At 63.4% G+C, this 68,153-nt stretch overlaps 1 protein-coding gene across 1 annotated transcript; it reads left to right on the top strand.

Moving 5' to 3' along the window:
- Positions 1-24,174: 24,174 nt before the first annotated feature.
- On the top strand, positions 24,175-67,394 carry EFNA2 (ephrin A2). Its single transcript, XM_086627817.1, has 4 exons — positions 24,175-24,296; positions 63,239-63,528; positions 65,798-65,863; positions 67,273-67,394. Exons 1-4 carry the CDS (start codon positions 24,175-24,177, stop codon positions 67,392-67,394), a joined length of 600 nt encoding a protein of 199 aa, XP_086483943.1.
- Positions 67,395-68,153: the final 759 nt, after the last annotated feature.

Below are 68,153 nucleotides of genomic sequence, written 5' to 3'. Positions count from 1 at the left end.
TTCAGGCTCTGCTCTTCCTTGGACAGATGAGTTTTCCAGTTCTGAACTTTTCTTACCTTGTAGGAGTGGGTGATTTTTTTTTGATGTTAGCAGTTGAATGATTTTGATCAAAGAGGGGACCGCAAGCCATAGGTCCTGCCATGAAAGTAATTCTGATAGAATTTAATTTTGCTGTAATAAGTGTTTAGAATTCGAGCAGGGGAAGATGTGGATGGATACAGCCAGAGCCCATAACGAGGGCCCTATTCTGGTACTGTGTGGGCAAATGGTGATTAATTTACCAGCCCGGTATCTTTGCACCATGTACATGTTTTCCAAGTCCTTATGCCAGCTGTCTTGAAAGGAGTGGAGAGTGACAATGTGATCGTGGGGCTGTAGTGTAGCAGTGCTGTCACTTCTGTTCTGATCCTGGTTTGGCTGGAGACAGCTCTGAGCTGTAACCAGTGACCCTGTGTAGCTGTTTCCATTTTCCCCCCGAAGCATCCTGCACCTTGGAAGCAGCCGGGAGTCTGGATTTGCTCTTTGCAAGCCGGGACGTTACATTCCTGCTCTGTTCTAAATCATTGTTAAAGGCGTTTTCTGAGGAGGGGAAACAAAGATGCTGATTACAGGTCTGAGGCTCCTTGGAGGACAGGTCGGTTGCTGGGCACAGCTGTTGCTGAGCTCCGTTTCTCCTGGAAGAACAAATTGGAGCTCTGGCGGCAGCTTCTCCCTCGCGGCGGTGGAGGAGCGCACCAGGGGCAATCAGCACGGGGCCAGGGCAGGCTTTTGGTGGCGGGTGGGAGATCTTGCTAATAAATAGTGGCGTTTAAAGCCTTGCGTTATGTTTCCATAATCAGAGACCAGTTCAGTAGTTACTTCAGTTGTAGTTTTAGTTACTTCGTGCGTAGTTGATATCCGTGTCGATAGCCTAGTAGGTCTCTTTGCAGCGGTTAGAACTTGTAGGAGTTTTTCAGGATGGATTTAAACATGCGGATGCAAACCTCTGAGCCCACGAGACAGCTGCGGGCCGGGAGCTGCGCGGCTGCGTCGGTGCAGAGCTGTGCTCGTGCGAGTGCACGCTGCTGCTCAGAGGAACGTGAGCGTGCCTCGCCAGCCACTGCTGCACTTTTCCTTCTCCAGAGTGAATCAGGGTGCTGGTGGGAGGCTCTGTGGGCTCCAGCTGCCCTTTGCTGTTGGCCTGTGCAGGGCTCTTGCCAAAAGGCTGTTGGAGCTGATGGGTGCAGGGTGCTGAGGACGGGGAGCGGAGCACACGGTTCCCTACGATGCTGCGTAGTCGCCATCCTGTGCGTGTCACAAGCGGCTGCTACAGAGTTCGCTGGAAACAATCACCATTGTTTAAGCCAAAGCCGAATTTCAGAAGTTTACGTAATCGCCTCTCTGATCTTCTTGGAGGGCTGTATCGAGCCCTCGGTATTGAACTGCTGGGCAAATCGACTGGACCGTCGTCTGAGGTTAATGAGATTGACTGAGCGGTATGAGCATCAGCTCTCTCTTCTTAATAACGTGCTCCTGTTTTGTTTCGTTCACCCGTGTGACTGGAATGGGATCTGCGGCGTTGAAGTGCTGGGAGATGGACCTGTGGTCTGAGCAGATTGCCAAGAAGTCAATAAAACAGCGCTTGAGTGCGTTGTGTTGTCTGTGCTCTCAGAAATGGAGGAGCTTGTGTTTCACCCTCCCGCTTGAATTGTTGATTTATTTTTAAATAGCAGCCATTCTCCTATTGATTGATTGTTTTACTTTCGTTCACAGCATCCCCCCTCCAGTGTATCTTGAAACAAATGAAATAAAGCGTTCCGTTCCTCCCGATGCCTCCACGGCAGCGTGCGTAGCCGCCGGCGTTCGGGGTTGTTCTGCGGGGCCGCCTGACCGTGGCCGGCTCGCCGGCGGGATGGTGCTTTTGTGGAGCCTTTCTCTGCTCCGCTGGGCGTCGCTGGGCATCCCTGGGCATCGCCGGGCATCGCCGTGCTCTCTGCTTCAGCCCTTCTCCCGCATTACATCCCCGCTTCGCTCTCGTTGCCTGCTGCTCACCGTCACCCATCATCTTGGGGTTTGTTTAAATTGTCTAAAGTCTCCTCCCTTTCTTTTCTCCCTGTTCTTACAGTAATCCCTTTTCTTCTTCAGAAGTAAAATCCCTGCGAGGGTGATCCCAGCCTCTCCGCAACAGAAGAGCCGAGTTACATTTTGCTTATTTGGGAGCCGGGAAGGCGAGGCGGCCCCCCGCTGGGATGTCCCGGCTCCTCAGTGCAAAGAATTAAAGCTCGAACAAAATCAAGGGCGTTCCCTGGCACTAACATCTGCTTTTCATCCCTCTCACAAAGGAGGGTGGCTGTGCAGGTTTCGGTTGCGTGGATCAGTGGTGCTGAAGAAAAGAGAAGCCAAGTTGCCCATGTCCCGCTCGGCCACCGTGCCCTCGTGGTCACTACGCGCTCGTCCCGCAGCCTGGCACAGCTGAGAGCCCTCCATTTGCTCCGTGTTGTAACCTTCTTCCTGGCAGGGGCTTCTGTTGTGCCCGCTGCGCCGGGAGGGCAGCTGGCGCTGGGGCCGGTGCGCATCCCTGTAGATGGCACTCGCAGACCGAGCATGCCGGCGCTCCGGGCGCTGGCAACACCTGGTGAAGCTGGAAATAAATCCTGCTGCCGTGGAAAGGCAAACCTTCCCTCCAGCAGCTGTCGGCCCTCTCGGGGCTGCATCTCCCTGGCCCTGGGGTGGGGGGAGCAGCAGGTTTTGGGTGGCTCTTTGCCTGCAGAAGGTCTCTCCCAGCTGCGGGTGCTGCTTTCGCCCCTGGCTTTATCTCAGCTGGATTTAACCCGGCCCTGTTCCTGCTTGTTTGCCAGGGCTTTTTATGATCCTGGCACGGACAAACTTTTAAGATGCCTTAATTTGATTGAATGAAGCTGTAGGCTCCCTGCCCGTGCGGGAGAGACGTGTCCGTGCAGGGCACAGAGCTGTCTTGGGCTGGCCCAGGGCTTGGCATAAACCCCAGCAGCACTAAAGCCTGGCCCAGAGTTTGCTCCCTTCTCCTTCAAGCCGTGTTTCCCAAATCCGTGTGCCTCCGGTGAGCTCGGCACAGCGTCGCTCGGACACACGGAAACCCGGCCCTACCGCAGCAGCACCCTTTGGCGCGCAGCCGGCTTCCCCCGGGGAACCCACCGTGCAAAATTAACTGCGGCGCTTAACGAACTGATGGAGGCTGCTTGCCATGGCAGCGATACGGGCACGATGGCATCGTGCTTCCAAGCCCTGCGCCATGTGAGGCGCTGGGAGCTGCCATGGGCTGCAAACCAAATGCTTGTTCGTTTGCAGGCTTAGAGGGGGTGGTAGCCCCAATTAGCGCTGATGGCCATGGCCTGGGCGTGCTGGATCAGCTGCCCAGGTGTTGCCCTCCACACCATTTCCCTGGCCCTGCTCTCTCCCTGCTCCGTGCTAGAAGCCGTGGAAGGGCTCCGGCTGGGATTCCAGTCACAAACACAAGCTGGCGGCATGGATCTGCTCTGAATTTATTCTAAACCCGAGTTAAAGTGCTCTCGATGCTTTGGATGCAAATTTCCTTCCTCGAAATGGGAACTGCGGGCCGGTTGCTGAGTGCTGGTAAGCTCTTTTGATTTCACTCGCCTGTTTGCTGCTGCGGCGTTGTCCCTCGCCGCCGCGCTCCGTGGAGTGCAAAATAACCTCTGCCGCAGGGATCCGGGGGAGGGACCACCTCTCGGCTTTCTGCTGGCGTAGAAGAGCACTTTTGTGCTCAGACCTGGTTTTCTAATGAGGGCTCATGTATAAAGTTGGGGGTTTTGAGGGTGTGCGCGGACAATAGGCTGCAGGTTTTTTGGTGGTTGTGTAGAAGAAGAGACGGTTCGAGTCCCTCCAGTCACCTGGGGAGGAAAAAAAAGAGAGAAACATGGGATTTCGCTGTGGGTAAAGGATGTTTCATTCAGGGATTTCAGAGCTCTTTGTCAAGGAGGTGGCATTATCTGTGTTGGTGAATCTCCATCCTTGGGTTAGGGACCTTCCAGCCCACTGTGCCCGATGTCACTGGGAACACACTGCCGTGCCCGATGTCAGTGGGAACACACCAGTGTGCCCAATGTCACTGGGAACGCACCGCTGAGCCCAATGTCACTGGGAGCATACTGGGCTCTCGGTCCCCTTCTGTGGAAGGGCAGCGTTGCCTTGGGAACAGCCCTGGAAGCTGCGAGCGGGGCTGTGCGGCGGGACGCGGGGGGCAGCGGCGGGGGGCAGCTCTCGGGGGCGAGGGAACGAGCGTGGTGTGGCACGGTGTCGCAAGCGTTTTGTTCAATTTCAATAAATAACAGGGACTTCAGGGGTGACCGAGTCTCACGGAAGCGCCACCTCCACCCATACGTGTTTTTAGCTGCGCTCCCGGTGTTGCTGCTGTGTTTCGGAAGGTCCCTCCGGCTCCGGGGACTCTTTGCAGGGAGTGTCCAGGGTATTTTTCCTCGCCAAATGCTGCAAACAAGATGATGGTCCTAATCCTGCCGTGCTCTGTGGGTGCTGGAGCTGCGCCGAGACTGCGTCTCTGTTGTGGGATACTGGCTGGGGCGGGGAAGGGAGCTGGAAATATTTGAAAACCTGCTGTCGGGGCTCCTCTGATGTCTTTTCTGTTCCACTCAAAGCTCTTCTACACAACTAGCAGGATCCTTCTGTATAAAAAATTAGCTTTACTTAGTTGGCTTTTTGTCTAAATCCTTCTTCTGATCTTTATTTTCCTCCCTTACGTGACGGAAAGGTGAATGGAAGTGGCACTTCAGCCACAAAAGCCTTTCCTTTAGAAACGTTGGTTGTTTTTGTTTTAAAAATTTTTAAAGGGAGCTTTGCAGGGGAGAACGGAGAAGTGTTTTCTTTTAAAATGACGCTGGAGAATAAAGGTATAAAGGAAAGAAATGATCATAACTGTACTGGCAATGGAACAATATTTTTTTTTTTCGAGTACCAGAGCTAATTGAAGAAGGAATTCACACAACAATTTTTGCAATCTAAGGATGAGTAAACATTAAAGGAGATGCTGTACTTCCGACGCATGCTAATGTGTGACTGCATGCATGGAAGGGAGATGTCCCTAAAATTAAATTTGAGATGAACATCTCAGCTGTTACACTTCAGTGTTTTCTTCTTTATGTTGCCAGATCAAAGGCACGAGCTAAAGCCCACGTCCAGGGATACCTGTTGAGAGGCTGAAGCTTCAATGCACCTGCGAGATGAAACCGCTGGAGAACAGGGATGTCGGGTCCCGTTCGGTGGAAGCTCCTCCGTGGGCTTTGGGATCGCTCAGGATCCGTGTGGATCTAGTTTGCTTCGGCAGGCTTTCTTCTGGGTTCGGAGACCCCCCTGCCCTTGTAGAAGTGCTTGCAGACAATTAGCAGCAGGTTTTAATTAACATCAGTTTGTGGGATGTGGCAAACGGGGGGGCTGACGTGTTGGAGCACGTCGCCCGATTCCCGGTGATGGCAGCTCCGGGGCGTGGAGAGGTTTGTAGTGTCGCTGCCAGCGCCGGCAAATCCACCCGAAACGGCGTCGAACGCGCACGTGGCACGCGGCGGCGCGGCGGTGCCTCCTCGCTCCCGCACCCGTCGGAAGCTTCTCCCGGTTTCCGTGCGTTTCCGTGCCGGCCCTGCGAGCTCGCTGCAAACCGCAGCGGCGGCTGTCGGCGCTCGGGGATCCTCTCGCTCTCTTGGCAACCAGTAACGCTCCCGTCTGCTGGCTGACAATCCTCGTTGTTTCATTGCTCAACCTGAGCTGACACATCAGTGTTTCTGATGGTGAGAAATGGTTTCTGGTGGTAAAAACCTGACGGGCATGAACAGCACGACCAAGCGGTTGGGGGCTTTGAGCCGTAGCGGGGGCCACGGTGCTGCTGTAGCTCCCAGACCCCCGGCAGGGCTGTGGAGTGGTGTCATCCTGGCGCTGCCTCGCAGCGGTGCCTTCTCTGAGGACATCCCGGCTGAGGTCAACTCTTCCTCTCTCCCCACCTGGTGTTTGCTCAGCCTGGGACAGTCCTGCTCAGGACCAGCACGGTCCTTTAAAGCAGCCGCCGGCGGCGGGCAGTGCCAGTGCCCTGATGCCTTCTCGGGCACTTTGCAGAGCTGTCCCCGCAGGTCCCGTGCCCACAGCCACTGTTGGGCACGGCCGAGTTGTCCCCCGGCTCTGGAGCATCGAGGTGCCCCTGAAGGCTGCATGGTCGTGATTTGTTCACGTGGCTTTTGTGTGCGTCGCGTTGGAACCTCCTGCCTCCGTTCAAAGCAGGCCAGAGGCAGCTCGCCCAAATTCCTGGTGCCCAGGTGGTCTGGGGGGGGCTGGCCCCCTCCCCCCAGCTCCTGTAGCCCAGCACATCCCCGGGGAGCAATTCCCAATGGGAGGTTTTCCCAGAGGGATGGAGGGTTCGCTGGGGACCCTCATCCTATAATGGGAACCTCAAAAAAGAGGAGCAGGGCAGTGGCAGCGCGGCCGTCGTCGTGTGCAGCCGAAGGCACGGTGGGACCCGGGGACGCGTCGGTTCACCTTCCCTGCTGCCAGGGTATGTGCTGAGCTCCTTTTTTTTTTTGCCAGCGTTATTTTAATCTGCTTTTCTCTCACATCAAACTCCCTCTTTCTAAAGAATGCAGAGAGGTATCGGGCTTCTGCCCTGTGTGATGTACAGCGAAGGTTTGAGATGCTGCTTTTTTCTTTTAGAAGTGGAGGGTTTTATCCGTGTTATGCTTCAGCTTCTCCACAGCCATCAGCTGGCTTCTCGGCTGGCTTGGGAGAGCGCTCTGAAAGCCTTTTCTGTGTTTATCAGAGGAAGGCAGGACTACGTGTCCTAAATGAAGGTTCCTGTTCCTTTCACACGTGCGTGTGCAGGTGTTAACTGGTGGCTCGGGCCGTTTTCGTGGAAGCAGTGTTCAAACCAAAATGACTTTCTTCCTCCATCCGAAGCCAGCGGGAACATCCCCGTTGCCGTGTCAGGCTCCAGGTCGAGGTGTTTGTTCCGCACTGCTTCCACCGAGGGTGGTTTCGCTGGGGGCCGTGCAGGCGCGCGGTCAGAGCGAGCCCCTTCCCCTCCGAAGCGGGTGTTTTCCATACGGGATGTAACGCGTGGGGAACCTTTTATTAACAGAAGGGAGGATTAAGGCGCAGCGAGAACTGATTTGCCAAAGGGCATCCAGGGAAGTGGTGGCAGATCAGAGAACCGGAGCGAGATCCTCGGGTCTCAGCCCGTGCCTGCCCCACCGCCGTTTTTCGTCCCTGCTCTTTGGCTGCCCGCAGCGTCTTACGGGATAACCAGGACTTTAATTTCCATCCTCTTAAAAGAGGCAATTTAAGGAGATTTCCAGGGGAGCAGAGCTGCCAGCATGCTCCTCGTCCACCTCCCCTTCCCCTCCGTTTCTGCAGGTCACCTCTTCGCGGCTGAAGATGTTTTTCTCCCCCTTTCTCCATCCACACGCGCTCCTTTTAGAAGCTCTTTGCTCTCCTCACTTTCCCACAGCTCAGAGCCATTCTCCCAGCTTCAAAAGGTTTACTAATTACTCTAATGAGGTCAGGAGAGACCAAATGCTTCTGTGACTTAAAACAGGAGTGGGAGGGGTTTGGAAGGGGGGAAATATCTTGCCTTGTGCCTGTACCGAGGTGTCTGCGGGAAGGTAGCGTCTCTACCTCCGCTCCTTCTCCCCCACCTTCCCATCTCGAGCAGGAAAAAAAAAAAAGAAAATGTGGACAGAAGGTCTCAAATGTATCAAACAGCTTTTAAAAAGAAATTCCTTTTGCCTGTCAAAAGAACAAACAGATACACCAAAAACTGTCAGAATTAGTGTTGGAGTAATTGCAGAAGCTCTCCAAGGTTAATGCTCCATTAGCGAACAGCTCTCACGCAGCTAAAAGCCAGGACGAGACAGGTTGTCAAAGGCTTGCCGGAGATTAAAGAGCTGCATTCCCAGCCGAAACTCTCTTGTGGATGTTGTTTGGAAGGGGAGGGAAGGGAGGGTGTTTGTGGGATGAAGATAACACCAGCCGTGGCTCGTGCTGCCCTGGCATTGATGGAGAAGTGTGGCCCGGAGCTGGAGGTTGGTTTCCAGACCTCGGCGAGGTCCCGGCTCCCTGGGGCGTGGGGTTCCGCAGGGTTCGCTCTCGTTTAAACGCTCCGCAAATTCTTCAGCCCGTTTAGACCAAGTTTGAACGGCAATCCTGAGGGCAGCACCGGCCCCGAGTCCGCGGGCAGCCCGGAACGGCAGCGCGGGGCTGGCGGAACCATCTGGGTTTATTCCCAGTTGGAGCCACGGGGAGGAGCGGGGCTGGGAGGGGAGCGGGTGCCGGAGGCCCCGGCATTTCGGGAATGAATTCTGTCTGGGTTTGGGTCAGCCCAGGGGGTTGTAGTGAGCAGGGCACTGGTATTAAATTGGATCTCATCTCCCAGACCAGTCTAAGGCCCATTTGAATAGGATTGACCTTGATTTTTCTTTTGTGGAAGAAAGGAAAACCGTTCCTAACTCCCAGTGAGGCAGCACCCTCTGTGCCCAGGCATCACCCGGGCTGGGGCTGGTTTAACAGCGCCTGGGAAGGCACCGCGGCAGCGCCGGGATCGCCTTTCCGCGCGGACGCGGGTTTCCAGCGCGGCGGTGACCTTTCTCGCGCGCCCGAGCTGAGGTTTTCCTCGTTACAAAGCCGAGCTTTGTCTCGGAGCGTTGGCACCCGCCGTGACGGTGCGTTTAGCCGGTCGGAAGAGGCGGTTAAACTGGTGCAGCCTTGGAAACGCCGTGCCGAGGACCAGCCCCGGCCGTTTCCATCGCCACTTCCCTGCGCGTAAACAAATTCCCGCTCAAAGGAAGCCGGCGGGTTCCCGCTGCCGCTCTTGATCCGAGCGCCGACCAGGCTGGTGACGGCGCTCTTTGTCAGGCCGGCGCTGCGTCAGAGCCGTTGTGATGGTGTTGTGACAGTGCCCGCCGTCCCTGCCAGCATCACGGCTTTGTCGCGCCGGATGCTCCGCGCACGGATGCTGAGAGCCAGTCCCCGTGCCGTAGCGTGGCAGCCTCGGCTGAAAAGGCTGCTGAGAGAGTGGAAAAGGGGAGGAAAAAAATTAAACGTGAGGCAGAGCCTCGGCGAAGGGGCGGCTGGAGAGCAGGGTGGTCCGACGGCTCCCGGACCGGGCCTGGGTGATGGATACCTCCTGCTGGAGCCGAGGCGGTGGAGGAGATGGGGGCTCCACACGGCACGGACACGACGTCCCCCTGGAGCAGGAGCTGCTGCAACCCCCTCGCACGGGACCGGGGTCCCGGGGCCGGGATCCGGCTCTGGCACAGCAGGAGCTGCGTGGGGACGGGCCGGTTTCTGTAGCAAATGGCTGGAAGTTAATTTGTGGGAGGTGAGTTTTGAGGGAATTGCGACGGGCCAGTGTGAGAGGCCTCTCGAAACGAGCAGCCGTGAGCAGGGGAAATGAACAATGTCATAATTAGAGAATTAAACCTTTCCTGTTCTTTTCTTTCCCTATCCTGATATAATTTGTAACGATTAGACCTGGGGTGCAGCGCGACCAGACAATGCAAGTCGTCTATCCAAGAGCAAAACAAGGCTCCTGCACAGACCCTGTCTCTCTATTAACTTGATTTGCATTCATAATCTTCATTTGCCGTTATTATTTCCCCCCCTTGTGCTTAGTGAGTGATATTAGCATAAAGTCCCTTTTTTCTTGTTTTCTATTCACGCTCAAGGTCAGAGACTTAGCGAGACACCGACGAAAACAATCTCTTCCTCACCCTCTTTTAATTCTTTGCAGAAACATGTCCTGGGGATTTTAACATAACAATTGCTGGAAAAGGAGGGGGGAGACCTGAACAGAGCCCTTTCTGTGCTGGGAAGGGGAGCTGCCCAAAAGAGAGATGCAAATCCACGGAAAGAGGGGAGGGGGGAAATAGATCTCGGACCAGCACCAGTCCTGCCTGATTTCTCTGAAATCGGGAGAGCCGATCAAGCGATGGCACCGGCAGGGTTCCGAGAGCTGCCTGTGGAGCAGAGCGCGCTGGCAGAGGGCTGCCAGGCTCTGCGGGCAGCTCCGCTGACCCTGCCCTGGGCTGGCTCCCTCGTGCTGCTCGGGTCGGACCCGGGGTCCCCAGGAACAGCCCTGCCCCAAGCACCCCTTCCCCGTTTGCCTGCCGCGACCCGCCGGCACCTCGCCGTGCAGGGAGCTCCAACGGGCACACGCGGGTTGTACCGGTGCCCGCTCCTGCCCGGCTCGGTGTGCCTTGGCCGGAACAAGCATGCTCAGCTCTGCTCCCAGCTCTGTTCGCGGGGGAGCGGAGCATCCCTGAGCAGTTCTCCAGCTTCTCCGGTTTCTTGTTCCGAGGCCCTGCGGTCATAGGGGTGCCCCGTTTGGGAGATTGCGCGGGGATATAGAATAGTTGGAAGGGACCTACAGCGACCAGCCAGTCCGGCTGCCATCGCCGGGTCTGCCGCCTCCGCAGCAGAAACGGGCAACGTGCCGTAGAGGGGGCTCCTGGGGTCGATTTCTGAGCTCGGGAAGGGACGAGGGGTCTACCAGCGAGAGACCCAGATTCTCTCATTTCTGCCGTGCCGCTTTGGTATGTGATGCCAGCCTGCCCGCTCTGCTTCCTCACCCTCGATGCCAGGAGCAGAGCTCCATGGCACTGGCGTCGGCCCCAGGCCGAGTCCTTGGGACAAGGAGGAGAAGAGTCCAGTCAAAGAGTCTGGTTTCACGGTGGTTAGAAGATTAAAGGAGGAGGGAACATAAAAACCTCAGCCGACTGTGGAGGGTCTCACATGGAGCAGCCCCCTGCGCAGCCGCCTCCCTGGCACGGAGCAGTCGGGCACCGGCTGGTTTTCGGGCTGGTTTCCAGCTCCTGCACTGGAGCTGCCAATGGGTCTGATGCCGTGTCCGGAGCCTGGGACATACATGTGGGGTGGGACAAAGGGGGCACCTGCGCTCTGCCCTGCGCAAGGCGGGTTCTTCTGAGCCCTTTGTCAGACCCTGTGGCATCGGGGAAACTGGGCACGGTGGGAAGATCCCCTTTGAGGAGGCGTTTGCAGGTTACTGCTGATTTTGGGAGGGAGAGTCAGGAGTTGGTTCCTTTTTGTGTGCTCGAGCTGTGCTGATTTTAACATGTATAAACCCACGTGGAGCTCCGGTCCCAGCCGCGGGCTCTTGGAGGGAGCCGTTCCCGGGAAGCCTGGCGCGGGGCTGGATCGTGGCAGATGGCAGCTGCTGCTGCTGATGGCCCAAACGCTCCCGAGTGACCCGGCCGGGAACGGGGAAGGACCGACCTTGGGAGCCGTGGAACGTCGGATGTCCGGGCTGGAAGTGGGGCTGGAGAGGCCGGCGATAGCCGAGACGTGGCTGTTGTCTGGTGCCGCGAGCGGGTTTGCCGTGCGGAGAAAAAATGTCTTATTTCACAGAATTGGTAGGTTGCTTTTTTTTTTTTTGTTTCCCGAGGATGCTTCAGGGCTTTCAGCGCCCAGATGCAATGTGAGTGTTTTCATGCCCCTTTAATGCTTCACTAAACAGTTTGAGATGCTGCCTCTTAATGCCCCAGTAAAGCACAGGATGCTCTAGAGCGGAAAGAGCGCAGGAGGGAAAGGAGCGTGGTGGAAAGAGAAGAAGCAAAGCGGTGAGGAGGGACAGAACCAGGGAGAATCGTCTTTTCCCTTTCTCTCCCCGCGCACACCCGCTCCTCGCTGTTGTGGAGGCAGCTGGATGCTGAGGGTCCCCCCCAGCTTCTGCTGCTCCTCCAGAGAAGAGCTGTGCTCGGCTCACCCCTGCCAGCCCTCCCTGGGCTCTGTCCTGCACCCGGTGGGCTCGTTGCGAGGGGAGAAGGTGATCCCTGGGCACGGAGAGGGCACGGGCCGTGGCTCTGCCTTGGATCCTGGGAAGGGGTGCTGGGGGGTCGGATGCCTGGGTCGTGGTCTCTGGCGCGCACGATGGGGCCGGCGTCCGTCGCAGCCCGCGCCGTGGGTCCCGCCTCGCCGTCCTTGGCACGCGCGCGTTTCCCGGAGGGATGCCAAAGGGAGGGAGAGGACAAGGGCAGGGGGAAAAAGAGAGATTCGAAGTTTTAACCCAACAAGGCGAGTTTGTGCCGCCTCCCGCCCGGCGCCGAGGGGAGTCGCCGGCTCTCCTGTTGTTAATTCAAGTCATTAAATTTCCTGCACTCTGTGTATTCCTCCCCGGCACCGCTTGCCCTGCCCGTTTCATCTGTAAGTACCAAAAGTACCGCCTCGGGCTGCAACATCGGCATCCTCGGTCGCCATAGGAACGGGAGCCGGGGCTCCCCCGCGCCCCGCTCCCCCGGGGCCCAGCTCCTGGGGCTGAGCTCTAATGAGCCTCTGAAGTCGGGTTTATCAAGGCCGGGCGACACGGCCCCCAAGGCCGGCGCGCTCCGCGCGGGCTGCTGCCAACCTGAAAGGGAGAGTTTTTGTCTGAGCCGGGGAGCACAAAGGCAGAGGTTATTGGTGTCAAAGAACTTGCAGATGGAGAGGCTAAACTGCTGTTACATTTTTCTGAGCAGAGGGGAGTTCAAAACTAGGAGGAGGGAAGGGGAGAGCATCGGCGGAGAAGGCACAGCCTTGGAGCCGGAGCCAATTATGGCCGGGCAGGGTGGGAGGAAGAGGAGGAAGACAATGGAGATGTCTGCGACAGGGAGGGCAGGCGGGGAGGAAGGGCAGGGGTGGGGGGTGATCCATTGCTCCGCCACTGATGTGCCGTCGGTCCCTGGCTGCTGGCAGGGCCGGGCTGCAGCCCTCTTGTACGATGGGGACGTTAACTGGTGCGTCCCCCTAAGCCCCCTGGCAGCGCCGTCCCAGCCGTCAGCTCCCCGTGGGAATTCATCCACGGATCTCGACACGCTGACCATGTCACTGGCTTTCCCAGAGATGCCCAAGGCCCATATCCAACCAAATCTGTATCCGACTCCTGTTGAGCCCTCGCCACCCCCGGCTGGCTCTGCCCGCGGCAGCATGGGGCACATCTCGGGGCTCCGGTCCCACGGGATCTGCTGGACCGGAGCACAAGGGCCGTGTGCATCCCGCAGCTCCCCGTGCCTCTGAGCACTCCGGAGCTCAGGGGTTTGGTTCAGCGCAGCACCAAACAGGTCCTTTTTGAGACCAACGCGGCGGGCAGCGTGCAGGCGGCCACCCGGGCTCCGGGACCTGCCGGTGCGGCCCTGGGTCTCCACGGGAGATGCCTCGTGCACTCAGGATGCGGTTGATGCTGCTGACTGTGCGGGAGGTGATCGCCTGCACTGGAGCAGCCGCTCGAGGGGCTTCCTGCTGTGCCCAGCGGAACCACCCGGCTCCAGCAACCGTGTGCTGGCATCGTCCTGGCACAGGGCTGTGATGAGCGATGGGGGAAGTGACCTTTCCTGAAAAAAGGGCATTTTTAATACAGCCTCTGGGTGCAGCTTGCTGCCATGTACCTCCACAGCCCCCACCCCACAGTAGCCCCCGGCGCTGCTGCAGTAGCCGTGATCCCCACTGGACATCACATCACGTCCCTCTGGGGATCCGAGCAGCCCTGGGGGGTTCGAACGGTGAGGGCAGCCTGAGCCCCGGGCCAGAGCTCAAAGGCAGCTCTGCCCAGGGGGGACGCAGCCCCAGGGCCGCTGCTGGTGACCCCGCTCCCCACCGCCTGCGACTGGTGTGCCGGAGCTGCCTGACTCCCCCCCCCGCCACCCACACCTCCTAATTGCTGACAGTTATTTACTGTAAAGACAGGAGCACACGCACCACCGGCTCTGACAACTTGTGTCAAAACCCCACCAGAAACTATATCTTTATGTCTTTATTTATTTCCCCTCCTCTCCTAAACACATCCATTTTCGCTGCCGCCTTCCCGCTGGCAGACGCGCGGCACCGCGGGGCTGCCCAGACCCCATCCCCGGAGCTGCGGCGGGCGCGGGGGTAGCTGCCCCCTGCACCCCCCTTTGCCCGGTCCATGCCTGGCTGGTCGCTGACGGACGGGTGCGACCCCTCGTGCCGCGGGTCCCACCGCGCGCCGCCGCGGTTATTTGCCGTCTCTCAGCCCCTGGATGTTCAAACATAATTGGTTCTGCTCCGAGCAGTAAACAGCGATGTGCGACGCGTCGGCGAGCCCTAAACGGCACCTACGCACAATCAAAATAATTGGGCGCCCACCTGGCTCTGATTCCCACCCCCCCGTCGCTTTTTTTTTTTTCCTTCATTTGCTTTTCCTTCATCTTTTGTTCCATCTCGGCAGCCCACCACGCATCCCCCTGCCCGGCTCCTCTCGGAGCAGGTGCCAGCGCCGGGACCTTTTCTCCGGCCGGCGCGGTGCCCCGTGGGCTGGGGGGTCCGGGGCCGCTCGCCTCGGCCTCGGCACGAGCGCGGAATGAGTTCTCCAGCGCCAGCGAGATGCTATTCCAGCCCAGGCCCATGAAATATAATGAAGGCCCAAGGGACCGCGCCAGCGCCTTGGTTAAAAATGATGCTGTTATATTTAGACAAGGTAACTGGAGGCCCCTCTGGACAGCGAGGAGTACAATTTTTTGTTTAATGATTCCATAATCTCATATAATATCGGGCCTGTAAGACATAATGAAGACCTGGGGGAGTTTACATCTTTGCAGCATTAAAGGGGCTCTGCTCGGGGACACAGACAGGTGGAGGTTTGAACTTTGATGCAGTCAAACATGTTTTTCTCTGGATTTGCTTGACATGATGAGAGGGAATCCAGCAGCCGCAGGGAGACGGGAAAATGGTCGCAGACGCAGCAGTGCTTGAACCGAACGCAGGCAGCTGGTTTGGCTGTGCCGGCGGTGGGTGCCGGCAGAGCTCGGGGGGGTCCCGTCCAGGCTCTGCGGGGATCGTGGCCACGGTCGTGGTGGTCTTCAGGCAGCAGCAATGCCCCCGGCCGCGCGCAGCCTCGTCTGGAGGGCAAGGATGCTCCTGCCGTGGTTTTGCCAAACACCAGACGTGGAGTTCGGAGCGGTTTGAGCGGTGGTAGCCCGGCCTGGGGACGGCTGCACCTGCGGCAGCTTGGGGGGGTCTGCAGGGAACAGCGTCGCTGGTCCCGGCGGTGCCGTGGCTCGGCGAAGCCGCGCTGACCTCCGGAAGCTTTGGCACGGCAGAGCGACGGTTCGCCCACCTACACCCCAGCCCTCCCAGCGGCGACACCTGGGCCCTCGCACCCCTCCTGTGCACCGCGGCGTCGAACCGGCGCGGGAGCGCAGCGTCGGGGCGCTTCGCCAGTGGGACTAAAGCTGCCGAGGAACACGCGTGCGGCAAAACCCGCATCCCGCTTTTCCGAACGGGGCGATGACGAGGTGAGGGTGATGTGGTGACTGCCAGGCAGCGGGGGAGACGTTTGCCCAAACTCAACATGTCCAGGACCAGCATCATCCCCGAGTCTCTCCTCTGTGTCCATTTTGGAGCGGATCCTTGCCTGGAGGGCTCGTCCCCCATCCCGAGGGACCACTGGTGATGCTTCCACGGGTGCCATCATGTCTCGGTGAGGAAGAAACCCTCCAGTGAGAACCTGCCGGTGCGGCACTGGATGCGCTGGCACCTTCCCCGGTTTGCGCATGTCTGGGTTTCGGTGCCGGGAGATAACCTAATCCCATTTAGGCTTGGAGAGAGCTGGCGGATTCCTCCCCTGGGAGCCCGCGCGCGGCGGGGGGTGGTCGGTAATGAATTCCAATCATTCCTGCACAAAGGTAGCTTACAGGAGTGCTCGCTGCAGAAAATATTAGGGTCGCTGCCCTATCGTCCCTTGGAGACGTCCGTCGTAGATCAGTGATTCCTGCCGGCTGATGGGCAGGCGGCCCGCGAGGGAGAGCCGGCCGAGCCGGCCCCGGCTCCTTCCTTCCTGGAAAATCCCTTTTCTGCCCAACGAAGGGCGCGAAGGCCCCGCGCGGGGCTGCCTTCGCCCGCGTTACCCGCGCGAGTGGGCGCGTGGCCCCGCACTGGTCCCCGTCCTGTCCCAGTTTGTTATTTACCTGCGTTTCCGCAGCTCCTCGGGGTCCCATCAAGGGCGTAGGGACCCCGCGCCGGGTCCTGCCGGGAGCGGGGGGAGCCTCGGCCTCGCACCGCCGCCGCTCTGGTCAACGCGGGGTCCGGGGGGCGCGGGCAGAGCGTCGGGCACAGGGGAGCCCCGCAAACCCCGGGGGCAGGTCTGGGGGGGGGAGCAGCCGCGTTTCCCACCCCGTGCTTGAGGAGTCGCCCCGGGGTCCCTGGGAGCCGTGACCCTGCCGGGGCCCGTTCCAGCTCGCTGCGCTCCCTCCCCTCTCACCTTTTATTTATTTAATTTCTTTTTCCTCTGTGGGAAAAACGCCATAATGAATCCTGCCCCCTTCCAGACGGGCTTTAATACGGCTCCGTGGCTCGGGCCGGGATGTTTCACCTCGGGAGCTGCCAATCCGTCTCTGTCAAGCTGTCAGCCCCGATGTGTTTTGTGCGTTGGCGGGAGCCACGCTGCAATTCAGAGTGGATTAACTCTTGGGGCTGCCCCCCCGGGCTGCCCTCCCCTCCTCCCCTGCCCATTCCACTTGGGTGGGTTCTGGCCAAACACGAAACGCTTTTCCCCTGCGCTTTCCATATTCACAAGCTCCTCAAGCGCGGTCGGGATGGCAGCGGGGCTGCGTGGCGTGCCCGGTGCTGTGGTGCCAGGGGGATTCGGGACCTGATGCGGGGTTGGTGACGGGGCTGGGAGAGGGACCGGGCACCCAGGCTGCGTGGCAGTGGCACCGTGTCCCTGCAACAGCTGATACTGGGGCGTTTCTGGGAAGGGCTTGCAGGGAAGGATGGTCCTGGCCACCCACTCTCCATCCTGGCAGGGAGAGGGGTGAAGGGCTGCGGACCCCCGCGAAGCCCCTGGCCACTGAGCTGAGCCACTGCTGCTCCTTCCCAGCTGGTTGTGGGGCTGGAGGCTATCGGGCTGGGGGCTGCAGGGCTACGGAGCTATGGGGCTGGGGGTTCTGGGGCTGTGCACTGCAGGGCTGGGGAGCTATGGGGCTGGGGGCTGCAGGGCTGGGGGCTATGGGGCTGGGGGCTATGGGGCTAGGGCTGCAGGGCTGGGGGCTATGGGGCTAGAGCTGCAGGGCTGGGGAGCTGTGGGCCTGGGGAATGTGGATCTGGGGGCAGGGCTGGGGGCTATGGGGCTGGGGGCTGTGAGGCTGCAGAGCTATGGGTCTGGGGTATGTGGGGCTGGGGGCTATGGGGCTGGGGGATCTCTGCTTGTGTTCCCAGGTGATAAAATTTCCCCCACAGGAACCCTGGGCGCTGGGAAAGGCTGGAGCTGCGCCGAGCGCTTGTTACAGGCGGACTGAGTCCACGGTGACGGCCGCCGAGCCCCTGCCCGAGGGGCACAGGCCCGGGGCACCGGCAGGATGCGGCCCCGGCCCGGGCGGCCCGCGGAGGGGCACCGGCACTAGGGGGGGGTGTTGGATAAGCGATGCGGTGCCGCTCGGCTCCGCGCTGCTGCTGCCGCTGCTGCTGCTGGCCCGGCCTCGACTTTGGGTGAAAACCACAAGATTTTGGAATTATGGACTTTGGGGTTTCACTCGGGGACCGGGCAGCCGGTGCGCGTCCCCGGTGCGCTGCGGGCGGCCGTGGGCCGTGGGCTGCATCTGCATTGCCCTGGGTGGGGGGGGACGCCTGGCCGGGGGGCTCGGGGGGCCACGGCCACCCCGCTGCTCCTGCGTGGTGCCAGCTCTGGCCACCCTCTTGCCATGGCCGTCCTGTGCGGGTCGAACCCTCATCGGGGCTCAGGAAATAATTCCTACAGTGGGAAAACAATGCTTGGGCTGCTTTGAACCTCTGCCAGCGTGAGACCCACGGCTTTGGCACTGGCCTGGGCTGGGTTGACCCGGCTGGAGCTCGTGTCGTGGCACTGGCAGGGCCACATGGGAGCCGCGGTCGGTGCCGGGGTGGCGGTGTTATCGCCGTACGCGCCAGTGCAGGGGCCCTCCCCGACTTGGCGGCGGCGGCTCGGCGGCGGCTCGGTGCCGCTCCTCCCGGGGCCAGACCGTGTTGCTAACCGGGAGCGGGCGTCACGCCTGCAGACATGATCTGCTCAAGCTGTTCCGTGCCGTGCCGCGGGGTCGTCCGTCTGTCCGCACGCTGTTCGCCTGCCGCAGGCGATGGCCGCGCGTCTGCCCGACCCTGCCGAGCCCTGGGCAGGCCGCGGTGGCTGCGCGGCGCTGGGTCTGTGCTGGCGCTGGCTCAGCCCCGGCTGGGGTTGTTCACCGAGACGGCGGCGCTGGGGCTGCAGCGAGTGTTCCAGGTAGAGGCAGGAGGAAGGCTCCGCTGCCCGGGCACACGCGGGGCAAGCGTGTGCAGGAAGCAAGATGCAGCCAAGCGCTTGTGTCTCGGGGGGGGCTGCAGCAGGCACAAATTGCCACCGTGCTCCCCAAGACAAGGAGCAGTGGCTGGGTGCCCAGGGCAATCGTCCCCCACTCCGCCCGGGGCAGCTCAACCCAAAGAACCAGGTGCTCTGGGCATGGCCAACCTTGGCCACTTATCAACAGCTCCGGTGCGGTTCTTGCCGCCTGTTGGGATGGTTTCTGGGCTGGGGGGCTCGTGGAAGGTTCCCCCACCGTGGGCAGCCCAATGGATGGAGAAGAAGCAAGCAGCAAGTTTCAGCGTCCTGATACCAGCTCCCTCCAGCCCGGGGACTGGGGCAGAGCCCGGCCCATGTTCCAGCCTGGCATCACGGCGCTGGGCTCCAGCCACCCCAGAGATGGAGGAGCCACCGCTGGCAGCTCACCACCGCGGCTCATCGCCCTCGCCGCGCGGCTGCCCGCCTCCTGCCTGCTCGCCAGCCTGGTGCCAGCCCATCCCTCCCAGCCGGGGGGAGCAGCCATTGCCCACGTAGGTGCCCTTGGCACTGGCAAGGCTGCCCGCGGTCGGGAGCTTTGCCATCAGTGCCGGCGCGGCTCAGGGGAGTGGAGAGGCCCGAGCTGGCAGCGGCCGCTAACGAGCCGGCAGTACCGCGCTCACGGCTGGTCGCTCCTTTGGGATTTCCGACGTTTGGGTCAGTCAATGGATTTGTCTCTTCCCCCCCCCCGTCCTCCCCCCTCCCGTGCTGCCCCCTCCCCGCTGGCTGCCCAGGACCAGCTGTAAATTAGCCCAAAATTTCTCACATGTGTCTTTACTTCAACAGCAAACTCCCCCCGAGCCCCTGGCCTTTGGGGGGGGGGTCACTGCTGGTGGATGCCAAGGGCTGCCGGGGCATCGGCACGACCCCGCTGCCGGCCGGGATCCCCCCGCGCTCGGGCGCCGCGGCTGTGCCAGGGTTGGCGCTCAGGCTCGGGAAGCTCCCAGGGACCCGCCGGGGCCCCTTTTTTTCCTGTTGCAGCTAAATCATAACCAGCCTTTGTGCGGCGGCGCGGCCTCGCCGCTGCGCCCGCTCTTCCAGGCGTTTCTCCCGCGACTCTTCACCTTTTAAGTGGGAAGTTTTTTTTTTCTTTCGGTAGCAAATATTTTCCATCATTTCTGAGCTGATACAATTAAACCCAAAGAAGACGGGTGTAAATTATACCTCCCTGCAACCAGCCTCACCGCCCCCCCCCCCCTCCCGGAGTAGCTGGGGGCTGGAAATAGGAGGATTTGCAATAATTAAGGCAAATAGTTGTTTTGGGTTGGTAAGAAAAACAACCTGGTGCAGGAACAACCACGGCGAATTTTTTCATTCCAATTACCAAGAAATGGGGAAGGAAAAGTCGTTACATGCCAAGCTGGCGCTGGGCTCCGCGCCGGGCAGAGGCGTGTAGGAACTAAACTGGGAGCAGGCTGGGAAGGGGAGCTGGATGGTGAGGATCAACCAGGCTCATTCCTTGTGCGCTCCCCTCGCCGGCCATTTTCCAGGGAATTTGATCCGTGACTTCCCACCGCTCCGGTGGAGCATGGGCCGAGCGGGAACCAGCAGCTCCCTGCACGTTGCCGGCGCGGGCGGATAAAAGCCATGCGGAGCGCAGAGGGAAGCAGCTGGACTCACCGGTGCTGCCCAGTGCCCACCGTGGCCCTTCCAGGCACATCACACTTTGCCAAACAGCCGCAGGTTTGCCAACCGGCGAGTGCCCGGGTGGCACTTGGCACCCCGAACCGCGGCCAACCAGAATCGATAGCCGCTGCTGGCAGCAGCGCGATGATTTTTTTATTGTTTGCGTTTCTCAATCCACAAAATAAGTCTGGAATTGATTAGTCTCGAGGGATATGGTGAAGCTTGATGAATTTGGTAATTATTACTTCAAGATATTGCCTCCGCAAGGGCCCGATCCTGATCCAAAGCCCTTCGGAGACCTTCGGCAGCGTTTGGGCAGCTCTGAGCCCACCACCTCATTTATTTTTTTAAACTCTGTTAAAACATTTTGGTGGCCTTTTCTTTGGAAAGCCCCAGTGCCCCGTGCCTGGGAGAAGGGACACGGAGCCCGGTGTGGAGGGGCGGCAGCTCCGTACCGGCTGCCATCCCGTGGTCCGGCTGGGATCCCGAACGGAGCGAGGGCTCGGCTGTTTGCAGGGGCTCAGGGGAGGAGCCGGGGGGCAGCGGGGGGGGGTCCCGCAGGCTGCGTCCGCGCTGCCTGGCTGGGGCTGGGGGGAGCCGGTGGCCCTGGCATTGCTGCCGCCAGTGCTCAAACAGTTTGGCAGCCTAAATGAGGTGGAATAAGGTAAAAACTGGAGGTTGGGAATGCTGGGAGAGCACTGGGGGGATTTCTGGGGGGGAAAAGTAATCGCCTGTCCTTAATGCAGACCTGGGAGCTGTCGGACCTGGAGGTGATGGAAATCCCGCTCAGTTCCTGAGCTGGGCCGGGACACCGGAGCCCTTCCGTGGCTCCTCCGGGCCTCGGCCATGGGTTTTCCTACTGATATTCTCATTTTTCAAACGCCCGGTGAAGAGCGGGAACCAGCTGGGAGCACTGGGGCTCCCGCAGCCTCTTCTGTGCCTGTGCTGGGGGGCTGGGGGGGCTGTGTTCCCTTCCTGCTTTTTGTCTTTCTCCATTATGTTTGAAATTTAAGGTTTTTTGATCTTATCTGGCATTTGCGAGGCTCCTGCCAGCAGCCGCCATCCCGCTGCGCCGTGGTTCAGTGCTGAGGAGTGGGAACCGGTTCCCCGGCAGCTCCCGCGCTGGTTTGGCGGTGGGGGCCGCCTGCTGTGCCCCCGCCGGTGGTCCCACGTGGAGGACCGTCCGTGAGGAGAACCGTCCCTCCACCTGCTGCCAGGGTCCGGGTGGCCGGAGAGCTCGGGGGGCTGAGGAGGGTCTCGGGCAGCGTTATTCGGGAGCTTCCCCGGGGCTGATCCTTCGGAACGTTTGCTGTTGGCTTTCCAGGGCAGCCGAAGCCCCTGGCACAGTTCTGCCCCGGCACGACCCTCGCCGTGAGCAAACCAAACGCAGCTGCAACGTGCCCGAACCCCATCGGGGACGGTCCGGGTTGGGGTCTGCCTCCCCCCGCCGGATCTGCCCCAGAAAAGCTGCTCCCAGCACCCGCGGGGAGGTTTCTCCGTGGCCCGCGGCTGGTGGTCCAGCATTGGGGGCTTCAAATCCCAAAACATCCCCGTCGTGGGTGGTGTCAGCTCCGGTTTTTGCCGAGCTGCTGGTCCCCTCTGGGGGTGTCCGTGCCACCCGGAGCCCCCCCTTGTGCTGCGCTCTTTGGACAGGCTCTGCTGGGGCTCCCCGCGCCGTCCCCGTGCCGGCCGCAGCCACGTGCCGGGGAGGGACCACCACTGGCCCTGTTGGCGTGCCCGGAAAGGCTTTTAGTGGCTCGGCTTGATAAATGAAAACAAATAAAGTTGATAGACAAGTGGACAGCTTTATGATAGCTTCCCCCTGACAGGGAGAAAGATTGGTTGTCGGAGGCTTGATAGAGAAATATCTTGATGGGAGTCGGATAAAGACGCGTGTAACCTTGATGGCGGAGGATGAGGAGTCGGCCGCGCCGGAGGACGCCCCGGCAGCGTTATTCAAAAATAATTCTGCTTTTATTTGTTTTACTTTTTTGGCGAGGGGAGGGATGCGGAGCCCCACGCCTCATTGAGTTTTTCGGAATAGATTTGCTAAATAAATCATGACGACGATCCATATTTTATTTATATCCCACCTCTCTACGTGCGGCGCTGGAGGTGTTTTTCGAGGGACCTTTCTCCCTCTGGAAGCCGACGCGCTCGGAGCTAAAAGCGCGTTAGATGCCGGAGCGTAAAGCCAGGCAGCCAGCGGGATCGGCGGCAGTGCCGCGGCCGCCCGCTCCCGCGGATTTTGACGGGCACCTTGTTGCTGTTGTGAATCCAACTGGATGCGTGTTCACATCCGCGGGCACCTGAGGGGCTCCGGGCCCCGCTCCCGTGCCAAGGGGCTCAGGGGATGCCTCGGTGGCCTCAACACCCCGGTGGGACTCGCCGGGGTCCCCGGGGGGGAGGGTTTGGGGTCTGCCTGCGTCTCCTCGTCCTTCTGCAGCAACAGCGATCGGAACATGAAGTTTTCTGGACATGGGGGGACTGGGGGGGTCTGGGAGCGGAGCCAGTCCTGCCCCGGCAAGCACCGGCCGTCCCGGGCAGCCCAAGAAGGGCGTCGTGGCTCGGAGCCGCGGCTCCCCGCAACGCGGCCTCCAGCGCCGCGCTGGGCAACCGAAAATCCCACCGGCTTTTCCCATGTGTTTATTTTTCTGTGGTCAAGCTCTGCCCTCCCCGGTGCCGGACGCGGCCCTGCTGCCGCAGCCAGCGCTCCGGTGGGCCGCGGTGCCCGTCGCGCGGGGCAAGGGCCATGGCACGGGTGGGCTCTGCCCAAGGTGCCGCCTGTGCCGCGTTCCTCGCATCAGCGTTTTCCGAGAGCTCGGCAGAGCGAAGCGACATGTTAATGCAAATTGTTGTTTAATTTTATCCCTGGATCGGAGGTGAAAAAAATGTATATGCATGGGGGCGGGGGGGGGGGCCTCCCGCCTGCCCGGCCCCAGGACAGGGTGTCCGTCCGTCCGTCCGTCCGGGCCCTGCCCTTGGCGCGTGCCCCGGCTGCCCGCGGGCTGCAGGATATTCGCCCTTCGTGGCGCGAGCTCCTGGCTGCCCCCTCCTAATGTGCCCCCCTCGCCCTTTGCACCCCCCCGTCCCCAAGCCCCCCGGGCACCCTAAAGCCCCGCGAGCCCTTCCCTTCCTCGGGGTGACGCACCCCCAAACCTCCCCCGTCGTGTGCTGCACGCCGCGATGCAGAACCCCCCCCCGCCCGTTCCAACGGGACCCCCAGCCCTGCCGGTGTGACACCCTCCCCCGTTCCAACGGGACCCCTCAGCCCTGCCGGTGTGACCCCCCCCCCCCCTTTCCAAAGGCACCCCCAGCCCTGCCGGTGTGACCCCCCCCCCCCCCGTTCCAACTGGACCCCCAGCCCTGCCGGTGTGACCCCCCCCACCCCCCGTTCCAACGGGACCTCCTGACTGCCGGTGCCACCCCCCGTCTCCCCGTTTTCCTGCGCCCCCCCCCCCGCCCCCGGTGCCCGTTTCCCCCCCCCCCCCTCTCCCGCCGAGGCGGGGCGGCGGCAGCACGGACCGAGGCGGCGCGCGGGGCCCCGCCCTGGCACCGGGCCGTGCGCGCGCGGCGGCCGCCGGTGGCAACAATGTGGCGGCGGGGCGGGGCGGGGCGCGCGGCGCGGGGCGGGGCGGGGCGGGGCGGGGCGCGCGGCGGGCGGAGCGGCGGCGGCGGGGCGGGCGGGGGGCGCGGGCGGCGGGCGCAGCATGGCGCGGCGGCACTGAGGGAGCGGCGGCCTCCCCGGCCCGGCCTTTGTCTCTCCGGTGTCCCCGGAGCGGAGGAGCCCGCGCGGGGGCCCGGGGCCGAGCCCGAGCCGCGCCGCTCCCGTCCCGCAGGTGCGGGGGGGGGGGGAACAGCACCGGGGCTCGGTACCGGGCGGCGGCGGCGGCGCCGCGGCGCTCGGCGGAACTTGGCTGAAGTTCGGCGGGGGGAGGGGGGGGAAGGTTCCCGGTACCGGGGCGATCCCGGGGCGCCGCGGGAACCGGCCGGTCCCCGCCGCCCGGGCGCGGGATGCGGCTGCCCCGGCGCCGCCGCGCCGCGGCCGCCCCCAACTTTCCCCGCTGACGGCGCCCGGGGCCGCGGGCGATGGTGAGGGTTGGCCGCCCGCCCGCCGCCGCCCGCCGCCCGCCCGCCGCCCCCGGCCGGCCCCAGGGCTCCGCCGGCCGCCGCCGCCGCCCCGCCGCCCCCTGAAGCGGCCGGAGCCGCGCCCGCCGCTGGCCGGGACGATGGTGCGCTGGGAGGCGGCCGCGCTGCTCGCCGCGCTCGTCGGTGTCTGCGTCTGGACCGACGAGACCGGGAAAGTTATCTCGGATCGGTACGCCGTCTATTGGAACCGGAGCAACCCCAGGTGAGGCCGGGGGCGGCGGGGGCCGGTCCCGGGGCGGGCGGGGGCCGGACTGCAGCGACGCCCAAGTTTTAGTCTTTATTTTCCCCCCACTCCCCCTCCCCGCCCCCGGTGAGCCCGCAGCCGCCCGCCCGGTCGGTGACAGGCGGCCGCCGCTGCCGTCCGTTGCGGATGGGGTCCCGCTCCAGCCCCCGGTTTGCTCCGGTGAAGGGTCTGGGCGACCCCGGGGGCTCGGCGCGGGTTCCCGGCGGTGCCTCTCAGCCTCCTCCGGCTGCCCCCCAAAGTGCTGCGGGGGGACCCATGCCGGGGGGCTGCGGCAGCACCGGGAGCATCGCCCGCGGGCGGGCCGCGTTCCCCGGGAGGCAGCGCCGGGGGTGGCGGGGGGTCGGGCCGGGGGTGGGGAGCGGTTCCGCGGGGCTGCGGCTCGGGCCCCCCCACCCCTCTGCGCCCAACTTCGGGGAAGTTCAGGTTTCCCCCCCCCTTCGCTGGTCCCGACCGCCCCCCCCCCTCCCCGGTGCCGCTCCCGGGGGCGGCTCGGCGAAGGTCCTGCGGGAAAAAAACCCAACGAAATACGAGAAAAGGCGTCGGGTGCTGCCGGCGGCGGCCACGGGAGTCTTCGAAATGACGATTTGGGGGTGAAACGGCAAAAAGGCCGGTCGGGGCCGGGGCGCGGGGCCGCCCGGCCCGGCGAAGCCGCCGGTGGCCGGTGCGTGCGGCGGGAGCGCGGGCGGCCCGGCCCCGCCGCCCGGTTCGTTTCCATGTTGGAAAAGAAATCGCCGCCGAATCGGTTCCGTTCCCCGGCTCTGTCTTTGCATTTAGATTTTTCTAATTTCTCCTTTTTTTTCTTTTTTTTTTTCCCCCCCTTCGAGCACCCGTTATTTTTGTTTTCCGGTGAGAGTTTCGTTTCTGCCGTTATTTCTTTGTTCAGCGTTTCGAGGATCCGAAAAACTGTTGGAGAGTTTGGAGTGAGGACGGATTCTGCTCCTGGCTCAGGTGGTTGGGACCCCCAGGACCCCCCCACCCCCTTCTTCCCCTTGGATACAAACCGCAGGGTTCGAATGGGCTGATTCGGGGGGGGGGGGGGCTCTTGTAAAAGACAAAAAAAAAAAGAAAAAAAAAACCCCACTGCCACCAAACCCACGTTTTTTTCCCCCAATTAATCAAAGTTGAACTGACGCTGGCAGCGTCCGCCACGGAGCCGGGCGGAGGGGCACGGGGCGATGCTCGGTTTGCCACTGCGGTGGGTGCCGCTGCCTTCGGGTTCGAGCTGTTCCCTTCCCGGGCAACACGGGTGTTTCTTTGTGCCCCGTGGGTCCCCGTGGGGGTGCGCAGCGTGGCCTGGCCCTCGTCCTCCTGGCGAGGCTGTGGCCGTGGTCGTGGTGGAGCGGGCAGGAGCTGGGGCTGCCAGCACGGTGGCTCCTGTGGCGCTGCCCAGCTGGGAGGTTCTCCCCATCTTGGAGCGGGAGAGCTGGGAAGGGACCCTCAGTGGCACCTTCTCTCCTGGCCCCATCCTGGCACCATCCTGGTGACACCATCACAGTTTATTAAAGTTCCTGGCTGGGTTTCGGCACGTGGCGGTGGGCACCCAGAGCCGGCGGGACGCACGCGGGGCCGAGGACCCTCGCCAGCGTTGGCGGCTGTTCGGCCACCGCGTGCCCCTCGGAGGCACCGACTGGGTGCCGTCGCCCCCGGCCTTGCGTGCCCGCACCCCTCGCGCTGCCCCAAAATTGGGGCGAGCCCGTCCCTTTGTGCGCAGCGGTGCCTTCGCCGCGGGCCGCCTGCGGTGCATATGGATTTTATTATCTCCCTCACATTTTTGTGGGGGATTGTAAGAGGCAGGGATTTTTATTTATTTTTTTTTTTTCTTTGCCCATTGCAAAGTTTTTGGTCGCAGTTCCTGACCCTCCCCAGCTCCCACACTTTGGGCTCTTTTCTTTTGTTCTCCCAAATGCCAAACATGTGCAAGGGGTCCCCCCCCGGGCAAACTCCAGCATCCCGGCCGCTGGAGACGAGGGCGGCATCGGTGAGCGGTCAGGGCCGTGGCTGAGATGTGGCACCCAAGGGTTCCTGTGGGGTGCTGGTAGCCAAAAGCGGCCCCCGGCCCTTGGGTGACGGGCATCCCGGGCGCCGGCACGGGACCTGGCGTCATGGTGGCTTCAGCTCAGCCCCGCGAGCTGCCCACATCCCCATCGCCCCCTCGTACGTGCCGGGATGGGTGCCGTGGAGAAGGCAGCCGGGAATTTATCCTCAAAAATAGGAGGTGGTTTATTATTCCGTGTAGATATCCACGTATTTTCAATCTGACGTTGGCAGGGGAAATATTTTTTGAGGGGGAAAATAAAATAGGGCAAAGGAGGCGCGAGGGGACGGGAGGGAAGAGCAGACAATGGCTGGTGGGTTTTCGCAGGCACGTCCGCAGCGCCGGGCTCCGGGATGTGACCCAAATTTCCCCAATGTGGGAGCGCCCCGTGTCGCAATCGGCCGCCGCGTTCCCTGCGTGTCCCGTCAGGTCTGGGAATTCGAGGCGATTTATTAGACGTTGCGAAGGCAGAAATTGCCGTTGAGTTTTCTGCTTATTTTCCTTTTTGAACCCAGCGGTGTTTTTTATTTTGTCGTCTCTGGAGTTACTGGAAGACTGTCTCATCCTTAAAAATGAAGAACAGCCTAAAGATGCTTTTTCTGGTCCCTTGTTTTCCTTCTTTATTTCCCTCATTTATTACCATCTCATTTAATAAGGGGGAAATCAAAAGGGATTTTTTTTTTTAAAAAAAAAGGGAAAAAAAAAAAAAGGAACATGTTAAAATGCCTGGTGCTTGTTTGAACCCACGTACTTGATCTGGCAATAAATATTTTTCTTCATGTTTATGTTACAATCCATATTTTATAAAAGACGGTAATAAATCTCATGGTCGATATGATTTGCCCAGATTAGAATAATTCTATATTTCGTAATTGGGTCTAAATTAAAAATAAGTGGTACCTCAGGATGCTGCAATTTGCCTGTTCCGTGGAGATATTTAGCCACTTGCTGTGGATTTACACGTTTTTTGTGGTTTTTTTGTGTTTTTTTTTTTTTTTTTAATGATTTCGTAAGCACGGGTTTGGAAAAGGTCGCACGGGCTTCGCTGGATGTGACTCCTGGGTTGGCCTGGAGACAGCAGGAGGAGGAAGAACGTACCCTTAGATGATAACGTGCTGTTTCCGTACCCACCAAAACCGTAGGGTTTTGCTCCGTGGCATGCGCCAACGCTGTTCTGTCTCGCCGGCCGCGGGATGTGCCGGCCGTGCCCGGGCAGCAGCGGTGCCAGGGCTGGCCCTGGGTGCAAGGGCTGGGGGTCCGGGGCGACGTGCCTGCGGATGGACCGTGGGGCGCGAGAGCTCAGCAGGGCTCTTGCCACGTCTGGCATCGTGGCAGGGGTCTGGCATCGTGGCAGGGGTCTGGCATCGTGGCAGGGGTCCGGCCTCCGTGGGGCCTTTGGGGGCCGTGCGGTCACTCCGTGTGCTCCGGCCGGTGGCGCGGGAGCCGCTCACCCATAGGGTTCTTGGGTGGATTCGCAGCCTCGGGACCCGACGAGAGGTGTAGCGGGTTGATCCGGGCGTCCCAGAGCATCCGCTGGCGGGATGGCATCGCCCGGGAGGGTCGGGGTCTCCGGCTTCGGCCCCCGCCTCACTCATGTGGCCCCCGCGCTGCAGCAGGGTTTCGGATGCACGTCTCAGATGTGTTCCGGTGCATCGTGCGGCAAAAAATCGGGGATCTGGGAAAGCTCCGGGCTGCGGGGGAAAAGGTCTGCGGGAGGGAGCGACCCGTCCTCGGAGGGATCCTGATCCCGGGACCCCCCGACCCGCTGCCTCGGCGCTGCCACTGGAAACCTCTCGGCGGCCAAGGACGGACGGAGGATTCGGAGATTGGTTTCCGCTCCCCGCTCTCCCTCCAGCTCTGTAATGGGCAGGTTGTAGTAATTCCAGAATGACAGTTTTCCTGCAGCCGAACGCAATTCCCGCATACGCTGCCGTGTGCGGCCGGCTCGGCGGTGGGCAGCGGTGGGCAGCGGTGGGTTGCGGGGTGTTTTCCCGCGGTTTACGGTGCAGACACGAACGCGGTAAACGGTGCAGGTTTTACCCGTGGCCTATATTTGACTGTGAAGTCATTTCTCTGCCTCGGAACGCTCATTTTCTGATTTTTTTTCTTTTTTTTTTTTTTTTTTCCCTTTTTTTTTTTCTGGTTTGGTGAGCGCAGCTGGGATTTCTGTTCTGCTCCTCTGCACTCCCCAATCCCGGGATTGGGAAGCCGGAGAAATGGTTTCTAGCAGGGGGATTTACCGCGGCGGGCGGGAGCCCCGGTGGTGCTCGGGGACCACGGCGACGGCAGAGCAGGACTTTTGGGGGGTCCTTTTGTGCGCTCTGGCCTTCGGGAGCGGGCGAGGGGTCCGTGCCGCAGGGCTGGTAGAGTTGTGGCGAAGGGGGCGCGTCTTTGGGGGGGTCTGCATCGTGCCCCCCAACCAGCCCATCGGCTTTTGCGTCCCTTCGCTCCTGCGTTGCCGTCTCCCCGAGCTGCAGCACGAGTGCCCGCCGGTGCTTTGTCCGAGAGCTCGGTGCCCGGCGGCCGGGGCGAGGAGAAGCCATGATGGGCCGGGGTTGGGGCCGTGCCCCGTTAACTGCCCGAGCCCGAGCGAACTCGCCCGCTGGTGGGTCACGAGGGGTTGTGGCCGGGGACGATGGCAGCCCACGTGTGCCAGCTCTCCTTCGAGGGAGCGAAGACGACGCACGTTTTTTTCCAGGGGCATTTGGTGCTGGAGTGGGGTGGCCGAGCGGGAGGGCTCAGTGGGAGCGTGCACGGCGCTGGACGTGTCCACCCGCGGCTCCGTGCTGGGGCGGGTTTGGTGCCAGCACTGCCCTGGGGCTGGTTCCCAAAACCTCCCACGTCCCAGCTCCGTCTGGGGCTGCCTGGGCTGGGACCTTGGGGGTCGGCTCCCAGCCCTGTGTGCCCCCCACCTCCCCACTCCCATCGGCATTGCGCCGGGGTCTGCACCAGCCCCTGCAAGAAACATGCCCGTTCCCCCCTCGGGGCGATTTTAACGTGAATTTTAACTGGCACGTGGGTGGTTCCCGTATTGCCAGCAGACTGAGGCCCCTCACCGGGCACACCGGGCTCGGGGTGCCGGGGCGTTTGGGGGTGCCGGTGCTCTGCCATCCGGCTCCGCTCTGCTGCGTCCCGCATCCCGTGCGATGACTGCTCTTTTAGTTTTCAGCTGTTCCGTTTTCCCTTTGTGCCGAGATCATTTGCAGCCCTTCCCACCCCTCTTTTCCAGCCCGTTAAGCCGCGTTAGCTATTCTCCACCAGCCCAGGTCTGCGGCGAGCGCGGTTAATGGAGAGCAGATACAAACAGGTCCAGCGTCTCTGACAAGATTTTCTCTCCCTGCCCGTCTCCGTCTCTGCCTGTCCCTTTCCAGGGACCGCAATTACATTCCCTGCTGGTCGTGCATTTGGTATCCAAATGCTGCCATGCGCCGCATCCTAATGCGAGGACGGGCTGGGGGTGCGCGGTGCTGCCGGCGGGTCAGCGGCTCCCCGGCACCCCCGGCGTCCCCCGGCCCGGTGCGGGGCGGCACAAACAGGATGGAGGGTGAGAACGGTGCAGAGGATGAGGAGGGGAGAGATGCCTTCAGGGACCACTGGGAAGCTTTAAAAGTGCTCTTTCACGTATATATACATATGTGTCACGTATATATACATGTGTGTGTGTCCATGTGCACACGTATGTGCGCTTCACACGCACACACAAGTCACACGTGCCCAAACACGCCTACACCCACCCATCCCGGGAAGGAGCACGCGTGTGTCACAGCTGCCGGGGGGCTGAGGGGTGTGAACGGGTTTGGTTTCACGTGTCCACAAACACGGATCGGGGTATCCGGGTCTGATCTCGTCCGGCTGCCTGTCCGCCTCGCACGCACGTCCCACGTGCCGGTGGCTGTCCCTACTGGTGTCCCTACCAGTGTCCCTACCTGCATCCCATTGACACGGTTCGTCCGTCGGGTTGTCGGTGAAATTGCAGCAATTGTTCCTTAAATAGCTCCTCGCTCCTGATGGTGGAAATTTCGGTTCTTTTGTGTTAGATATTAATCATGATTTTTAGAGGCTTCATTTTTATCCCAGATGGTTTTTCCCAGTCGGGGCAGAGATCTTGCCCTGCTTCATTGGATTTGATGGGATTCCCGGAGGGCGAGCGGATCCCGGCGCTCTTCCCGTCACCCCTAAGAGGTGTTTCAACATTTTTTCCCCCCTGCTGTGACCCATCCGAGCCCGATGGGCTCCAGCCCAAAGTCCGGCCGTTCTCCTGTGCTCGGAGCATCGTTACGAAACCAAACCCAGCCCGGCCCTGCCCGGCGGGCGCAGGGGGGAGCGGCGCTTCCAGCAGTGCCGCCGCGGGCCGAGCCGCCGCGGTGAGCGGGGCCGAAGCCCGAGAAGCGCCGTGGTGAGCGGGTGGCGCTCTGGTTTTTGCCAAAGGAATTGAGGAAGTGTCTTGGAAGCCACGGACACCCCGAAACCAGGGCTGGCATGTCACTGGCGCGCAGGGGATGTCTGCGTGGGTGCGAACCCTTCGCCAGCGGCCGGGCTTGGGGTCCCCGTTGCCGTCCCCACTGCACCAGCGGGCTGGGTGGGAGCCATGTTGGGGTGGCAGCGCCCGTGGGACCATTTGGGATTGTCCAGCCCATGCGATGCACTGGGGCTGTTTTACCTCCAGCTGGAAAACTGGGAAGGGATGAGGCCAGGAGAGCGGGGCAGGCGTTCGGTAGCACCATGCAGTGCCACGCCATGCCGTGCCGTGCCGTGCCATCATCAGGGCAGGGTGCTGCCACCCCGCATGGTCCCAGCCTGTTCCTGGGCGGTCCGAGAGTTGTTATTTATTTATTTCTCCTCCCTCCTCTCCCTCTGCGTGTTGGTGCTGCTGTGGCCAGGCTGCTAAATAGCTTCCCATTGTTCGGAGCTAATTACCTCTTAATGAGGCTCCTCGCTCAAAAGCCAAGCGGAGGCTTCGGGGTGGGCTGCCCGGGTGCGGGCAGGGCGCAGGGGAAGGGGTGGCCGGCGGGTTGGGGGGGTCACCGGCCTCTCCCGGGGGGCAGCGGTTGGGTTCGGCTCTACGGCACCAACGGTGGTAATTTGGGCTTCCTTGGCTGGCTGTGGCGAGAGCCGCGGGGATGGAGCTGCTTCGTCCCGAAGGGTGCCCGGGGGGCACAGGGCTTTGCCCAAAGTCCCGTGTTTGGCCCCGGACTCGGTAACACCGGGGGGACATGAAAACCCCGCGGGGTTTTCTCTCTTGGTACAGAGCCTGGCACGGGGTCCCGGCATCGCTCCGGTGGGACACCTCCACCAGCCCTGTCCACGTTGGCCTTCCCGTGCTTACCCGGCGTTCCTCCGAGCTCGCCCCTCGCGCGCGCCCTCGACGGGACAGATCCTGCTCCGCCGCGTCCGTCTGCCCCGACCTCGTGCCAGCCCTCGGGGAGGGTCTGGGCCAGCCCTCGCCCCGCTGCATCTGGGAGCTTTGGCCGGAGGGAGCCGGGCAGCGCGGACGGGGGGTCTTGCCACCCCCCGGGACGAGGAGCTGGAGTTTGGTCTCTGCTCGCCAGATCCTGGCTCTGTCCCTTGGGCTGATGGGGCTGGAGCGGCACCGCGGGCACGAGGCCGTGCCAGCTCGCGCGGCACCTCTGCGTGCCGAATGGCGATGCCGCAGCGGTGGTGGTGGGAAAACAAGGATCTTTCTCCGAAGGGGTTGGGAGAGCACCCGCCCTGCCCCGCCACCCCGCTCTGACCCAGGCTGGGCTTTGTGCTCCCGCGCCGGGGTGGGTGGGAGGATCCCAAACTTCAGAGGGGGACCAGCCAAAGCAACAACAGTGGGGAAAAAATAAAGCAAAGGAGGAAAATTGACTCCCTGGAATAATAAGGAAGATGAGGAATGACTTCCCCCTGCCCTGAGCCCTTGGGTAGTGCCCGGGTCAGGGGGGGTCTGACCCTACAGCCCCCGGAGAGGGCAGTGAGCCTGTCTGAGCCAATGGGAGCGCGATGGCACGCCGGGGCTGGGGGGAGCTTTGGGGTCGTCCCCCCCCTGGGCTGCCAGCCAGGGCACAGACTGGCCCCGGGCAGAGGGGCTGCCCTTGCCGGTGGTGGGGGACACCAGGCTGGGTGGGCAGCGCTGCATGGGGATTGCTGGGGCAAAGGGGGGCCGGGGGCCGACTGGGGCTCCCTCGCTCCCACGTTGTCCGAAAACGCCCTCGGCTGCCCAGTTGCCCATGACTCGGCCGCCCGGTGAGGCTGGTGGTGGTGGTGGGGCCGCGGTGCTCTGCCGTATTGATCCCGGCGGTGATTTAAATGCCACAGCGCGCGGCTGTCGGCGCCGCACCGCCTCCGGTGAGGCCAATGAGCGCTGGGGCCAGCCAGACCCCCTGCTCCCATCCAGTCGACGTTTCCCTCTGGGTCATTAATGGGGGGAGTGGGACGGAGACAGAAATGGGGATGAAGAATTCTTTTTTTTTTTAGCTTTTTTTTTCCTCCTTCCCTCTTTTACATGTTTCCCTTCTTCCCACGTTTGCTCTCCCAGCCCCGGGTGTGGGAGCAGCGAGGGGCGGCCGTGGAGCTGAGCCCCATCCCGGTGGGGCTGTGCCAGAGGGGTGGCCGCGGTGGGATCCAGCGGGATGTAGCCGTGGGCTCGCTCGGCACGTGAGCTCTTCCACACCTGCCAATTTTCTGCTTTTCTTGGCATTTTTCCCCTCCCCGGCCTCACTTTGCATTTGGGGGGGTTTTCCTTTTTTTTTTTTTTCCCTGCCACCTCCACGCACACGCGTGTGTTGGTGCCAACGCCGCCTGCCCGAGGGCTTCCTGTGCCCGGTTGGTCCCACCGAGCGCCAACCCGGACCTGGTGCCGTGGCAGCGAGCCTGCAGGTGCCCGTGCAGACAGTGCCGGAATTCCCACCGCGACCGGGCTCCGCGGAGTTTAAATCCATCCCTCAATACTTTTTATTTGAACTGTATTAGCAGGAACGTGCTTTTACTCGAGCTCCTTCCCCGCGCAGCCCTCAAACCCCCCCAAGAATTAAACTTTGAATTCCAGATCTTTTGTACCCAACACAAACCGCTCCCGGCGCCGCCGGCTTTGCCGAAAAGGCAAATAAATTGCAAAGGGGGTTTGTAACGACTGGAGGTGGGACAGACCCGTCGGACCCCCAACCTCTTCCTCCTCCCGACGCACCCGAATTGTCTCCCCCCTCTACCTGATGAGCCGTTCAGCCTAATTTCAGCCAAAATATTTGCCGTTTCCTCCGGTGCGTCTGCAACCAAGTTCTGCAGGATTTTTTTTTTTTTTTTTTTCTGCAGAAGAGGAGAAATTATTTGTATCGGTTTATTTTTTTTTTTCTGTAACATTACACGGAGAGCAAAACTCTCCCATGTGCTAGGAAACAGATAAAGTGTTTAGACAGCAAATACAAATATTTCTGAGCACTCAGCCCGGCTACAGACATTTCTGCCTGTCCTCCAGCAGGATTTCATACCGTGTCTTCCAGTGGGTTTTTATTTAGGCTAGCTGGATTTTTTTTTTTTTTTTAAAGCCCTATTTATATTTGCAGTAAAATAAAATCAGCCAAGCCTGACCCTGTAGAGAACTTGGAAAATCCCAATTCTTCCTTATTCCAATCCCGTTTCCACTGAGAAAAAAAGCCCCTGGACCCCGCGCCCCGCGCCAAATCCAACCGCGACGGGATTATTTTGGCGGCTGAGCATCTCACAGCCGCGGGCGCTGGGACGGCGGCGGCACCGTCGGCTCCCCCGAGCCGAGATACAGGGATGGGCTTGCGGAGATGGGGAGGGAGCTGGGGACCCTGGGTGCTCCTGGGGGACATGGGGCAAGGGTGGGGGCCGGGTCCAGGTGCTGCAGGTACCGACTGTGCAAAAAAAGATGAGTTTTTTTTTGCTTTTCTTAAAAAACAATTAGCTAGTGCTGCTCCCCGGCACTGTCCTGGCCTCGCCGTGCCCAGTGGCCATCCCAGTCCCGCTGGTGGCCCTGTGGGTGCCGTTGCCCCCCATGCTGGTGCTGGGGTGGTCAGGAGCAGCTTGTGCGGCTGCCAGGAGATGTCAGGAGCTGGGGAAGCTCTTTCCCCGCCAGCTCGATAATCCCAATTATTATCTGGTTTCTCCATCAGGGTTGCTTATTAAACTTGGCACCGCTGGCTTCGCCGTTCCGGCCGCCTGCCTCGGCAGCGGGATTTATCTCCTGCCGGCTCGGGAAGGAAATTGAGTGGAAAAACGTGGGGCAGAGCCCCCCGGGACGCGGGGTGGGCGGGGGGCCAGGGGTACCCGCCTCTGAAGTGCCGGTGGGTGCCGCTCCAGCCCGGGCGGCTTCAGGACGTGTGCCCCAGGTGGGTGGTGCGGGGGGCTGGGGCTGCGTCCGTCTGTCCATCCGTCCCCCCTCCTGCAGGGCTCGGGGCTGTGGGTGGTGGAACGACCCCAATTCTGGGGCAGACGCTTTTATTTCAGCGTTATTTAGAAATTTTTTTTTTTTTTCTGTATCCACACCTTCCAGCTCGAGTCTCCTGCGTCCCGTCACACAAACCTTCTCCAGCGCTTTGCCAATCCACTTGCATTTCTTTTGTGAATTTAATTTTATTTTACCGAGGCGGTTTGCCGGAGCTGCCCGTGCCCGAGCCGGCGTGCCGACCCTCGGGAAGGGGCTTTCACAAATCTCCGACCAGTTCTCCGCGCAGCCACGGTGCCGAGCGGGGCTGGAGGTGGGAGAGATGCTGCCAGAGATGCTCTCCCGAATGGTTTCCCTCCTGGTGTTTGGTACTTGGGCGTCACCGAAATGCCCCTTTGCTCTGCTGGAGAACCCGGAGCCGGGCGGTCCCGGACCCAGTGGAAGCATCAAATCCCGACGGAGCCTCTCGGGGTCTGCGGTGGGCAAAAACGTGCCGGGGTCCCTGGCGTGGCCGCATGGCACCGGTCCCACGCAGGGCGAGGGGAATTGCCCACTCCCCCCTCCTCTGCCCATAGGTTCTTCCTTTGGTTTTTATCCCACTCCCTTTTCTTGTGCCTTTCCACCATTTTCCTTCATTTTTTAAAAAACCACACAAACCCTGTAGCCGCGTTTCCTCCCTCTGCGGTGTCTGTTCGCCCGACTGCCCCCCCAAAACGGGGTGGGGGCAGCCCCCCCATCCCTGCGTGGGGTGCTGGGGTGGTCAGGAGCGGTGAGGACAGGTTGGGCTCCGAAATCCTTTATTTGGGGAAATGTTTGTTATCCTCAGCCCTGCGAGGTCCGTGTCTCTGGGGCAGCCTCGTGCCTCAGGGCTCAGCATCCGCCTGGGAAACCTCCGGACCCGCTCCTGGGATTTCACGCAGGGTGGTGGGGAAGGATCTGCTGCCCACCCGCCCGCTGCCCACCTCCATGGTTCCCCTGGCTCTGGCAGCACTGCGGGACTCAGGACGGAGCCGTGGCCATGCCAGGCTGTGCCGTGCCACATCCCCAGGGCACGGTGTTGCTGTTGTGCAGCCGCTGTTGGATACGGCACGAGCACGCGGCAGTTCTGGCACCAGCTCCAGCTGCAAACACCGGTCAAAATGGTGCTCCTGGTTTGGTTTCCAGCAGAGAATCCAAACCGCCGTCTGGAATAGAAATGGCTTTTGGCTCTGGTCCCCGTCCGACGTTGTGTCCGCCGGGTCGCCGCGGGTTTGCAGCTCTTGGTTTGGCTGGAGCCGGGTGGGCGCAGGGGGTCCTGAGTCCTGTGAAGCACTGGGGTCCCCCTGCACCGCGGCCCTGGCACCGCTGCCCGGCCCTGCGAGTGGAATTGGAGGCTAAAATAAGGGATGGGAGCGGGGATCGTGCCCTGCTGCGGGAAGGGCGCGTGCTCCGGAGGTGGCATCGCACCGCGGTTCACCACGATGAATCGCCTTTGCCTCCGACCAGGGCCGGGCTGCCGGTGTTCCCTGCCTGCAGCTCCCAGTGTTCCCTGCCTGCGGTTCCCGGCGTTCCCTGCCTGTGGTTCCTGATTTTCCCTGCCCGCAGTCCCTGTCCATGCCGGTTCTGGGGGTCGGCAGCTCTGAGGTCCGGTCTCCCAACCACCGCCTCTCCGGCTGGACCAGCCGGGCTCATCCACGCCACCATCCGCAGTTGTTCCTCCTCTGCCTCAGCTTCTTCCCGGAGCCCTCTCCGGCATTGGGAAGCGCCGGTGGGGCTGGGCGGCAGCCGGGGATGCCGGGGCGCGGCGTGGGCTCATGGCCGCGGGAGCCCGGGCTCCAGAAAACATCTCGGAGCCGATTAATGATAATAAATCGTCATGTTGTCTTGTCAAATCGAAAGCTTTTGGATGTGCTGGAGGGATGCTCCGTCGTTACGGCAGCGAGCGGGGTGCGAGTTCTGGATCCGGTTTCCAGCTCGTTACACGGAGACAAATGGCCTCCCCCCGCCCCGCCCCCCCCCTTTCCCCGCCGTTCAGGTGAGGATCGCTGCCAGAGGCTAAATTAAGCAATTAATATTTGTAGAGCGCACGGAGAGACGGAGAAGCACAGCGCTCTCCCAGCGCCGGCCCCGCTGCACAGCGCGCCCGCCTGCTCCGCGACCGGACCAAGGGCCGGGAATTCCGGCTGGGAGCCGGCACGGCCTCCGGCAGCTCCGCAAAAGGTGCCGAAAGCGCCTTCTCCTCCGTGTCTGCGGAGCCCCCGCGGGGCGCGAGGATGGGCCGCAACCCCCCGGCTCCTTCCGGGCTGGTTCGTGGCCCCGGTGGGGACGCGGTTCCCCCCGTGCCGGCGCCGCGGTGGCTCGGAGCCGCGGCCGGTTCTGGCGGCTCCTTACGGCATCTCGCAGATGCTGCCCTGCGAGTGTGCAAACCCTGGTGGCACTGAGGGTCCCCGGCTCACACTGGCACTCCTGTCCCCGGCAGGAGGGGAGCCCTGCTCAGTGGGGTTTTGGTATTTTTTTTTTCCATAAACACCATAATATCTGTTTCACCTGATAAATCGCCCACCGGGCTGCCCGGCGGAGGGCGGATTTACGGGCACAGGTGTCGGTGCGGCGAGGGAGCGCGGCGGCTCCCTGGCACCCACCGCTCTAATGCTTGTGTGACGGTGGCGTTTGGCACCGCGCTCGCCGAGCGGGGAGCTCTGGCCAGCCGTGAGTCCTGCCCGGGCACGGCGCTGCCAGGGCTGCGACGGGGGGTCGATCCCCAGGACCCAGCCGGGATGGCGTGAGGTCCGGCACGGTCTGCGGTGCCGCTCGGGGTTTTCTCTGTGCTGGAAGGGGTTGTGGTGCCGGCATGGTGGCAGGTTGGACCCCAAACCATCTTCTGCTGGTGCAGATCAGCAGAATGAAACTGGAAGGGCTCGGCCCCCCGGTGAGCTGGAAATGGGGGTCTCTGCCCTCTGGGGCTCCGTCACGCGGCCCCCGAGGATGCCTGGAACTGGGCGTGGGGATGCCGAGGAGCCCAACCGAGGGAGGGCTGGGTGTTGCAGCTGGTGCAAACGAGGGGGCTTCACCAGGACCCTCGGAGGCCAGTTTAAATCCCGGGAAGATCTCACTTTTCCACTGCAGCAGCATCTGTGTCACGCTGGGGACGTGGGAAAGCCATTAGCCAGCGGCTAACGAGCGCGGGTCTGGTGGGGAGGGGGCCGGGGAGGCGTTGGGGGTGTGCGGTGGCGATGGGGATGGGGATGCTCAGCCCTGGGAGGATGGGGGTTCCTGCCGGGGCTCCCCCCGCTCCCTGGGGGCCAGGGCAGCTCCGGGAGGGTTTTCCCTGCGCCGACGCTGCCCGCAGCAGCACAAATGAACCAAGTAATTGGCAACATGGAAATATTTTGTGCTCATTAAGCAGTGGGAAGCGGCGGGTGAGGAAGCGGCATTCTCCGGTGCGGGCAGGGGCTGCCGGCGGCATCCCCGGAGGCTGCTGGCAACCAGAACCCCACCAGCCTTCGACTGGGAAGTGGAGATGGCAATTGCTGGGGGCAGGGACTGTGGCCACGCCGGCGGCACGGAAACACCCTGGTGTTGGGGGGCTGGCGGTGGGATGCCCCCACCCTGCGTTCCGTGGGGAGCAGAGGAGCCAGGTCCTGGCACCGTGTGGTCGGGAGCCCCATGTTTGTTGGGGGAAGAGCAAAGCTGGGGAGTTGGGGGGTCCACAGCCGCCTTACGGGGGGCCGGGGCTGTCACCGCGTGTTTCCTTCAAACTACCATAAATCCCACAGATTAAAACTTGGAACGGGGAATCTCAGCGGCCGCCACTGAGTTCCCCTCACCCTGGCACCGTGTGCCGCGGGGTCCCGGGACGGGTGTCCAGGGGAGCCCTGGGCAGCCTCATCCCCTTGAAGGTCGGTGGCCCGGGGGACGGCGGCTCCCTCGCGCCCCGGCACGGAGCCGCGGGCCGGCGACGGCCCCGGCAGCGTCCTCTGCCGCGCTCGGACCCGAGCACGTGCTCACGGCGCTCGACGGGCCCGAGGCTTTGCCGCCCGCCCCCCCATCCCGAGGGAGCCCCCGGCGCGGCGCGTGCCCCGGCGCGGTGCGGGGAGCGCCCGGCGGGGCTGCAGGCGGGGGAAGCTTTATGGCTGTGGTTAAAGCGACTTTATGATATTGTATCTGAACAATTGCCGGCTATTATCCGGATCGATGCCGCGTGATGGAGACGCCGGTTGATAACCCAGCGGGGCCTCTCGTCGCTTTTAAACCGCGCAGGGTCGTTTGTGCTTTCGATAAAACCCCTCAGCGTTTGCTGGTTTAACCCTCTGCCCCGGGCTCCGGCGGGTTCGTGCCCGGCGCTGCGTGCCAGGGGCTCTGCCGCTGCCGTGGGTGCGGGCTGGTGGGGACGCGGCAGGTCCCGGCTCCGGCGTCGTGCCACAGCCCTGGCTCCTGCCCGCCGGCTCACTCCTTGCCCCCTTGAACTTGCCCAGTGCTGCCAGGTCCAGGCTCAGGGTGTGCGAGGGAGATTTCGGGATGCCCGTCCCACCTCTGCCCGGCTCGCGGCGACCTTGGTTGGGTGAGTCACGTCACCTCCGCGCGCTTCGTTTTCCGCAGCTGCAAAACGAGGCCAGCGATACCTTTCCCACCTGGCAGAGGGGTTGGGAGGCTTAATTAGTTAATGTTCCTAAAGTGCTTTGAGGATTAATTAATATTGTGACTCTAATTTTTTCCAAAGGTAAAACGCCAGTTAAATATCTCCGCGCTGGTACCTTCCACCGTGACCCTATAAAGCGAATCTGCCCCGGGATGTCACCGGCCGCCGCAGGAACCGGGCGGCCCCGTCCCGGCTGGGCAGCGTCTCCCCAGTGCCAGACTGGGAGGCCGCTGGTGTTGGTGGGAAGCGGGGCTGAGCAGCAGGCCCTGGTGTCGGTACCATCTGCGGTGACCATCCCACCGGGGCTATCGCCGCGCTTGGGGCGCAGCCCCGCACCCTGGCTCCCCAGCGCGTCCTCCTGGGCCCGATCCTTCTCCTTTGCCAGGCTCTCCCTGCTGGAAGCAGGTTATATATTGGGATTATGCCCCGTGACACTGCTCGTCCATGCCCAGCCTGCGTGGCCACCTCTGGCATCCCGTTCCCCAGCGGGCTCAACCCGCTTGGAGGCTCCCACCCCCCAGCAAGCCCCACATCCCGAATCCAACCATGTCCAGCATCTCGGGGGCTGCTGGGCCTGGAGCAGGGGCTGTGGGACCGGCCGGGACAGTGACTCGGTCCCAGGAGGGTGGGGAATGCTGAGCTGGGAGAGGCGCGAGCCGAAGCGCTGAGCACACGCCGTCAGCGCCGCGCGGGCACCGACCCGGCTTCCCCGGTGAGAACAAGCCGTGGCCAACACACCCGCCGGGACGCGGCTGGCAGGCGCAGGAGGGCGTTTGCCGGCGTCTTAATTCCTGCATGCCATTCCTCGGATCGCTGACGGGCAGGTTTGGTTTCCTCCGAGACGATTCCTCCGCGGCGGCTCAGCTCTGCCCCGCGCTCCTGCCTCCCTCCCGCTCCGCCGTGGCATCACCGGGGCCGCGGTGGCGGAGGGGTCCCTGCGGTGGCAGGGCTGTCCCCGAGGACCCTTTGGTTAACCCGGGATTAGCTCAGCTCCGGTGCTGGGAGGGTTTCGGGCATCTCCGGAGGGTCGCTGGTGGGAGGTTTCCGAGGCAGGAGCCGGGGGTGTTTCCCAGCTGGCGATGACCCGAGGGGGCCCAGCCGTAAGCGCCGGCACAAAACGGCGGCTTTTTGCCGTGTTGGAGATGTCCAGTTTCCAAAAGGGGCTGGTGGGAGGGAGACGGTGGGGGACGGTGCGGTCCCAGGTGGGACGGGGTGCGATGGAGCCGTGGGGATGGAGAGTCGGGGATGGCGGGAGCATCCCCAGTTGCAGAGCATGGGAGGAGGCTGGGAGCTGCAGGGGAGTGAGGAGGAGGAGGAGGAAGGACTGGGGAGAGCCACCGTCCTGCTGCCTGGTGCTGCTGAATGGAACCGAAGGAGAAGGAGCATCCAGGGTGGGAGAGGACGAGCCGGGAGGCTCCGGTGGCTCCTGTCCCTGGTTGGCACCAAACGCAGGGAGCAGAGGCGCGCGCTGGCGTGCCACGAGCGTGCCGGGCCTCGGACCCCACTCCGCCGAGGGCGTCCGGGGGGGATTTGAGGCCGGACGGACCGACAGCGGCGTCCCCGCTGCTCGGACCCCGCTCCGTGCCGTTAATAACGTCCCGGCAATTAAACGGGAACTAATGCAACGATAAAAATAACACGCCGTCCTTCCGCAGCGCGCCGCATCCCACGAGCTCAGAGGTGTTTAAAAACCCATTTAAAGCCGGATCCTGCCGTCGGAGCAGCGCGGGGCGCGGGGGGGTGGTGCTGGGCTGTGCCGGGCCGCGGCGCCGGGATCGCGGTTTCCAGCCCGGATAACCTCCCTGCCTTCCGCAAGGTGCAAACGGCCCCAGTGTCCTCCAGTCGAGAGACTGGTTTGCCAACTGGCAGGTTTTAAATAATATAAATTACATGCATTTTTTATTTTTCATCTTTCTGGAGCTGTTCGATCCCCAGGGGATGGTTTTCAGGCGTTTCTCCGTAACGCGAGGAGCAGAGGCGCATCCTTTTAATGGTAATTGGGATTCTGGCATCAGTGCGGGACTGGGAAGCTGCGGTGGGCTTTAAGTAACGTGAGGGCGAGTGAATTCGGGTTCTGGCTCCTGGCGGGTTCGGAGGTTTTTCCTTGTGGTTTTCCTCACTCTGCTCGGAGGGGCCAGAAGGCTGCGTCCCTGCCCCGTGCGGGAACACGCTGCCCTGGGCACCCTCCCCGAAGCAGGATGTGACTTAGTGGGCAGACGGGGACCCGCGTGTCGCGGTGAGCAGCTTTGGTGGTGACCTGCATCCGGCATTGCCTGGAGCCGCCTGCCAGCCCCTTCCCAACCTGCCCACACCCGCACGGGGCAGCTGGGTCCTCCTGGACTTGAGGTTTGGGAGGGGGTGTTTTGGGTTTGCTACTGTCTGCCTGGCACGGTGGGCATGCAGCCCCATGGGCACCCAGTCTGGTGCGCACCCAGCCCCATGGGCACCCAGTCTGGTGGGCAACCAGCCCCATGGGCACTCAGTCTGGCGGGCACCCAGCTCCATGAGCACCTAGTCCGGTGGGCACTCAGCCCCGTGGGCACTCAGCCCAGTGGGCATCTAGCTGCGAGGGAGCAGTTGGGGGCGGAGGGGACGGTGTCCTCCCCCCGTGCCGCTGCGGTTCCCTCCTTCGCCACGCATGAGACCAGGGTGGTTTTGGCAGATGCAGAGGGTGAAGCGCGGCAGCTGGCCGAGCACTCGAGTGCCAGCTCAGCTGGGGGGTGGCCGCTCTGGAGTCCCATCGCTGCGAGTCCCAAAACCGCGTCTGTACCCTCCCGAGCTGCCTTGTCCTTCTGCCCGGCATCACCGCGCTGGCGTAAATTGGGTGAATCCCTGCCCTGGCACTGGTGGCACACAGCCGTGCCGGCAGGGCTTGCCGGTGCTGCCTGTCCCCACCGAAGCAGTCGCGGGGTGGTGGAAGGGGCTGCTGAGCACTTTCTGGATGGGGGGAAGCGATTTCCGGCTGCTGGGAGAAACATCTGGATCCAATTGCTGCTCCATGTGCAGCCGCTGGGCCGGACCCGCTCCTCCCGCACGGCGCGACGGGAGTCGCTTTCTGCGGAGGGACCCACCGGGTCCCCATCCCAGCCGGGATCGCCGCCGTGTCCCTGTCCCAGCTGGGATCCCTGCCGTGTCCCCATCCCAGCCGGGATCGCCGCCGTGTCCCCGTCCCAGCCAGGATCCCCGCTGTGTCCCCATCCCTGCTGGGATTCCTGCCATGTCCCCATCCCATCCCATCCGGGATCGCCGCTCTGTCTCCATCGCAGCCACAATCGCCGCCACATCCCCATCCCATCCGGCATCGCTGCCGTGCCCCCATCCCAGCTGGGATTGCCACCGTGCCCCCATCCCAGCCGTGATCCCCACTATGTCCCCATCCCTGCCAGGATCCCCACCATCCTGCCCCAGAGCTCCCCTTGGCCAGGTGGCATCACCTGGGGTTGCCGGTGCCCGTCCCCAGCGTCCATCTGCCCCGTGCCAGGCTGGGGGTGGATGGAGCCGCTGCCCGCCCGCGCCTTTTGTCAGCCTCAGAAAAATTGACCTTGAAGCGCGCTGGCAGAGCCTGCGGCTGCTCGTGTGCGGAGGTGTCTGACTGCGGCTCCGCGCGCCTCTACCTGAGCGGCATTAGCATGGGGGACGCGTCGGGCTCGCGGCGCCCCGGCTCAATAATTGATGCTTTTTTCTCAGCTCCCCCTTCCGTGAAAGGAAACCCAAGTGGGGGGAGGACGGCAGCTCCGGCGGCGCGGGGCCGGGGGGGAGCAGGGCCGGGGTGCCACGCGTGCCGCTCGGCGACGGCGGCGAGGGGCCACTGGTGCGTGGGGATGTGCCGAGGGGGCTGCGCAGCCCTGGGGAGAGCTGGGGAGGTGGGAGCAGCCCCCTGTGCTCTGCCAACCGGGCAGCATGTCTCTGCCCGCTCTTTTTGGGAATCCCTGTGGAAACCCTCGGAACCTGCGTCCAGCGGGAGCCCGGAGTGTCCCCACACCAAGTGTCCCCGCACCGGGCATCCCAGTACTGGGCGTTCTCACACTGGGTGTTCCCACACGGGGTATCCCCACACTGGGTGTTCCCACACCGGCCATCCCCACACCAGGCATCCCTGTAGTGGGCATCCTGGCACCGGGCATCTCGCTTTTCCCCGCGGGCATCCCCTGCTCCAGCATGGCGCCAGCCCTGGCACAGCCGCCCTGACCCCCGCTGCTCTCGCCACCCATCCCCATCACCCTCGGCCGCCTTGGACCCCACGGCAGGGGGATGCTGGCCCCGGGTACCCCCTGGCTCAGCAGTCCTTGGCACAGACCTTCCTCCCCACCTCCTCTCCTCTGCCTCTTTTTTGCCCCTTTCCCCTCTTGGCGAAGGTGGGGAACGGGGAGATTTTAACCTTCTGCCTGGAACCAATTAAAAAGGTCTTTCCGCAGAGACGAAAGCGTTGGCACACCTTTGTGTGCCGCTGGCGGGGGGAAGAAAGCGGCGGCGGGCTTTGAAGGGGGCGGAGGGCGCTCTGCTGGGACCCTCCGGGCTTTCAAAGCCCGTCTTATTTCTTTATTTTTAAATAGCCAAATTAAAGCGGCTCCCACTTCCTTGCCTCCCCGTTAGCACATCGTGCGGCGAGCACGTGGCTGGGGCAGGGGGGGATGCGGCTGGTGCCCGCGCCGGGCACCGATGCTCTGGGCGGGGTTGGGTGCGGGCACCCCAAAACCCAGCCCGACCCCGCGGGACCGCTCCGGGATGGGGCAGAGCTTCCCTCCTTCTCCCTGGCCTTGCCGAGCCCGTCGGTGGGAGGTGGAGGTGGCCCCGGCGGGGCAATGCTCGGGGTGCCAGGGGGGTCCTGGCTGAGCCAGGGCAGGGGCACACCGCCCCCGCAGTGCCCCCAGCCAGGACAGCCCCCCCGCTCACCCCGGCACGCCGCCCCTTGAACTCAACCAGCCGAATGGATGAGTGGGTTTCTTCAAAGGGACCCCCCCCCCCCCCCGCAGACCGCTGTGCCCCCCTCGCCGCCGCCCGCTGCCGTCTCCGTAAGACGCGGGTGAAAAGGCGGCGGAACAAAGCACAGGAAGGATTTGGGGTGGTTTCCGCGCCGACCTGAATGTCGAGCTGCTCAATGGAAGAGGAGCTGCCGACGCGCCGACGCTTTCATCCCCGCGCCCGACTTCGGGCGAAGGGGCGAAGCCACCTCCCCGCGCCCCCCCACCCCCCTCTTTTTTTTTTTTTTTTTTTTTTTATATAGTCTCAGATTTATTTTTCCACAGTATAATTCCGAAAGACAGCGGGGTATGAATTATTCATTGCCCCCGAACTGCCTTTGCATACAATCCCGGCCCGGGCAGCGCCCGTGTCGAATGCGTTTGCGTGCACAGCCGGGCCAAAGGGAATTGGAATCAATTTTTAAGGTCTGGGTGGGGGCACTTGGTGATTTTGGGGCTGGGGGGGGGGGCCACGAGCACGTCAGGAGGTGAGTGGGATGGTGACTCCCACCCAAAGCTGCCGAGGAGCGAGGCTGGGCGGGGGGTGCTGCTGGCAGAGCTGGGGGTCCCGGGGGACGGGGCATGGGCGCTGCTGGGTGGCCCTGGTGGGTCCCGGTCTCGTGTGCGTCTGGGGGGCTGGGGTTGGAGCTGGAGTCCCGGCTTTATCCATCACTCCCTCTCCCCATACAGTCTCCCCCACCCTGTGCCCTTCCCCTTGGGCAGCTCGGCCGCTCGGTGCCACCGCCGGCCCCTGCCATGGCAGTGCCCAGACCTCAACGTCGGCTGCCAAAACCCACCGAGGGTCGAGGGGGTGAAGCGGGGCGAGGGGGGGGGGAAGGAGGGGGCAGCCCGGGCAAGGCTTTAATCTGATTAGTCTTGGAGTGAATGGACAAAGCGAAAAGGCTTAAACCCCAGTGAAAGGAGCGGGGAGGGGCGGGGGGGCCCTGGTGCCCTGAGAAGTGGAGACCCCGGCCGGTCTCGCCGAATTAGGTCAAATTCGGCCGGGGGGAACACGAGGGGAACGAATAGTGGGGAAAAGAGCCAGAAGAGGGAGTAAGTTTGGTTCTGGTGGCCCCATGACCTCCCAGGGCTTGTGAAGGCAGCCGTGACCCCCTGCCGTGGGTACTCGCCCTCTCCCCTGCCTGGGGTCCCCGCTCCCCGCTGGCCTGGCGCAGTGGCAGAGGTGCCAGGGAGGAGTCCCCTTTGCTGCCACTTGCACCCCGCCGTCCCCCAGCTCCTTGGCTGGGGCGAGGGGCTTCCCTGTGCCCAGGACCTGCTGGGGTGCAGGGGGAGCACCCGGCGCCAGGGTGCTGGTAGCAGCTGCTCGCCCGGTGAGCGCGGCTCAGGCACCGCCGTGCCGGTGAGTCAGGAAAACCTGCCACGTCTCCGGTCACCGCGTATCGATCACGCTGCTCCCCAGGGACGGTGCTGCCCGCGCAGAGCCGGCGGTGCTCACCGGCAGAGCTGGGCTGTGCCGCATGGGAGCCCCGTGGGATGGGGGTGCCAGGACGCAGCGGGCACAGCCGCTGGCATGGGCAGAGCTGTGCTGGACCGCACTCTGCCCTCCCACCCATCTGGCTCCCGGTGTGTGCCACATCGAGGTCGGAGCGAGGGGAAGCGAAGCCTGCCCGGGGGTCTGCTCCCTCCAGGCCCCTCCGTGGGGGCAGCTGCCCTCCCCTCCATCCCCTTCTCCATCCCATCGATCCTCGCCCCGATCGATGGGTGCTTCCCTGCGGTGGGGACGGTGCTGCCGGGCGGGCGGGCAGGGAGGAACGGCTTTTCGCAGAGCCTTGAGCGGGTTCCAGCATCGATCTCCCGGCGAGGAGCTGCGCCTCGTCAGAGATCAATTAGGCCGGTCATTAGCCGAGCCCCAGAGCTGAGCGCGAGCCTTGGCGGTGAGCTGGGAGTGAGGGCAGTGCCAGGCTGGGAGGAGGTGCCCACCCAGCACCGCCACTGGCCCGAGCTGGGCTGGAGCCTCCAGGGAGGGTCCCCTGGGTCACCACCGTCCCGGCAGCTTCCCGGTACGCCGGTGCTTTGGGAGCTGCCGAGCACCCACATCTCACCCTGAGCACGCGCAGACCCCCCTGTGCCTCAGTTTCCCAGATCAGCAGCCGGGATAGAGGCTCTTCAGCGAGGGGCTGGTGACAGTCTCGGGGGCCATGGGAGCCGTGTGGCAGCCCCATGGCTGGCGTTGGCCGCGGCTGCGTGGCAGCAGCACCCTCCTGATGCAGAACGGTCTATAAGGCACTTCGGAGGCGGTCGGCGTGGCCGGAGCCGTCCCAGGGAGCGGGAAGGGGCCGGGGAGGAGCGTGGCCTGGGGGACCCCATGGCCGTCCCGGGAGCTGACAAGTGACGTGCGGCGTTCGCAGCGCCCGGGCGTGTGTCCGTCCCGGCTTAGGGAAAACAGCCGGTGGGAGGCCGGCGGGGACTGGTGTGCCGAGGAGCGGGACGGCGGCGAGGTCATTGTCCTGCGCGGGGCGGCACGCGAGGCAGAGCCACGGGGCCGGGGCCACCCAGGCAGCGATGCGGGGGCTGGATGGGACCCCCGCCGCGGCCCCGGGACAGGAGAGTGCGGGCAGCCCCGGCCATGGGGTGCCGGAGCGCGGGGAGGCGGGAGGGATGATGTCTTGGGGGGTTTGTGGCGGGAGCGGGACGAATGTCACCTCTTGGGGCCGGAATTTTTCTGCCCGTGAAGGACCTGCAGGTCCTCGTCACCCACACAGGGACATCGGCGCCTGTGGGGCGCCCGACGGCTGGTCCCCCAACATTGGCACTGGCACAGCACCGTGCCCAACCCTTCTCCGGCAGCTCGCCAAGCCGCGACCCTGGGACCAGGGGGGACCTGGGGATTGTCTGGACTGAGACACTCTGCCCCTGGCACCCCCCCCGGCATCCTCCAGACCCAGCATCCCCCGGCCGTGCCCTAGCCTCATCCTGTGCCCATTTCTCCCGCCAGCTCATGGGTTTGTGCCGGGCCAGGAGCGCTCGCGGGCAGCAGAGGATGGAGGGAGCAGCACGGCACAACGTTGGGCATCCGCCCTCCGTGCCATGGCGCTACCATCCTCCCTGCTTCCTTCAACCAAAACGCGGCCAGAGAGCAAAGCCCAACAAGGCGAAGCCGCGGCGTTGGGAAGAAATGACCTGGAGCCGGTACCACCTGTGCCAGCCGCCTGTGCCCGGGAGCTGTGGCTTCTAAGAAACAGGAAATAAGGAGGGTTTCAGGAAAAAAAAAAAAGAAAAAAGAAGAAAAAAGTTCCCCGATTACATCTGGTGAAGTGACAAATCTGCCAGGCAGGTGATTATTCTGTGTACGGACGTGCTGAACACGGGTGCCGATAGGATTAAAGGGGAAGGGGGGCGCTCACCCCGTTAAACCAACACCTGATAAAAGAATAAACCAGCCGGAGGAATAAATTGCCGGCGCCGCCAAGGTCGTGAGCTGCCGGTCCCGCCGCCGCGGCCCAGGGAGGGGGCATCGGCCCTGCTCCTCGGTCCGGCGACCGGCAAAGAGCCCCCCGCGCCCGGGCACCACGGCGGCACCACCGCAGCCCCCGCTCCCCGACGCGCCCGTACCCGGCATGCCCTCGGCTGCCTGGTTGCTTTCCAGGCACGTCCCGGGCATCCCCTCGGGACGGCGCAGAAAATTAACAGCAGTTCAGATCTGAGGAACTTTATGACACGTGTATGATAGGACTGAACCAGGGCGTAATTGAATGACGGATGAGCTTCCAAGAGCCACATTTCCAGGGAGTAATGAAAAATAGAAGTGCTATTGACTAAAGGAGCTTTCGGCGGCCGGCGGCGCGGCGCGGGATGAGCAGGCTGCCGGCGAGGGGGAATGCATCAATACGGCGAGTAATAGCTCAGTTATTATAACTCTGGAAATGTCATTCAGGCCTAACCAGAGAACACTGGCTATTAACCAGCCTTAAACGCAACGCACCGGGCGGGGAGGCCGAGCCGGCAGCTCCCGAGAATTATTTTACTTCTTTTCATGGCGCTCTGTGGTTTTTCTCCGTTGCGAGGGGCCGGCCCCAGCGCCTCCGCGCCGCTGGCAGCCCCAGGGGTCCCCGCGCTGCCCGCACCGAGCTGGGCTGGGCTCCTGGGAGGTGCCCCGGGGGTCCCCGCGGAGCCTGGGACCCCGGGGCAGGGTCCCGCTGCACCCCCGGGTTCGCCCTGCCCGCGGCTGCCCGGTGCGCGCAGCACTGCGGGCAGCGGGGGCCGGTGCTGCTCTCAGCATCTGCGGCCGTGGGTTTGAGGGCAAAGCCCTCGACACGCAGCACTCCCTGCAGCCCTCCCCGCATCCCTCCCGCATCCCTCCTGCATCCCTCCCGCATCCCTCCCCGCATCCCTCCCCGCATCCCTCCCACATCCCTCCCGCATCCTTCCCGCATCCCTTCTGCCATCCTTCCCGCATCCCTCCTGCCATCCCTCCCACATCCCTCCCCGCATCCCTCCTGCATCCCTCCTGCATCCCTCCTGCCATCCCTCCCACATCCCGCCCCGCATCCCTCCTGCCATCCCTCCCTGCATCCCTCTCCACATCCCTCCCCACATCCCTCCCCGCATCCCGCCGGAGCCTCTGCCGAGCGGCAGCTGAACAGCAGAGCTGTGATCTGGGTTTGCAGCTTGGCGGTGCGGGGGCCTGGCGCGCCGCGGCCCCCCGAGGTGTAATGAAAGCCCGCTGGGAGCGTCGAGTGAACCGAAATGGATTTTCTCCATTAACACAGACCCATCATCCAGTTCCCGGCTCCCCGGCGCAGAGCGCTCTGGGGCCGCGGTCACAGCGGCCGACACTTAACGTGCTCTCCGCTGGCGCGGCCGACATCTGCTGCCACAGCACAGCGCCCACCCGCCGGCACTGCCAAAGTGGGCTCCATCCCGCCGCCCCGGCACTGCCAGCGCCCTCTCCCTGGCACGCTCCATGTGTGCTGTTGAACCGGCACCTTCCTTCGTGCTCGTGGGACTGTCTGGTTTCGGGGCGTCTCTTTTTTGGGACCGGGGTGCCCGTGGGAAGGGTGGCGGGATGCAGGAGGGGTCCAAAGCACAGCCTTAGTGCTGGGTACCCCGACCTCCCTGTGCCGTGGGGAGGTGGTGGGGGTCCGTGGTGGGGAGGGGACATGGGGGGTGAGGGAGGGGAGCAGGGCCACGCTCCCGTTCCTGCACACAGCCGCTACCTGCTTTGCGAGTCGGAGTTCATCATTAGCCAGGAAATAATTAATTGTTGGGCAGACAAAAGGCATCGCTGGGCCCCCCCGGGGACCCCGTCAAAGGGAGCTGTCAGGGGCTGGTGTGATAAATGACGGCTCCGCTACCGCAGCCCGGCCCCGGCAGCGCCGGGGACACGTCCGGCATTGTCCTTCTGATTGGGGGTCACCGTGGGGCTGGATCCCGCCGGGGGTCACCGTGGGGCTGGATCCCACCGGGCGCCCCCCGGGGACGCAGCGGGGGTCCGGGGCAGGCAGGTCCCTGCCCTGAGCTGCGCTTGTGCCCGCGGCGTCCGTCCTTCCACACCGCGTCCATCTGTCCACCTCTGAGCACACGGCTGCCCTCGCCGCGGCATCCCGTCGGGCGGCCGATTTCCACCTCGTCGGCGGTTTTGCCGTGATTGCGGCGCCCGCGCTCTCCCTGGCTCCTGCCGATCAAATTACCGCGGCCGCTCCCGCCGCTCCCGTCAAATCTCCTGCGAATTAAAAGCGTCGCAAGGTGAAAGAGTCGCCCGGGCGCCCCGCGGCCCCCCGGTGCCCGCCACTGCCAGGGACCGAGCCACCGCCGGAAAATAAAGCGGCCGACGGCCGTAATTACTAATGAAATAGCACGTGCTCGTCCCCGTGCGTTTGTGTGCATCAGAGTGGGGTGGGCACACGCTCCTCGTTCACTGCTCGTGCTGCGGGACCTGCGCCGTGCAGGGTGCTCCAGCCCTGGGCAGGGAAACTGAGGCACGGAGGCAGTGGCTGCCACACTGGTGGCACAGCAGCTGTGCTGAGTCCCGGTTGTGGCTCCGGCACGAGGCCGGCGGCAGCTCCCGCTGTTTAAACGGCTCCGGGGAGCACCGGGGCAGCGGCTGGTTTGGCTCAAAGCCCCCAGGGTGATGCTGGGCTCCCCGGTGCCCTGTGCCACCCATCCCCATCCGTGCCTGGCTCTCATGGCACCCAGCTGCGCCCCAGCCACCAGTCCATGAGCCGTTGGGCACCGACCCCGCAGCCGCGCTCGGGTGCGCGCCGCGTGCCGAGGACAAGCCAAAGGGGTTTGCAATGGGGGCGGTGGTGGCCGGTGGGGAAAGGTAAGATGGTGGCTGTCACCCCGCGGGGACCGACCGGCCGCTCTGAGCGTCTCCCTCCATCCCTCGCCCCCGCGCCGGTGTTGCGGGATGGTGGGGAGGTGGCGGCAGACGGGACGAGAGGCTGGCACGGTGCCGCTGCCTGTGCCGCAGGGCCGAACGCCGATGGCTGCGGTGCTGGGGGCTCTGCCCACAGCGTGCCAGGGCAGCCGTACTGAGCGTTGGGGCTCGGCGGTGCTAACGAGGTCAGCCCTGGGGGCTGTTTACCCCGTCCCCCTGCGGCAGACCCCCAAACGGGCGCCTTGATCCGACCGTCCCGGCGGGCTGCGGCACGGAGGCGGCACGGGCGGCGGGGGGCCCGGCTGCCGCCGGCAGATAACCCCCAGCGGCTCCCGTCCCGTGCCCGTTATCAGCGCCCACCCGCTTCGCCAGACGTGTTAATTAGGGCGCTCAGCGTGAGCAGCCGGAGCACGTATGAGCACGCGTGGCCTCGTGCACGGGCTGGCACGTGTCTGGTGTCCGGCTGGGAGCGACGTGTCAGGCCCGACGGCTGCGGGGGCTCCTGCACGGCTCCGGCGACGTGAGCGGGGCACAGGCATAGGCGTGCACGGGGCAGGGCGTGCACGGGGCAGGGTGTGCACAGGGCTGGGTGTGCACGGAGCAGGGTGTGCACGGGGCTGGGTGTGCACGGAGCAGGGTGTGCATGGGGCAGGGCACACACGGAGCAGGGCGTGCACGGGGCTGGGCGTGCACGGGGCTGGGTGTGCACGGGGCAGGGCGTGCACGGGGCAGGGTGTGCACGGGGCAGGGTGTGCACAGGGCAGGGCACACATGGAGCAGGGTGTGCACGGAGCAGGGTGTGCACGGGGCTGGGTGTGCACGGGACAGGGCGTGCACGGGGCAGGGTGTGCACGGGGCAGGGTGTGCACGGGGCTGGGTGTGCACGGGGCTGGGTGTGCACGGGGCTGGGTGTGCACGGGTGCACACGCAGGGCTGGCTGCACGTAGGTGCCCGCGTGGTTGCCCATGGTGGGCTGCAATCTGAAGGGCTTGGGTGGCATCTCCCGACCTCACCTCGCCGGTGCCTGGTGCCCTGGCATTGCCGCGCCGATGCCGCCGTGCCCGCGCGGCTCTCCGGGAGCGCGTGGCGAGCCGAGGCCGCGGGCTGCCGGCACTAACGCAATTACCGTGACACTTTCCAGCCGCCGTCTCTCTGACAATGAATTTCTGATCTGATTAAATTTGCGCGGACCCCGGCTGCCCGCACGGCTGTCTGCCGCCATCCCGGGAGCCGGGCAGGCGCGGGTGCTCCCTGGGGCGGTCAAGGGGCAGCCACAGCTGCAGACCCCCCTGGTGCCATCCCGCCGGAGAGGAGCGGTGTGGGCTGGCAGCAAGAGATATCATCGCGTTCACGATTCAAGAGGCGAGCGGCTCCCGGTGCCTCGTTAGCCGGAGTCGCTCCCGCAGCGATGCTCGGTGGTGCCGCTGGTCGAGCCATGCCAGGGCGTGATGGCAATGGTCAGCCCCGCTCGCGGCCACAGCCCTGCCGGCACGCGCCGTGCTCCCAAAAGCACGTGGGAAGGGATGTGGGGCAGCGTGCCGCGGTCTGGCCGGGATGCCGAGTGGAGGAGATGGAGACAGTGCTGGGCTACAACCCAGTGGGATCTGGGAGTGCCACAGGCGAGCGGCTGGCATGAGCAGGGCACAGAGAAGCGTTGGGGCGGGGAGGGCACAGTGAAGGTCCAGCAGTGGCAGGGCATGGTGAGAGTCTGGCGGTGGCAGGGCCACGGCGAGGGTCCGGTGGTGGCAGAGTGTGGTGCAGCGAGGGCCACGGGGCCGTTCACCCCATCTTGCCCCTTGGGACCTCAGTGCCTCGCTGGTCGCTGGCCCACGGGCTCGTGGCCGGCCCCGCTCGGTGGCCGCAGTGTCCAGCCGGGGCTGGGCTGCGGGAGAGGGAGCCGGAGCGGGACCTCTGCGCCGCTGGCTCTATTATCGAGTTTAACCTCCACTCTTCCTTACATGCCACAGTGCCCGGGACTGGTGCAGAGGCGGCTTTTATGTGCAAATGAGCCTTTTTTTTTTTTAATCTTTGACAGAGAATGTGCTGTGTTTACAGAACAGAGGGCCCGTACTCTGGAGAGGCCACTGCCAGCGCTGGCAGGAGATGTTAGGAAAGATCTAACATTTCTGATCTCTGTTTAGCCAGAGGCACTGCGAGGCAGTGGGGAGGGCAGGGGGGGGCTCTGGGGTGCCCGGCGGGGGAACAGCTCCGCTGTCGCTGCCCAGGGCCTGGGGGGCAGGTCTGGGGTCCGGGGACCTGGGGTCCGTCACCTGCAGCCGCGGGGATGGAGGGACCAGCCTGGGCTGGCGGTGGGGATCATGGAATGGGTTGTGCTGGAAGGGACCTCAGAGATCATCCAGTTCCAACCCCCCTGCCACGGGCAGGGACACCCTCCACTACACCAGGTTGCCCAAAGCCCCATCCAACCTGGCCTGGAACACTGCCAGGGATGGGGCAGCCACAACTTCTCTGGGCAACCTGTGCCAGTGCCTGAGCACCCTCAGAGGGAAGAATTTCTTCCTTAGATCCGTTGGAAACCTTCTGTCTTTCAGTTTAAAGCCATCGCCCCTCGTCCTATGGCTTCAGGATGCGGTGGCACCAGTGGGATGGGGGCCTGGGGGTCCCGATGCTGGGGCAGAGGCCACAGAGCCCTCTCGGGGGGCCGCGGCCCCACGGCCACGGGGCAGAGGCTGCCCTTCCCGTGCGTCATTGGTGCTCCCTGATGTTCGGGGGCATCCGGCAACTGTGGGCTGACCCAAAGCCGTTGGCACAGCCAAAAGCTGGCAGCGAAGCGCTGCTGCCAGTGGCGGCCCCGGCACAGAAGGGGTCCAGGGGTGGTCACCCCCAGCCCTGCCGAGCGCCGTCCCCAGCGGGGCTTTGGGGCAGGGGGTCCTGCTCCCCTTGGGCACCATCTTGGGGGAATGGGGCTGGTTGGGATAAACCATCCCTGTGTCCCTCCCTGAGCCGCCACCGCGCTCACCGGGCACCGGCAAAGCGAAAAACTGCTCCTGCCAGGTTAAGTGGCAAAATGACCAATCTCCCAAGGCCTGCCAGGCTGAAATGCATTAATTCAGGATAGTCCGTTAATGGCGGTATTGATCAGTCTCAGCGCTGGGCTAACGAGCAGCCATGTTAATGAGGGGTGAGCGGTGTGAACCGCAGCGGCTGGTGCGGTTCCGGGGAGCGTCGGTTGGGGAGCGAGGGCAGAGCGCCCCGAAAAGGGGCTGCCAGGACCGGCTCTGCCCCGCCGGGGAGCGGGATCGTCCCCCGGGACAGGCGCTGGCACACGGGAAGCGGAGTATTGGTGTGCCAAGGATCCTGCTGATTGGCACCCGTGGGGTTGTTCCGGGCAAGTGAGTGACCCCGCGTCTGGTCCGCGGCTGCGTCGCGGGAGGATCCGTCCGCCCGGTGCCTTCCCGCTGTGCCCGGTCGTGGCGGAGCCGTCAGCTCCCGTCGGATCCGCGCTCCTGTTGGAGCTCTGCCGTGTCCGGTCGGATTTGGTCCCCGCTCCGGCTGCCCTTGTGACGCGGCGTTCGGGTGGGAAGGGGCGGCCGAGGCAGAAGACAAAATCCGCGGCACGTTCCCAATCCCGTGCGCGGCGAAGCGCAGCCTTTCCTGAAAAGCTGCTCGTTTTTTGAACTCCTTTGCTTTTTTTTTTCCTTTTTTTTCTTTTTCTCCTTGGAAATACCTGAAGGACGGCAGTTCTGCCCCCTCCGCTTTTCCCAGCGGCTCTCCGCTGCTCGGCGCCCCCGGCTCATCCCGGCACAGGGGCAGGAGCGGTGCCCGGGTTTGGCTTTTCCGCTTCTTCGTGTGACTTTGCAAAAAGGGGTGGGGGGGAGGATAAACTCGGTGTTTCGGGTATCGGGAGCGGGTTTGCTTTGGGGTGACCACGAGAACCTTTGGAGGTGGCCCCACAGTGGGGTCCCAGGCCCAGATTGGGGTCCCAGCCCCACAGTGGGGTCTCAGCCCCGCAATGGGATCCTAGTCCTACAATGGGGTCCCAGCCCCACAGTGGGGTCCCAGCCCCAGATTGGGGTCCCAGCCCCACAGTAGGGTCCCAGCCCCGCAATGGGGTCCTAGTCCTACAATGGGGTCCCAGCACCAGATTGGGGTCCCAGCTCCACAGTGAGATCCCAGCCCCACAGTGGGGTCCCAGCCCCAGATTGGGGTCCCAGTCCCACAATGGGGTCCCAGCCCCGCAATGGGGTCCCAGCCCAGCCCGGTACCGGGTGCCTGCAAGTGCTGGCGAGGATCAGTTCATACACGGACGCCCGCGAGAGGAGTTAGCTATTCCATCCAAATCCTTCCGTCGCTCGCCGGCTGCGCCGGGAGCCGGCCGGCGTGATTCTGCCTCCGAATTAATCTGTTCGGTCGAGGGCACGTCTTGTGAGATAAGTGTGTCGTCTCGAGAGCGCTGGAGAGGTGAGCGCGGCTGAGAGCTGCCTCGCCGAACGGCGGTGGGATGTGCCCGGCACCGCCTGGGCTCTGCCGTGCCGCTGCTCGCCGCGGTGGAGGGGAGGCCGGCGCCGCTCCAGCTGCATTTCCAGCACCGGTTTGGTGGGAACCCTCTCCCGTGTGTCCGGGCAGCGGCTGCGGGTCGTGATGCCAGCACTGTGCCGCCCTGGCGCTTGCATTTAAACCAGTTTTGTTTTCCTCTCTGTTCCAAAGCCTCCCCTTGGCCGGGGGAGCGGGATCGCTGCTCTTCTCCCAGATCTGCAAACAGGCTGAAACACCAGCTCCGGGTGCTCCCGGTCCCCTCGGTGTCGGTCTCCTCGTGCAGCCCATCTCGTCCCCCTCTCTCACCTGGTCCTCTTGTTTCTCGGCGTCTCCCTAAAGCAAAAGACGACAATAAAGTGTAAATGGGGAGTGTTGGCTCTGGAACATAATGATGGCAATTTAGATGCCAGCCGTAATTTCCCCGCCGTTGCCCCAGGTAACAGGAGCCATTGTCTCCTGTGGGAGCGTGGCCGAGCTGGGATGTGGTTACCTCCGCTCTTCCGCGTCTGGTCGCTGCTGTGGGTTTTTCTGTCTGTGTGAAAAGGAGGGAAAGGGAAATATCCACAAAAGAAGGAAGGAGCCTCAGGGGAACCAGGGAACCCACCAGCAGGGCTGCTGCTCCCCAGTCCCAGCTGGGCCAGCACCGGTGCTTGACCAATGGCATCACCGGTGTCCATCCGGATCGGCTCGAGGGGTGCCGGGGCTGGGCAAAGCGCTCACCGGCGGCAAGTGGCGGTTCTGCATGGGAATTTGCATACATTACCCACAATGCCGTGCCCTCCCCAGTCCGCTGCGTGTGCCAGCTCGTCCTCCCGCCATGTGCTCCGGCTCGCTGTAACCGCGTGGTGCCGGCGTGGGCGAGCCGGTGGCCTCCACGGCACCCCCAGAAAGTTGGAAAAAAGCAGTTTTCAGGAGGAGCAAGTTTGGGGTTCGCAGCGGAGCTGAGCCCGCGCCGCTGGCACAGTGCCCGCTGCGGAACCACCTGTGCCATGGAACTGCCGCTTGGTGCAACCCACTCGGTGCTGCTAACCAGCGCCTGGCACAGAGGGTCACGCCGCAGTCGCCGGGATTTTAAGGATGAAAAAAGTAACACGGAGACCCCAGTGCTGTGTCCTTCGGACGCCGGGTGGAAAAACACACTAACGATGAATCCATTAATGATTTACCGACGCCGAGCGCGCCGTCCCTGCGGGCTGCGTGGGACGCGGCTGCGGGTGACTCAGGGAAGCCGACGCCGAAGCGGAGCCAGGGCATGCCAGGCTGGGGCACGCCGGGCTGGGGCACGCTGGGCCAACCCCAGTGACTAAGGCGTCGAGCGTGTGTCGGGCGAGGTTGGCAGCGGCGTGTTGGCACAGGTGGGGGCAGGCTGTGCACGGGGTGCCAGGGGCACTCGGTGGGCTGCCGGGGGGCTCTCGGTGCTCACGCCGCGCTGAGCCGGTCGCACGTCCCACCGCCGGCACGGCGCCTCTCGGCGCGGTTCGGTCCCTGCGGTTCGGGTGCTGGGGGCAGGCGGTGCTGCCGGTCCCCATCCCGTCCCTGTCCCTGCCGCGTGGCACGGCCGCGCCGGGGCTGTCAAACGGCATTAAGCCCAAACTAACCTCCCGTCCGTGGGAGCCGTCACCGTCGTTCCGGATAACTGTAATCGAGCTGCTGAATATGGAGCTGGGCTCCGAGTTTCGTCGTCGAGATAAATATTGATATTAAAGCTGTCAGGGCTGGCGAAGCGACGCTGACACCCGCTCCGCCGGGATCTCACCGCCTGACCCGGCGGCTCCCACCGGCCGCGGCTCTGCGCGGCTCCGGCTCCCACCGGCGGTGCTGGGGGGGCTCACCCCGTCCCACCGCTCCCCAAAGATTGGGGGCGGCTTCCCAGAGCCCCGTGGGGTTGGGGGCTCATCGCCGAAGCAAAGGGACGACCGCGGGCTCTCGGCCGCCGGGCTGGTGCGGCGTGCACCGGGACGGCACCCGCGGTCCCCAAACGCGCCCCATGTCCCTCTGTCCACACCTGCCCGACCTGGGGGGTTCGGGGAGCTCCAGCACACCCCACGGCAGCAGTCAGCGGGACCAACGACCCCCCTGCCCGTGTTTTTGCCAGCACGGGCGCTTCCAGGTGACGTGGTTGCAGCCGGGACCGGTGCGGTCTTGGGGCTCCACGACCAAAAAACTCCTGGGAAGAGCTCGTGGGTTTCTGCTTAAGGAAAGAAAAGGGTCCCTGGGTGGGGGGGCAGCGGGCAATGGGTGCTGCAGCCCTGGGAGTGGCACCCGCAGCCTGGCTGGCCTGGCAGAACAGCGGCTGGTGGGCACAGGGCTCGGGCATCGGGAAAATTCCAAAGTAAACATAGTGCCCACTGCCGCCATCCCGACCTTGAGGTTTGTTCCAGCCGGATCTCACCTGACGCCGCTTTTCCCCCTCTGCCAGGCTGGCTGCCCGCTGCGGCGAGGTCGGGCCAGGTGGTGCGAGCCGGGCGGTGCACGCCGAGCGCCGGCCATCCCATCCCAGGGCAAGGAAAAAGGAAAGAAAAGGGGAAAAACGTCGTGAGCATCGCTCACCCCCCCCACCCCCCACCGCCTGGCTGGGGTGGGGGGACCCCCGTGCCCATCACCCCACGCCGTGCCCATCGCCCCATGCTGGCACCCAGCCCTCCTCCCGCCCCGCCGCTCTCCCGCTCGCTCCTTCTTTATTTTTTTAATTAGCTGATTCGCTATCTGGCGCCGAAGCGCGATTCCAGCCGCCGCGCTCAGGAAACCTCATTAACACAGATCAAAAGGAGCTTTTAATGATTTATAAAGGTGCAGCAGTTTGGAGAAATTAAATAATTTAGGTGGTGTGTGTGTACGGCGGGTCCCTCCGGACCACATTACAGGCGTACGGTGAGCCGCAGCCCGAGACGCGCTTCCCCGCTCTGCCCCGCCGCCGCGGCGCTGGGGACGCCGCCGGAGCGCGCACGGCGCTGCACGGCTCCGCCGGGACCGGGGCTCATCGCCGCCGCCGTTCTGCCGGGCGGTGAGGCCGGGGCGGCTCCTGCCATAACCCCGAGCATCGTCTCCTTCCTGGCAGCACCGGGCCTGGGCCGGGTTGGGATGCTGGGATCCTCCGGCACAGCCCGGCGGAGGTTTGGGAGGCGGCGGGTGCTGGTGCCGCTGCCGGGGTGGCCGCGCTCAGTCTCCAGCCGTGGAAAACATTTTAGCAACATGGTTAAAATAAACCTTGGCAATGCCGGGGCGGTGCGACGGAGCAGGGGGACACCGAATCGACACCGGATGGACCCCGGTGTCCGGGCACATCTGGCTCCATCCCCTCCCGGACCCCACAAGTGGCTTTTGCCTCTTGCCCCGAGCGCCACGGCCGCTCTTAACCGGGGAAGTTCATCTGCCTCCAGGGCACCGGGAGCAGCACGTGGCCAAATTTCGCCGACGGCTCCCGCCACTCGTGCCCGGTCACGGCCTCCGGCGTCCCGCGGGACGGCGCTCCGCTCTGTGCCGCGGCGGTGCCGCCCGCCCAAGGGATGGGGGAACAGATGGGAAAACCAGCTGAAACGTTCCCGGCGTGACGTCCCGTTGCCGGCTACGGCTGTGCCGGGAACCAGCTGAGCAACGGGATTAATGGGGAAAGGAGCCGTACCGCTGCCGGCGGGGGTCGGGCGGGCGCCTGCTCCCGCGGGGGCCATTCCCACCGCCCCCCCAGCGCCGCGGAGCCGCTCCGTGCCCCTTTGCCGGGGGGGATGCCGTATGCCAGGGGCTGGCAGGGGGCTGGCGGTGGCCGCTCCGTGGCCGCATTTCCATCAGGTTGCGTGGAAGAGGCAGCGAGAGGGCGGCGGGCCGGGGGGGTGGGCTGGTTCCGGGGGGGCCGCGGCGCTTTATTTTGCCCGGTAATAGGCTTATTACTCCTGATCACGCTGTGACTGTTTGAATGAGGGAGATTGCGGGAGATGAAAGCCGGAGGGAGGTTTGAAGTGTCTCAGCGCCCGGCCCCGCCACCACGGGTGCCCTCGGAGCCGGGGGACCCCCGCGCCCCCGTCCCTGGCAGCGCCCTGCCCCGAACCCCCCCATCCCCTCGCTGCCCCCGCCGCCGCGAGCCCCTTCCAGCCCCCGGCTCCTCTGACGGTTACAAACCTCCTAATTTCCAGCCTCAATTTATTCATGGCCAGTTTATACCCATTTGTTTATGTGCCAACGCTGTTCTTCAGCTTAAATAGCTCTTTTCCATCCATAATATCTCCCCCCCCCCCCCGTATTTCAGCGAGCGCAATCATATCTCTTTTCAAGCTGTTCAGGAAAGAAAAATCTGAATTATTTAACCCTTGGGACACTGGCTGGTCTTGCAGGGTCTGGCGAGAGCGAGACAAATACACTTCGTTCCTGCACCGGGTCGCTGCCCTCCTTGGGGAGCTTTGAGAGGAGCCGCTGCTGCCCAGAGGGGAAACTGAGGCACCGGCTGCGGTGGCGGGGACTGGGACTGGGGTTGGGGTCTCAGGACGCCCAGACCCGGGGCTGGGAAGAGCTGCAGGGATTCGGGCGCGGGCAGAGTTTGCTCTCCTGGTTGGCTCTGCCCTGCGGGGGCCGGGGTCTCCGGTGCCCCCGGTGTGTGGGTTTGCAGGACGGGCTCTCCAGAGGGTTTTTCCCCTCCGCAGTGAATATCCGAGAGGTGAAAACTTGGGAAGGCAACAGGCACCTGGCATGGAGATGCTGCCTGGCCAGCGCGGCACAGGGGCATGGGCAGTGTCTGGGTGCCACCACGGCACAGGAGGGTGGCAAAGCTGCTTCACCAACTCTGATATCATATTCCAGGGAATTTCACTCCAATGGATTCCCGCTCCTGTCATGCAAAGGGGATGGCACATGGCAGCACTGGGAAAGTTACCCATTAAACCAGACCAAGGTGGAGCCAGGGCAGAGCGGGCGGCCGCCGGCAGCGCCGGTGACGGGTCCCCATGCCGGGACCCCCGGGTGCCAGCGAGCAGGAGCGTGGCACTGCCACCCCAGGCTCTGCGGTGCTGCCGTCGGGCGGGAGCAGTGGCCGTCGCCGGGAGGGTGGGCTGGGGGCTGCCCAGGCCACAGTGTGTCCCGGGGGGTCCCTCAGTGATGCCACTGGAGCCCCCACACGTGGGGGGCGGTGGAGGGGCCGCAGCGGGACCGGCAGCCCCAGCTGTCAGCCAGCGCTAACGGTAACGAATGCCCCTAATGAAGCACCCAATTAGCCGGATCCCAGTGCTAATGGGGGCTGACGGGGCTGAACCTGCAAGTGGTCGATTGTCAAGTGTAACACTGGGGGGGGGGGGTGGCTGGGGGGCTGCTCCATCCGTCTCTGTCAGGGATAACGAGGCTCCCGCGTTAACCCCTTTGGTGATGGGCGAGCCCCGCGCTTGCCAGCGGTGCTCCGGTGGCCAGGGTGGACTGTGGCATCGGCCCTAGCAATGGCATCGGCCCCATCCCATGGCATCAGCCCTGGTGATGACATCAGTCCTTTCCCATGACGTCATCCCTGGTGATGGCTTCAGCCCCATCCCCCGGTGAGCATCACCCTGGCCGTGGCATCGACCCGCTGTCCGTCCTGGAGGGGTGGGGACTGCCCTGCGCCCAACCCTGGGGTGACCCCCCAGGGTCGGCCGCGAGCGGTCAGTGCCGGAGGGACGGGGGCTCAGCGCGAGCGCTGGAGCACCCCGTTACACGGACACGTCTCGGTAACCCCCAGATTGGGGCCGTCGGTGCGGTTATCGGCCCAACGGTGCCAGAGGCGGATGCTAAACCCAAAACGGCCAAAGCCAGCTGGCACGTGGTGGTGGCAACTCCGGTCCCACGCTGAGCCAGGGTCGGCAGTGGCTCCGGATGGCCGGTGCTCGGGATGGGACAGGGCAAGGACAGAGCTGCCGTCCCTGCGTCGGGTGCTCTGCCCAGCCGTGGGGTGCCCCGTGCCCGGCGCAGTGGCACAGACCCCCGTCCCCGCAGCCCCTCCTGAGGACACCTCCGAATAAGCCCCTTCCCTCCTCCGCGGAGCTGCCAGCGCTGAGCTTTGCCCGCTGTGCTGGGACAGCGGTGCCCGGTGCTGCGGCACAGCCACGCTCCCGCCGAGCGGCTGCTCTGGGCTCCGCGTGCCGCAGCGTTCGGCGGAGCTGCCGGGAGGGAATATTTGATCAGGCAGAAATGTAATATTTATAGGAGGGGGTGAATCAGCAGGGGGAAACGGAGACGGAGAAATAAAGATGCACCGGCAGCGGAAAGCCGGGACAGCGCCCAGACAAAGTCACCTGGCACCCAGATGGCAGCGCCTGGCCCCTGCCCCCTCCCCAAACAGGGGGTCTGGGCAGCCCCGGTGCCCCCCAGCGCTGGAGGGGACACGGACGGGGACAGGGACAGGGCTGCTGGGGGGCGGCTGGCCGGGGGGACTGGGGGCACCTGGCACCCCATCCACCCCCCCAAACCTGTTTCATGCTTTGAACCCCACTTTGTGCCTTGAGACCCTAAAAAGCACTGGGGGGGAGGGGGCAGCGGGGGCCTCTCCTGTCTCGGTGGGGCCGGGGGGAGCCCAGGACCCGCCGCAGGTTGGGGTGCACCGTGCCAGGGGTCCCCGCAGCCCCCCAGCACCCGCTGCCGTGCCACCCCTTCGCACAGCCCCCGCCAGTGCCCATCTCCGTCGGTGCCATTTATCGCAGCAAATTGGCTTTAATTCCCCCATTTCTCAGTCCGGAAAAGGCCCCTGGATTTAGCTGATTTATATTTTTTTTTCCAAAAAATATAATTATTGTTATTATTCCCCTGATAAGCCCGAGCCCTCCCGGTACACTCGCCTTTGCTTGGACTTTAATAACGATCATTAAAATAAATAATTTTATAAAATAAAAGGCAGCGAGAAGAGGGGATTTTTTTTTTTTTTTCCTCTTAATTTTTTTTTTATTGTTTTGTGTGCGTTTGAAAATTGTTTCCCAGTAAATCCTGGCCCTTTGTATTAATTTTACATTTTAAAATGTTACCTTGCCAGGGGCAGGGTTGGCACGGCTGACTCGGGAAAGGAGAGAGAAGGAGAGAGAGAAAAGCCCCGCTCCTTAATGAGCGCTGGCGGAGCGGGCGGCGAGCTGGCGGGGGCTGGATGCCGGAGGCTGCAGGACCAGCCCCCCCATTTTCAGTCCCCCCTTCCCTTTTCGGGGTGCCAGGGGCCTTTCGGCTGCCCCGGGGGTGCGTGGCTGCGTGCTCGGGGCCACCCGTGTGATGAGTTGGAGCCAGCCTCAGCCCTGCTCGCCGCTTTTGGAGGCTCGGGTGGGCACAGGGGGTGTCGGGGAGCCCCGAGATGGTGCTTTGGGGGGGCTGTGATCACCATCCCGTCCCACCCAGGGCTGTGCTGACCCCTCTGGCCACTGCCCACCCCGGGGCTGAGCCACAGGGACGGATGCGGAGCTGCTCATCGGGGCGCGGGAGCGCTGGCCCTGGCCCCTGGGGTGTCCCCTGTCGCCGGTGGTGCCAGGGCAGGGGGGTTTTGCTGGTGGCAGCGCCGCAGGAGCCCCAAATTAATTACCAAAGAAAACACATGTGGCGTGGCGGGGGGTGCTGAGCTGCCAGGTTGGCTCCCAGGAGAGTTTGGCTGTTGAGTGCCATCGGCCGCGGTGATGGTAGCGCCGGGGGTCCACGATGTCCCCCCATGGGGTGCAGTTTGGGGATGGGGGGTTGCAGGGGTCACCCCGAGGAGCCGGAGGGGGCGATGGGTGCCGGGGGGAGCTGCCGGCGTGCGCTGCGGTGTTCTCCGGCACCGCTAATCCCTTAATCTCTCGGATAATCAGTGCCAGAAACGCCAATTACGCTGGGATTGCGGCGCACAGCTGCGGCGATGCCAACGCTCCGGCGGCGGCGCCGTGAATGATGATTTTTTCGTGACTTGCTACCAAGCGGTGCCGGTTTATCGGGCGTAAAACAAAGAGGCTCTGGGTTCATCTTGTAGGTTGGGGGGTGCTGGGGGGGTCAGGGTGCCTGGGACGGGGTGGCGGCGGGAGGAGAGCGGCCCTGGGTCATGGTCACACCGAGGTGGCGGCGTCCCCGGTGAATGGCGGTGCCGCTGACGCCGGCTTCTCGCGCAGGTTTCACCGCGGGGACTACACGGTGGAGGTGAGCATCAACGACTACCTGGACATCTACTGCCCGCACTACGAGGAGCCGCTGCCCGAGCGCATGGAGCGGTACATCCTCTACATGGTGAACTACGAGGGCCACGCGTCCTGCGACCACCGGCAGAAGGGCTTCAAGCGCTGGGAGTGCAACCGGCCCGACTCCCCCAACGGGCCCCTCAAGTTTTCCGAGAAGTTCCAGCTCTTCACCCCCTTCTCGCTGGGCTTCGAGTTCAGACCCGGCCACGAGTACTACTACATCTGTGAGTGGGGGGCGGCGGGGAGGGGGGGGGCCAGGGTCCGCTGAACGCGTCCCGGCGCGTCCCCGCATCGCCCCGCGGTGCGCACCGGCCCCGGGTGCCGAGTCGTGGTTAGTGTGCGATGCTGACCCAAACCACCACGGAGCCACCAAACCCACCCGTGCCCTTGTGCCAGCGGCGCCGGCGTCCCCGGCTCAAGGCGGAGATCGCCGCCGGCGCACGCTCGGTGCCAAAAGCCTTCGCTGGGGCTGGGTGGTGGCCACGGGCACGGGGTGGCCGTGAGAGCGATTAGGGCTGTCCAGGGACCACGGGATGGTGGGGACATGTGAGACCATCACCAGGCACTGGTAAAGGTGCTGCATCAGAGTGGTGGCACAGCCGTGCCAGCCCCGAGCAGTGGCCCTGCATGCTCCCGCGTGTTCCCGTGCTCTCCCAGGCGTTCCCGTGCCCTCCCGGCACACGAAGCCCGAGCCGGCTAACCCGCACTGGGGAAAACTCTCCCGCAGGAGCTTGGGCACTGGTTGCAGGATCGGGTCCCGCGGGATGGGCCGGATCAGGCCCCGTGGTGGGTCCCAGCCTCCGCAGTGGCCGGGCACAGGGGCTGGGCAGAGGATGGGGATCCCGGGATCCCGCCAGAGCCGTGGGAAGATGAGCTGCCGGGGCTGGGATGGGGCACAGGGCGCCTGGCAACCGGTAATGGGGGAAAAAAAAAAATAATGAAATGGGGAGCCGCGACCCCCCAGCTCTCGCTGGTGTCACCAGGAGACGGGGCCGCGTCTCGCACCGGAGCCAGCCAGCGCCCTTATCCCTTATCCCTTATCCCTTATCCCTTATCCCTTATCCCTTATCCCTTATCCCTTATCTTCCTTATTATTTCTCCCCCTTTTTCCTAAAGCATCTGTTTTCAGCCCACTTAATTTGTTCCTTTTATCTGTATTAAATTACCATTTCCCCCCCTCTCCCTCTCCCCCTGTAAAATGTCACTCGCGAAATAACGGCGTCTACAACCCCCCCCACCCCCTGCCCCCCCGCCCCGACCCGTTTTATTTTTTATTTTATTTTTTTTTTTTTATTTTTAATGTCGTTAGGGAGAGATTACACAGAAGTAAATGGTGGAGCTGATCATTGCTAAACCGGTTAGAATTCCCGTCATGCGGAACATTAGAAATTATGCCTCTTTGAGGAGCCGTATTTAGCAGACATGAAAGAAAAGAAATTACCTCCTCCTCGAGCTGGCAAATTGGAACGCCATTAACCACGCGGGCACCGGGACGCCGCGTGCCCCCCGCGCCGGGTCAAGGGCACCAGCTGGCCCTGGGGATGGAGCCGGTGGACGGAGCTGCTGCGGGATGCCCGCGGCGTGGCTCGACACGGCTCAGCATGGCATGGCTTGGCACGGCATGGCATGGCGTGGCACAACAGGTGCCGGGCACAGCTCGCCTGATCCTCTTCCCTGCGCGGCGGGTAGCGCCAGGGAGGAAAAGAAAAGGGAAGGGGGGAAAGAAGACCCCAATGGAGACTCTGCGGCATCCCTGGCATCCCCCCACTGTGGCTGTGCCGGGGCGCCGGGACTGCGGCCGTTCCCGTGGGCGAGGGGCTGGTGCGGGTGCAGAGGCTGGATGGGAGGGTTGGGGGGTCCGGGGGTGCACGGCCCCCGTCAGCGAGGGGTGCTGGGGTGCGGCGCTGGGGTGCAGGGGGGCACGGGAACCCAGCGGAGCCGCGGCCCCTCTGCAGCTGCCCCGCGGTTTTATTTGGTAAAAATAAACCGAAGGGGTCCCTGGAGCAGTGGGTGGCCCTCGCATCACCCCCCGCACCAGGGACCCGCCGTGCCCCCCCCGAAGCTCTGGTGGGGGGAATGGTGGGGTCTCGGTGCTGCCGGAGGGGACGGTGGTGCCAGGGCAGGACTGGCCCCCGGCTGCCGCCCCTGCCGCGAGCCGCATCCCGATCCCCCTCTTCCAGCTGAAATGACGCTTCCCTGCGGACCGCGCTCCCTCCCCTTCGTCAAACAAAAAAAGAGGAAAGAAAATTAAATTCCTTTAAAAACACATGTAGAAAAATCACATTTTCTCGTATTGAGAGGGGACTTTCACCGAGATAATTATTGCAATTACGCCCTTCCTCTCTCCCGATGAGCAGTATTTTTATTCTGTGCCTTTACCCTCATTTTACCCATCCGGGGGGGGGCCGTGCAGCACCTCCCCCCCGGCACAAATCCACACGGGATCCCTGCCCCCCTGACCCACCCCCTTCTCTCCCCTTTGCTTCTCCGCAGCCGCGTCCCCCCCGAACATGGTGGACAAACTCTGCCTGAAGCTGAAGGTTTATGTTCGGCCAACAAGTAAGTCGGGGGGGGTCCTGGGTCCCCGGCACCACGGGGATGCTCCCGGTGGTCCCGGGCGAGTGGGGACCGTGGAGGGTCCGGACGTGCCGGGTCCCACCTGAGGAGCACCCCGGTGGGGACAGGGGTGGGGATGGGGATGGTGCTGACGGCGGCTGGACCGCGGCGGGCGCATCGCCTGGGCGGGGGGCGTTCGCCGCTGAGTTTCAGATAGGGGCAGGGGGAAAAAAAAAATTAATAATAACCTCGGCACAGTGGCTACTTTTCAGAATCAAATAACTCAGCCATTTAAAAAAACAAATTAATAATTTTCTTCTCCTGTTAACGTGTAATTAGCAAATGGCAGCAGCTCTCCCTGGGGAAGGGCTGAGTGGCTGCGAAATGTCACCCGTTAAAAGGATGTCTCTCTCTTTTTTTTTATTTGCAGGGCTTTAAAATAAAACCCAATATAATGAAACCATCTGTAAAAAATCATTCGGTTTTGTTCAGGACTGGGGTGTAATAGGGGGAAAAGAATCTCTCCTGATAGTTTTTTTCAGTATTTTAATAATATTGGGATTTTAGGATGCCCGCGCCCCGCAGAGGGAGGGCTGCCCTTGTGCTGCAGCGGGAGGGGACTTCACCCTGGGGCTGCGGGGGGCTCCCTGGGGCCATCCCGGATGGGCACCCTGGAGAGATGGGGTCCCGCCCTGGGAAAAGTCCCTGGAACCCCCCCAGTTGCCAGTGCCCGACATGGAGGGACCCCGGTGCCGGGTGACCCCACCCAGGGACCCTCCAGGATGGGGGGACGAGGGCAGTGGGGGTGGGGGGGGACGGAGCATCCCCGGACAGGACCAGGCTCTGCTTTTCCTGGCTCTGACTCCGTAAAAATCCTTAATCGAGTGATGAAGAGGAGCGAGCCGAGCCCGGGGAGCGCGCGGGCAGCTTCAGCCGTGGGTTACGGTGTTGCCCCCAGCGCTCCGGCGTTTGGCTGCAGGACCACCCGGCTGTTGGCCAGCGGGTGCCCCTGCCCCACGTAGGATAGTCCCCCCCGGCCCCAGCCACCCCCGGCCACCCACCCTCCAGCCCCAGAGGGCACCCACTGCATCCCTGCGCTGCCCATCGCCACAGCACGTCGGTGTCCCCGCCACGGGTGCCGGCAGTGGCAGAGGGTGACCCGGCAGCGGCGCTTTCGGGGAAGCCAGGAGTCCCGGAGTCCTTTATTTTGCTAAAATCCCGTTAATCTTGAGACGATGCCGGGGTTTGCGGGGATATCGGTCGGTACGCGGCTCCGCACTGCGGGCACATCCGGACCCCGACGCCCGGAGCATCGCTGCCCTTCTGCCAGGGCAGGATGGGCTGCGGAGCGCGGTCGTCCGGCACGGCTCTGCCGCCAGCTCACGCCTCCCTCTCTCCCTCCCCTTCGGCAGATGATTCCCTCTACGAGTCCCCGGAGCCCATTTTCACCAGCAACAACTCCTGCTGCAGCCTCAGGGTCCCGCACGCGGTGCTCGTGGTGGTGCCCGTCGTCTGGACGCTCCTGGCCTCGTAGCGCCGACGCCGACGTGCCGGGGAGCGGCTCCGCGGAGGGGGCTCAGCCCGAGGACGGATCCCCGGCCGCCCCGAATCGCCGTTGAGCCGTGGCTCCCGCGGCAGCGGGACGGTGCCGGAGGACGTTGCCGACGCGGAGGATCGGTGCTGCCAGCGAGAAGCTCGCCTGGATCTTGCCGCCGCGTGAAGACCCCGTCCTCCCACGGCCACCCGCGCCGCGGCGTCACCGGGAGCGGTGAAGGGCTGCGCCGCGGGACGGGTCCCGGCTGCGCCGCCGAAAGCTCCCAGCGCTGCGCCGCGGCTCGCTCGGCGCCGGCCCTCCCCGTCGGATGGTGCTTTTTACGTTTCCAGACCAAATACAGAGTCCGAGTCCTCGGTCAGTTGGTGTTTTTTTGGGGTTTTTTTTTTAAAGAAAAAAGATTTTTATTTTCATTTGTCGGGTTGGTTCAGTCCCGGCTTCCCGGTGTCAGACTGACCCACACGGGGCCGGGCGCAGCCCCCTCCCACCGAGCACCACACCGGGGTGGCCGCGGCACCCAGCCTTCGCCCGGCTGTGGGCAGAGCCACAGGCAGCACCGGGGCGCGGGGAGAGACGGATGCCAGGGATGGTGCCATCGGCTCTGTTGTCACAGACTCCTTCTCAGCCCGGCCATCGCTCCGGCAGCAGGACGTCACGGTGCCGGTCCCGCCACGCTTCCCCCACCACCCCCCTGCCATGGGGGGCCCGGACGGACACAAGTCCCCACCGAGCGCCCGGTGG

This window comes from Tauraco erythrolophus, chromosome 28, assembly GCF_009769465.1.
Source record: "Tauraco erythrolophus isolate bTauEry1 chromosome 28, bTauEry1.pri, whole genome shotgun sequence".
In the NCBI taxonomy this organism is placed as follows: domain Eukaryota; kingdom Metazoa; phylum Chordata; class Aves; order Musophagiformes; family Musophagidae; genus Tauraco; species Tauraco erythrolophus.
This window is presented reverse-complemented; position numbering and strand designations above follow the sequence as displayed.

Bases quoted from the DNA above. Each gene is read 5' to 3' on its own strand.
- EFNA2 (XM_086627817.1), top strand. From the start codon at position 24,175: ATGGTGCGCTGGGAGGCGGCCGCGCTGCTCGCCGCGCTCGTCGGTGTC. The intron at 24,297-63,238 runs GTGAGGCCGGGG...CTTCTCGCGCAG, and splicing joins TGGAACCGGAGCAACCCCAG to GTTTCACCGCGGGGACTACA. The intron at 65,864-67,272 runs GTAAGTCGGGGG...CCCCTTCGGCAG, and splicing joins GGTTTATGTTCGGCCAACAA to ATGATTCCCTCTACGAGTCC.